Source organism: Lampetra fluviatilis, chromosome 70 (assembly GCF_964198595.1).
Source record: "Lampetra fluviatilis chromosome 70, kcLamFluv1.1, whole genome shotgun sequence".
Taxonomy (NCBI): domain Eukaryota; kingdom Metazoa; phylum Chordata; class Hyperoartia; order Petromyzontiformes; family Petromyzontidae; genus Lampetra; species Lampetra fluviatilis.
Window position 1 is genome coordinate 692,646 of NC_136344.1, and position 61,365 is coordinate 754,010.

At 51.2% G+C, this 61,365-nt stretch overlaps 2 protein-coding genes across 2 annotated transcripts in view; one reads left to right on the forward strand and one right to left on the reverse strand.

Moving 5' to 3' along the window:
• Window positions 1-6,655: 6,655 nt before the first annotated feature.
• On the reverse strand, window positions 6,656-45,446 carry FBXO15 (F-box protein 15). Its single transcript, XM_078883288.1, has 11 exons — window positions 45,237-45,446; window positions 40,544-40,633; window positions 32,895-32,999; window positions 30,361-31,101; window positions 28,237-28,524; window positions 26,924-27,053; window positions 25,829-25,911; window positions 21,677-21,822; window positions 15,382-15,506; window positions 13,762-14,099; window positions 6,656-6,680 (listed from the first exon to the last, which is right to left on the reverse strand). Exons 1-11 carry the CDS (start codon window positions 45,365-45,367, stop codon window positions 6,656-6,658), a joined length of 2,202 nt encoding a protein of 733 aa, XP_078739414.1. The 5' UTR covers window positions 45,368-45,446.
• A 14,468-nt stretch (window positions 45,447-59,914) lies between these two features.
• Window positions 59,915-61,365, forward strand: part of LOC144952821 (uncharacterized) — a 41,264-nt gene continuing 39,813 nt past the window's right edge. The window contains exon 1 of the mRNA XM_078883289.1: window positions 59,915-59,983. Within this exon, the coding sequence (XP_078739415.1) occupies window positions 59,915-59,983 (69 nt within the window). The remainder of the gene's footprint in view (window positions 59,984-61,365) is intronic.

The following is a 61,365-nucleotide window of genomic DNA, read 5'->3' on the forward strand; positions in this document are numbered from 1 at the left end:
CCTGGACCCTCTCCCTCCTGGGCCTTGCCTGGACCCTCTCCCTCCTGGGCCTTGCCTGGACCCTCTCCTCCTGGGCCTTGCCTAGACCCTCTCCCTCCTGGGCCTTGCCTGGACCCTCTCCCTCCTGGGCCTTGCCTAGACCCTCTCCCTCCTGGGCCTTGCCTGGACCCTCTCCCTCCTGGGCCTTGCCTGGACCCTCTCCCTCCTGGGCCTTGCCTGGACCCTCTCCCTCCTGGGCCTTGCCTGGACCCTCTCCCTCCTGGGCCTTGCCTGGACCCTCTCCCTCCTGGGCCTTGCCTGGACCCTCTCCCTCCTGGGCCTTGCCTAGACCCTCTCCCTCCTGGGCCTTGCCTGGACCCTCTCCCTCCTGGGCCTTGCCTGGACCCTCTCCCTCCTGGGCCTTGCCTGGACCCTCTCCCTCCTGGGCCTTGCCTGGACCCTCTCCCTCCTGGGCCTTGCCTGGACCCTCTCCCTCCTGGGCCTTGCCTGGACCCTCTCCCTCCTGGGCCTTGCCTGGACCCTCTCCCTCCTGGGCCTTGCCTGGACCCTCTCCCTCCTGGGCCTTGCCTGGACCCTCTCCCTCCTGGGCCTTGCCTGGACCTTCTCCCTCCTGGGCCTTGCCTGGACCCTCTCCCTCCTGGGCCTTGCCTGGACCCTCTCCCTCCTGGGCCTTGCCTGGACCCTCTCCCTCCTGGGCCTTGCCTGGACCCTCTCCCTCCTGGGCCTTGCCTGGACCCTCTCCCTCCTGGGCCTTGCCTGGACCCTCTCCCTCCTGGGCCTTGCCTGGACCCTCTCCCTCCTGGGCCTTGCCTGGACCCTCTCCCTCCTGGGCCTTGCCTGGACCCTCTCCCTCCTGGGCCTTGCCTGGACCCTCTCCCTCCTGGGCCTTGCCTGGACCCTCTCCCTCCTGGGCCTTGCCTGGACCCTCTCCCTCCTGGGCCTTGCCTGGACCCTCTCCCTCCTGGGCCTTGCCTGGACCCTCTCCCTCCTGGGCCTTGCCTGGACCTTCTCCCTCCTGGGCCTTGCCTGGACCCTCTCCCTCCTGGGCCAACTCTCTCTGCTGGTGGTGGTGGTGGTGGTGGCGGTGTTGATGTCTTGTTGTTGTTGTTTAGTTGTTGTTGCGTCTTGTCGACGATTCCGGGTTTCATTCGACGCGGCCCGGTTTGGCGAACTCATTCCCTCGCTCAGTCACTCGCTCACTTAGTCACTCACTCACTCACTCGCTCACTTAGTCACTCACTCAGTCGCTCGCTCAGTCACTCACTCAGTCATTCACTCAGTCACTCGATCAATCATTCCCTTGTTCAGTCATTCCCTCGTTCAGTCATTCCCTCGTTCAGTCATTCCCTCGCTCAGTCATTCCCTCGCTCAGTCATTCCCTCGCTCAGTCAGTCATTCCCTCGCTCAGTCAGTCATTCCCTCGCTCAGTCAGTCATTCCCTCGCTCAGTCATTCCCTCGCTCAGTCATTCCCTCGCTCAGTCATTCCCTCGCTCAGTCATTCCCTCGTTCAGTCATTCCCTCGCTCAGTCATTCCCTCGCTCAGTCATTCCCTCGCTCAGTCATTCCCTCGTTCAGTCATTCCCTCGCTCAGTCATTCCCTCGCTCAGTCATTCCCTCGCTCAGTCATTCCCTCGCTCAGTCATTCCCTCGCTCAGTCATTCCCTCGCTCAGTCATTCCCTCGCTCAGTCATTCCCTCGCTCAGTCATTCCCTCGTTCAGTCATTCCCTCGCTCAGTCACTCAGTCGCTCGCTCAGTCGCTCACTTGGTCACTCGCTCGCTCAGTCACTCACTCAGCCACTCGCTCAGTCACTCAGTCACTCAGCCACTCAGTCACTCGCTCAGTCACTCACTCGCTCAGTCACTCGCTCACTCACTCGCTCACTCAGCCACTCGCTCAGTCACTCAGTCACTCAGCCACTCGCTCAGTCACTCGCTCAGTCACTCAGCCACTCAGTCGCTCGCTCAGTCACTCACTCGGTCGCTCGCTCAGCCGCTCACTCAGTCACTCAGTCACTCACTCAGTCACTCACTCAGTCACTCACTCAGCCACTCAGTCACTCGCTCAGTCGCTCACTCAGTCACTCACTCAGTCACTCACTCAGTGACTCAGCCACTCAGTCACTCGCTCAGTCGCTCACTCAGTCACTCACTCAGTCACTCACTCAGTGACTCAGCCACTCAGTCACTCGCTCAGTCACTCAATCATTCAATCACTCACCTAATCACTCACCTAATCACACTCACCTACTCACCTATTCTCTCTGCCCTCTATCGATCAGCCCCCCCCCTCTCACCCCGCCCCACTCACCCCCCCCACTCGCCCCCCCCCCCCACTCACCCCCCCCCCCACTCGCCCCCCCCCCACTCACCCCCCCCCCCCCACTCACCCCCCCCCCACTCACCCCCCCCCACTCGCCCCCCCCCTCGCCCATCCTCAGCCAGCAGTGGAAATTCCACATTTTTGTAAGAAGAATCACACTCGGTGTTTTATATCTCTGTGTCTGTGTCTCTCTGTGTGTCTCTGTCTCTCTCAGTGTCTCTCTGTCTCTCTGTGTGTCTATCTGTCTATGTGTCTCTGTCTCTCTGTCTCTGTGTCTCTCTCTCTCTGTGTGTCTCTCTCTCTCTCTGTGTGTCTCTGTCTCTGTGTCTCTCTGTGTCTCTCTCTGTGTCTGTGTCTCTCTCTCTGTGTGTCTCTCTCTCTGTGTCTCTCTGTGTCTCTCTCTGTGTCTGTGTCTCTCTCTCTGTGTCTCTCTGTGTCTCGGTTTTTCTCTCTCCCTTCCATAGAACAAACGTTGTTGAAATGCAACAACGTGGTAGTCAAGCTTGTGGCACTGGAGTGATTGATCGATGATGATCGATGATGATTGATGGTGGTGGTAGTTATATTGTTGATGAATAGTGCTGATGACGATCACTGATGATGATGATGGTGATGATGGCGATGGTGATGATGATGTTGATGGCGATGGTGATGATGATGGTGATGATGATGGTGGCAACATTGGCAATCGGAAAGAATCATCCCGGAACCGTGATGGCACCGATCTGATGTCAGAGCACAGAGCCTGGTACGCAGGAGGTCGTGGGTTCGATCTCGTGACCCTGACGACGCCTCCTGCTGTAGATGTGGAGTCTACGTCTCTCTCATCATCATCACAGTGGCTAGGAGATGTTGATTCCCTCGCCTGGTACGCAGGAGGTCGTGGGTTCGATCCCGACCCTGATGCCTGCTGCTGTAGATGTGGAGTCTGCGTCTCTCTCATCATCATCATCACGGTGGCCGGGAGATGTTGATTCCCTCGCCTGGTACGCAGGAGGTCGTGGGTTCGATCCCGACCCTGATGCCTGCTGCTGTAGATGTGGAGTCTGCGTCTCTCTCATCATCATCATCACGGTGGCCGGGAGATGTTGATTCCCTCGCCTGGTACGCAGGAGGTCGTGGGTTCGATGCCGACCCTGACGACGCCTGCTGCTGTATATTTAGAGTCTGCGTCTCTCTCTCTCTCATCATCATCACGGTGGCTAGGAGATGTTGACTACCTCGCCTGGCATGCAGGAGGTTGTGGGATCGATCCCAACCCTGACACCTGCTGTATATTTGGAGTCTGCGTCTCTCTCTCATCATCATGACGGTGGCTAGGAGATGTTGACTACCTCGCCTGGTACGCAGGAGGTCGTGGGTTCGATGCCGTGACCCAGACGACGCCTGCTGCTGTAGATTTGCAGTCTGCATCTCTCTCTCATCATCATCACGGTGACCGGGAGATGTTGATTCCCTCGCCTGGTACGCAGGAGGTCGTAGGTTCGATCCCGTGACCCTGACAATTCCTTGCTGCTGTAGATTTGCAGTCTGAGATTCTCTCTGTGTGTGTCTCTGCGTGGCCGCGTGGATTTAGAATTGACGATGCCACCCGTTTAAGAGCATTTGGCTGCTCCTAGGGATGTTCACGTGGCGGTGATGGTGGTGGCGGTGATGGTGGTGGCGGTGATGGTGGTGATGGTGGTGGTGGTGATGGTGGTGGTGATGGTGGTGGCGGTGATGATGGTGGTGGTGGTGATGGTGGTGGTGGTGATGGTGGTGGCGGTGATGGTGGTGGCGGTGATGGTGGTGGTGGTGATGGTGGTGGCGGTGATGGTGGTGGTGGTGATGGTGGTGGTGGCGGTGATGGTGGTGGTGGTGATGGTGGTGGCGGTGATGGTGGTGGTGGTGATGGTGGTGGCGGTGATGGTGGTGGCGGTGATGGTGGTGGCGGTGATGGTGGTGGCGGTGATGGTGGCGGCGGTGATGGTGGTGGCGGTGATGGTGGTGGCGGTGATGGTGGTGATGGTGGTGGTGGTGATGGTGGTGGTGGTGATGGTGGTGGCGGTGATGGTGGTGGCGGTGATGGTGGTGGCGGTGATGTTGGTGGCGGTGATGGTGGTGGTGGTGATGGTGGTGGCGGTGATGGTGGTGGCGGTGATGGTGGTGGCGGTGATGGTGGTGGCGGTGATGGTGGTGGCGGTGATGGTGGTGGCGGTGATGGTGGTGGCGGTGATGGTGGTGGCGGTGATGGTGGTGGCGGTGATGGTGGTGGCGGTGATGGTGGTGGCGGTGATGGTGGCGGCGGTGATGGTGGTGGCGGTGATGGTGGTGGTGGTGATGGTGGTGGTGGTGATGGTGGTGGTGGTGATGGTGGTGGCGGTGATGGTGGTGGCGGTGATGGTGGTGGCGGTGATGTTGGTGGCGGTGATGGTGGTGGTGGTGATGGTGGTGGCGGTGATGGTGGTGGCGGTGATGGTGGTGGTGGTGATGGTGGTGGCGGTGATGGTGGTGGCGGTGATGGTGGTGGTGGTGATGGTGGTGGCGGTGATGGTGGTGGTGGTGATGGTGGTGGCGGTGATGGTGGTGGTGGTGGTGGTGGTGGTGGTGATGGTGGTGGCGGTGATGGTGGTGATGGTGGTGGCGGTGATGGTGGTGGCGGTGATGGTGGTGGTGGTGATGGTGGTGGCGGTGATGGTGGTGGCGGTGATGGTGGTGGCGGTGATGGTGGTGGTGGTGATGGTGGCGGCGGTGGTGGCGGTGATGGTGGTGACGGTGGTGGTGGTGATGGTGGTGATGGTGGTGGCGGTGATGGTGGTGGCGGTGGTGGTGGTGGTGATGGTGGTGGTGGTGATGGTGGTGGCGGTGATGGTGGTGGTGGTGGTGGTGATGGTGGTGGCGGTGATGGTGGTGGTGGTGATGGTGGTGGCGGTGGTGGTGGTGGTGGTGGTGGTGATGGTGGTGATGGTGGTGGTGGTGATGGTGGTGGCGGTGATGGTGGTGGCGGTGATGGTGGTGGCGGTGATGGTGGTGGCGGTGATGGTGGTGGCGGTGATGGTGGTGGCGGTGATGGTGGTGGTGGTGATGGTGGTGGCGGTGATGGTGGTGGTGGTGATGGTGGTGGCGGTGATGGTGGTGGCGGTGGTGGTGGTGGTGGTGGTGATGGTGGTGATGGTGGTGGTGGTGATGGTGGTGGCGGTGATGGTGGTGGCGGTGATGGTGGTGGCGGTGATGGTGGTGGCGGTGATGGTGGTGGCGGTGATGGTGGTGGCGGTGATGGTGGTGGTGGTGATGGTGGTGGCGGTGATGGTGGTGGTGGTGATGGTGGTGGCGGTGATGGTGGTGGTGGTGGTGGTGATGGTGGTGATGGTGGTGGTGGTGATGGTGGTGGCGGTGATGGTGGTGGCGGTGATGGTGGTGGTGGTGGTGGTGGTGGTGATGGTGGTGATGGTGGTGGTGGTGATGGTGGTGGCGGTGATGGTGGCGGTGATGGTGGTGGTGGCGGTGATGGTGGTGGCGGTGATGGTGGCGGTGACATAAATCACTTTTGGTGGTTAAGCCGTCGTCATCTGTCGAGGATTTCTTGTGACTTCCGAAAAACCCGTAAAAACAAAGTTTTTCACTCTAAATCCTTCATATGCGTGGCGGCTAGAGTCCTCTCGTCCTCTGGCTTGAGATGGCTGCCACCTATGGGTCAGATGATTGTCTGCCACCATTAAGCAATTGGCAATTAAATATTTTTAAAAATTTCCCTAAACAGTGTCAAATTTTGGATTTTTTTTCACGAAAATTAATTGTCATGCACAACGAGTCTGTGTGGAAAATGTCAGCTCGATTGGATCACGGGAAGTGGGTTAAAAAACGACTGAGAGATTTGCACGGTCCTAAGCGCGCAAGCAAGCACGCAAGCAAGCAAGCGAACTTAATATAAAGGATTTAAAAACAAAGTTTTTCACTCTAAATCCTTCATATGCGTGGCGGCTAGAGTCCTCTCGTCCTCTGGCTTGAGATGGCTGCCACCTATGGGTCAGATGATTGCATTGCACCATTAAGCAATTGGCAATTACATATAATATTTTAGTCCTAAAAAGTGTAAAATTTTGGAAAAAAACGTTTTCACGAACATTCATTGTCACGCACAACGAGTCTGCGTGCAAAATGTGTCAGCTCGATTGGATCACGGGAAGTGGGTTAAAAAAACGACCGAAAGATTTGCACGGTCGCAAGCGCGCAAGCAAGCAAGCGAACTTAATATAAAGGATTTAAATAAAAAACGACCGAAAGATTTGCACGGTCCTAAGCGCGCAAGCGAGCGAGCGAACTTAATATAAAGGATTTAAAAACACATCGCAACTCAGCGGATGTGAAGGTTCCACCTCCTGGTTAAGAGGATCATTAAACGAAAATGTTCTTAATAGTTTTAGGGGAAATTGTGCGCGAGTTTGTGTCTGTGGGGAGCGGTGGTGCAGCGGTTAGCGCTACGAACCCGGCGACCCGGGTTCGATTCCCGCTCACGGCCAACGCCACCACCACCACCACAGTGACGATTATCTGAAGCGGTCCCGCGCCTCCCCTAGGTCGACTCAGCCTCAAATGAGTTACCTGGTGCTGTGTGGAGCAGTGGTTGCAAACGGGTTTTGATTCCTTACCCGTACCCGGCCGCACCAGGGTCGCAAACGGGTACCCGTACCCTACCCGTACCCTACCCGTACCCTACCCGTACCCTACCAGTACCCTACCCGTACCGTACCCTACCCGTACCCTACCCGTACCCTACCCGTACCCTACCCGTACCCGGTCTGGTACGGGTAGGGTACGGGTATCGGGTACCCGATTGCGACCTCTGGGATGAAGCCACGTTGCAGGCGCGGGTGGGTTGATTCTAGCAACTTGAATCGTGAGAAGAGACAAGACGTTGGGGAATGAGTGACAATCACGGTGACTCACCAGTGACTCACGGCCTACCCGTACCCGGCCGGCTACCCGTACCCGGCCGGGTACGGCTAGCCGGGTACCGGGTAGGGTACGGGTATCGGGTACCCGGTTGCGACCTCTGCTGTGTAGTCAACATCGTCACTGGGGAGACAAAGGCGGCCGGGCGTGGTGGTCCTGCCCACCCACCCACCCACCACCCCCTCGTGCGCCGTGCCGGCCTTCATAAGTGCTGCTACTCGCTAACAGCACTTGCCCCAACATCCTGTTAAGGCTACACCGGGGGGTGCAAGTTCTTTGTCTTGTGTGTGTGTGGCCGGCTCGTGACGTCACAGCGCCCTCGGCGTGAGCGGCTCTGCGATTGGTTGAATTGCCGAGTGACGCGGCCGCTTGGCCCCTCCCCCCTCCCCTCCTACCCACGTGATCGTTGTAATTCTCCCTTTCGACGCGCGCCGAGTTTTTTGTTTGTTTGTGATGATGACGTCATCGGCGATATTTTTGTGTAAAAAACAAATTGACGGTGAATATTAATAAATAAATAAAGAGGGCTGGGGCGTGTCATTCAGACTCCGTCTTCTCGACAGACCTGTTCTACACCTGAGGACGTCGTGAGAATTGTATTTGATTGTTTTATTTTTATTATTTTTTTGTTTCCATTCTACGTGACTTTACCGAAAGAACCAAGAAGATTATTTTAGTATGTTTTATTTTTATTATTTTATTATGTTTTATTTTTATTATTTTATTATGTTTTATTTTTATTATTTTATTATGTTTTATTTTTATTATTTTATTATGTTTTATTTTTATTATTTTATTATTTCCCTTCTACGTGGTGACTTTACCGAAAGAACCAAGAAGATGAATCCCTGCAGTCACGAAAGAAGCTTTACATCGAAATTTAAAATAATATTTTATCATGTTTTATTTTTATTATTTTCGTGTATACAAAAATTTGACGGTGAATATTAATAAATAAATAAAGAGGACTGGGGCGTGTCATTCAGACTCCGTCTTTCCCGACAGACCTGTTCTACACCTGAGGACGGCTGCTTGCGTTGTGGCCGAAACGTCGTGAGAATTGTATTTTATTTTTTATTATTTTATTGTTTCCCTTCTACGTGATGACTTTACCGAAAGAACCAAGAAGATGATTTTATGATGTTTTATTTTATTATGTAAAACATTTATTATTTTATTATTTCCATTCTACGTGACTTTACCGAAAGAACCAAGAAGATTATTTCATTGTTTTGTTTTATTTTTATTTTATTATTTCCCTTCTACGTGATGACTTTACCGAAAGAACCAAGAAGATGAATCCCTGCAGTCACGAAAGAAGCTTTAAATCGAAATTTAAAATAATATTTTATGTTTCATTTTTATTATTTTATTATTTCCCTTCTATGTGACTTTACCGAAAGAACCAAGAAGATTGTTGTTGTAGAATAGAAGCTGATCACCCCCAGATATATAGGAGCTGTGATAGTGCCCATTGTACCGTTCACCTGTTGGTCTCTGAGTCTCTGTGGGTGTCTCTGTGAGTCTCTGTGAGTCTCTGTGGGTGTCTCTGTGGGTGTCTCTGAGTCTCTGTGGGTGTCTCTGAGTCTCTGTGGGTGTCTCTGTGAGTCTCTATGAGTCTCTGTGGGTGTCTCTGTGGGTGTCTCTGTGGGTGTCTCTGAGTCTCTGTGGGTGTCTCTGAGTCTCTGTGTGTGTCTCTGAGCCTTTGTGGGTGTCTCTGTGTCTCTGTGGGTGTCTCTGTGGGTGTCTCTGAGCCTTTGTGGGTGTCTCTGTGTCTCTGTGGGTGTCTCTGTGGGTGTCTCTGAGTCTCTGTGGGTGTCTCTGTGGGTGTCTCTGAGTCTCTGTGGGTCTCTCGGAGTCTCTGTGGGTGTCTCTGTGTCTCTGTGGGTGTCTCTCAGCTGCTGCTGTCTGTGGCGTAGGCCCATCAGTGATGGCACGCATCGTCAGAGGCGCGTGTGTGTTTGCACGATCACCACAAAGCAACTTCATTCCTTGCAAGAGGTTGAAATTTTTGGCGTTTGAACATCTGAACACAACCGCCTGTTTTATTGCCAGCAAAGAAGAAACAACCCCCCCCCCCCCCCCCCGTATTCTTATTTGTTCACATTAAGAAGATTCACACAGACTCACTCACACAGACACACACAGACTCACACAGACTCACACACAGACTCACACACAGACTCACACACAGACTCACACACAGACTCAGACTCACACACAGACTCAGACTCACACACACAGACTCACACAGACGCACACAGACACAGACTCACACACACTCACACACAGATTCACACAGACTCACACACAGACTCACACACAGACTCACACTCACACAGACTCACACTCACACAGACTCACACACACAGACTCACACAGACTCACAAACAGATTCACACAGACTCACACACAGATTCACACAGACTCACTCACACAGACTCACACACAGACTCACACAGACACAGACTCACACAGACTCACACAAACTCACACACTCACACACAGACTCACACAGACACACACACAGACTCACAAACAGATTCACACAGACTCACTCACACAGACTCACACACAGACACACACAGATTCACACAGATTCACACAGACGCACACAGACTCACTCAGACTCACACAGAATCTCTCACACAAACTCACACACACTCACACATAATCACTCACACAGACTCACACAGACACAGACTCACACACAGATTCACACAGACTCACACACACTCACACTCACTCACACACTCAGACTCACACACACTCACACACTCAGACTCACACACACTCACTCACACACAAACACACAGACTCACACACACACAAAAACTCACACACTCACACACACAAAAACTCACACACACACTCACACACACTCAATTACTCACACACTCACACACAGACTCACACAGACACACACACAGACTCACAAACAGATTCACACAGACTCACACACAGACACACACAGATTCACACAGACGCACACAGACTCACTCAGACTCACACAGAATCTCTCACACAAACTCACACACACTCACACATAATCACTCACACAGACTCACACAGACACAGACTCACACACAGATTCACACACAGATTCACACAGACTCACACACACACTCACACTCACTCACACACTCAGACTCACACACACTCACACACTCAGACTCACACACACTCACACACTCAGACTCACACACACTCACACACACACACAAACACACAGACTCACACACACACAAAAACTCACACACACACACTCACACACACAAAAACTCACACACACACTCACACACACTCAATTACTCACACACTCACACACACAGACTCACACCCACTCGCTCACTCACACACACACATACACACACACACACACGCTTACACACACTCACACACGTAGACTCACACACACTCACACACACTACAACACACCCACACACACTCACACTCACTCACACACACACACTCACACACACACACAGACTCACACACATACACAGACTCACACACAGACTCACCCACACACTCACACACTCACTCACCCACACACACACACAAACTCACTCACACACACACTCACTCACACACTCACACACACTCACTCACACACTCACACACACACACCCACACACTCACTCACACACAGAACCTCCATCCAGCAGTGCACAGCTCGTCACAGCGCCCTCGGCCTGAGCGGCTCTGCGATTGGTTGAATTGCCGAGTGACGCGGCCGCTTGGCCCCTCCCCCCTCCCCTCCTACCCACGTGATCGTTGTAATTCTCCCTTTCGACGCGCGCCGAGTTTTTTGTTTGTTTGTGATGATGACGTCATCGGCGATATTTTTGTGTAAAAAACAAATTGACGGTGAATATTAATAAATAAATAAATAAAGAGGGCTGGGGCGTGTCATTCAGACTCCGTCTTCTCGACAGACCTGTTCTACACCTGAGGACGTCGTGAGAATTGTATTTGATTGTTTTATTTTTATTATTTTTTTGTTTCCATTCTACGTGACTTTACCGAAAGAACCAAGAAGATTATTTTAGTATGTTTTATTTTTATTATTTTATTGTTTTATTTTTATTATTTTATTATGTTTTATTTTTATTATTTTATTATTTCCCTTCTACGTGATGACTTTACCGAAAGAACCAAGAAGATGAATCCCTGCAGTCACGAAAGAAGCTTTACATCGAAATTTAAAATAATATTTTATAATGTTTCATTTTTATTATTTTATTATTTCCCTTCTATGTGACTTTACCGAAAGAACCAAGAAGATTGTTGTTGTAGAATAGAAGCTGATCACCCCCAGATATATAGGAGCTGTGATAGTGCCCATTGTACCGTTCACCTGCTGGTCTGTGAGTCTCTGTGAGTCTCTGTGAGTCTCTGTGGGTGTCTCTGTGGGTGTCTCTGAGTCTCTGTGGGTGTCTCTGAGTCTCTGTGGGTGTCTCTGAGTCTCTGTGGGTGTCTCTGAGTCTCTGTGTGTGTCTCTGAGCCTTTGTGGGTGTCTCTGTGTCTCTGTGGGTGTCTCTGTGGGTGTCTCTGAGTCTCTGTGGGTGTCTCTGTGGGTGTCTCTGAGTCTCTGTGGGTGTCTCTGAGTCTCTGTGGGTGTCTCTGTGTCTCTGTGGGTGTCTCTCAGCTGCTGCTGCTGTCTGTGGCGTAGGCCCATCAGTGATGGCACGCATCGTCAGAGGCGCGTGTGTGTTTGCACGATCACCACAAAGCAACTTCATTCCTTGCAAGAGGTTGAAATTTTTGGCGTTTGAACATCTGAACACAACCGCCTGTTTTATTGCCAGCAAAGAAGAAACAACCCCCCCCCCCCGTATTCTTATTTGTTCACATTAAGAAGATTCACACAGACTCACTCACACAGACACACACAGACTCACACAGACTCACACACAGACTCACACACACAGACTCACACAGACGCACACAGACTCACACACAGACTCACACACAGACTCACACACACAGACTCACACACACAGACTCACACAGACGCACACAGACTCACACACAGACTCACACAGACACAGACTCACACACACTCACACACAGATTCACACAGACTCACACACAGACTCACACACAGACTCACACACAGACTCACACACAGACTCACACAGACACAGACTCACACAGACACAGACTCACAAACAGACTCACACAGACACAGACTCACAAACAGATTCACACAGACTCACTCACACAGACTCACACACAGACTCACACACAGACTCACACACAGACTCACACAGACTCACACAAACTCACACAGACTCACACACACTCACACACAGACTCACACAGACACACACACAGACTCACAAACGGATTCACACACAGACACACACAGATTCACACAGACTCACTCAGACTCACACAGAATCTCTCACACAAACTCACACACACTCACACATAATCACTCACACAGACTCACACAGACACAGACTCATACACAGATTCACACAGACTCACACACACACACTCACACACTCAGACTCACACACACTCACTCACACACTCACAGACTCACACACACTCACACACACACAAACACACAGACTCACACACACACACAAAAACTCACACACACTCACACACACAAAAACTCACACACACACTCACACACACTCAATTACTCACACACTCACACACACAGACTCACACTCACTCGCTCACTCACACACACATACACACACACACACCCACACACACTCACACACACGCTCACATACACTCACACACGTAGACTCACACACACTCACACACACTACAACACACCCACACACACTCTAACACACACTCACACACACAAACTCGCACAGACTCACACACATTTACACAGACTCACTCACACTCACTCGCACACACACAAACTCACTCACACACTCACACACACACACAGACTCACACACACATACACAGACTCACACACAGACTCACCCACACTCACACACTCACTCACCCACACACACACACACAAACTCACTCACACACTCACTCACACACTCACTCACACACTCACACACACTCACACACTCACTCACACACACACTCACACTCACACACTCACACACTCACACACTCACACACACTCACACACACACTCACTCACACACTCACACACACACTCACACACACACTCACACAGACACACACACACTCACACACTCACTCACACACTCACCCACTCACACTCACACACACACTCACTCACTCACACACGCACACACTCACACACACTCACCCACACACACACCCACACACACACACCCACACACTCACTCACACACAGAACCTCCATCCAGCAGTGCACAGCTCAGCGACGTCGACCCCGGGTGTCACCCCCCTCCCCCCCCTCCCCCCCCCTCCCCCCCCTCCTCCCCCCCTCCTCTCCCCCCTCTCCCCCCCCTCCTCCCCCTCCTCCCCCTCCCCCCCTCCCCCCCGTCCCCAGCGTTGACCCCAGCAGCGTAGCTGGTGCCGAACCAGCGGTCGACCTCCGTGAGCCGCACTCGCACCACCAGCGCCGTCATCACGTACTGCCGCCCCGCCCCCCCCCGCCTCCTCCTCCCCTCCTCGTCCACCTCGTAGTCGTCCTCGTAGTCGTCCTCGTGGTCCGGGCCGAGCGTCGCCTCCACGCTTCCCACGCCGTCCGCGTAGGCGAGAAGCAGGCTCCCCGGCGGGCAGGCCGAGGTGGTGGACAACGGGGTGGAGGTGGTGGTGGAGGTGGTGGAGGTGGTGGTGGAGGAGAGGCAGGCCGGCTCGCTGAAGCACCACAGCGTCACTCCAGACTCACGCAGGCACAGGTCCAGCAAGCAGCCGCCCTGGGGGGGAGGGGACAGGCACGGAAGTCAGAGACCTCCACCACCTCCACCTCCTCGTCCACCACCTCCACCACCACCTCCTCCACCTTCCTCTAACTCGTCCTCCTTCCTCCAACTGGTGGCTCATCGAGTCACTCACCAAGTCGCTCACCCACTCACTCAGCTACTCACTCATTCATCCACCCACCCACTCACCCACCCACTCACTCACCCACTCACTCACTCACCCACCCACTCACCCACCCACCCACTCACTCACTCACTCACCCACCCACCCACCCACCCACTCACCCACTCACCCACCCACTCACCCACTCACCCACCCACTCACCCACCCACCCACTCACCCACTCACCCACCCACCCACCCACCCACCCACTCACCCACCCACTCACCCACCCACTCACCCACTCACCCACTCACCCACCCACTCACCCACTCACTCACGCCCACAGAGACCCACAGAGACACACAGAGACACACAGAGACCCACAGAGACCCACAGAGACACACAGGGACCCATAGAGACCCAAAGAGACACACAGAGACACACAGAAACACAGACTCACACAGAGACCCACAGAGACACACAGAGACACACAGAGACCCACAGAGACCCACAGAGACACACAGGGACCCATAGAGACCTAAAGAGACACACAGAGACACACAGAAACACAGACTCACACAGAGACCCACAGAGACTCACAGAGACCCACAGAGACCCACAGAGACACACAGAGACTCACAGAGACCCACAGAGACCCACAGAGACCTACAGAGACCCATAGAGACCCACAGAGACACACAGAGACACACAGAGACCCACAGAGACACACAGAGACACACAGAGACACACCGAGACATACAGATTCACACAGAGACCCACAGAGACACACAGATTCACACAGATTCACATAGATTCACATAGAGACTCACAGAGACACACAGAGACACACAGAGACCCACAGAGATCCACAGAGACACACAGAGACACACAGAGACACACCGAGACATACAGATTCACACAGAGACCCACAGAGACACACAGATTCACACAGATTCACATAGAGACACACAGAGACCCACAGAGACCCACAGAGACACACAGAGACACACAGAGATCCACAGAGACACACAGAGACCCACAGACACACACAGAGACACACACAGACCCACAGAGACCCACAGAGATACACACATTCACACAGAGACACACCGAGACACACAGAGATACACACAGAGACCCATAGACACCCCCACTCAGTACAGTACAACCGACCGTGGCGTCCCCGCAGAGTCCCTCCGTCTCCCACGGGATGGCGAGCGGAGCCGGCAGCGTGGAGTGGCGGCCGCGTTGCTCCTCGTCAAACAGCGCCAGCGTCATCATTCCGTCCCACACATCGCCTGCACGCGCGGGCGGGCGGGGGCGGAGGTGTGGGGAGGTCGCTCTGTGTGTCTCTGTCGCTCGCTCGCTCACTCACTAGCTCGCTCACTCACTAGCTCGCTAACTCGCTCACTCACTCGCTCGCCCACACACTCGCTCGCTAACTCGCTCGCTCACACGCTCACTAGCTCGCTCACTAGCTCGCTCACTCACACACACACTCACTCACTAAATCACTCGCTCACACGCTAATTCACTCGCTCACATACTCACTAACACACTCGCTCACACACTCACACACTCACTCACACACTCACCCACACACCCACACACTCACCCACTCACTCACTCACTCACACACTCACTCACTCACTAGCTCACTCACACACTCACCCACCCACCCACTCACTCACTCACTCACTCACTCACCCACTCACCCACCCACCCACCCACCCACTCACTCACACACTCACCCACCCACCCACACACACGCTCACTCACACACTCACCCACCCACTCACTCACTCACTCACACACTCACACACCCACCCACTCACCCACCCACTCACTCACTCACACACCCACTCACCCACCCACACACTCACTCACTCACACACTCACCCACTCACTCACTCACACACTCGTACTCTCACTCACCCACTCACTCACTCACACACTCGTACTCTCGCTCACTCACTCACCCACTCACTCACTCACACACTCGTACTCTCGCTCACTCACTCACTCACTCACTTACACACTCGTACTCTCGCTCACTCACTCACCCACTCACTCACACACTCGTACTCTCGCTCACTCACTCACCCACTCACTCACACACTCGTACTCTCGCTCACTCACTCACTCTCACACTCGTACTCTCGCTCACTCACTCACTCACTCACTCACTCACACACTCGTACTCTCGCTCACTCACTCACCCACTCACTCACTCACACACTCGTACTCTCGCTCACTCACTCACCCACTCACTCACTCACACACTCGTACTCTCGCTCACTCACTCACCCACTCACTCACTCACACACTCGTACTCTCGCTCACTCACTCACTCTCACACTCGTACTCTCGCTCACTCACTCACTCACACACTCGTACTCTCGCTCACTCACTCACCCACTCACTCACTCACACACTCGTACTCTCGCTCACTCACTCACACACTTGTACTCTCGCTCACTCACTCACTCACACACTCACTCACTCACACACTCGTACTCTCGCTCACTCACTCACCCACTCACTCACTCACACACTCGTACTCTCGCTCACTCACTCACCCACTCACTCACTCACACACTCGTACTCTCGCTCACTCACTCACTCACACACTCGTACTCTCGCTCACTCACTCACTCACACACTCACTCACTCACACACTCGTACTCTCGCTCACTCACTCACTCACACACTTGTACTCTCGCTCACTCACTCACTCACTCACACACTCACACACTCGTACTCTCGCTCACTCACTCACACACTCACTCACTCACACACTCGTACTCTCGCTCACTCACTCACACACTCACTCACTCACACACTCGTACTCTCGCTCACTCACTCACCCACTCACTCACTTACACACTCGTACTCTCGCTCACTCACTCACACACTCACTCACTCACACACTCGTACTCTCGCTCACTCACTCACTCACTCACACACTCGTACTCTCGCTCACTCACTCACACACTCACTCACTCACCCACTCACTCACTTACACACTCGTACTCTCGCTCACTCACTCACCCACTCACTCACTCACACACTCGTACTCTCGCTCACTCACTCACCCACTCACTCACTCACACACTCGTACTCTCGCTCACTCACTCACCCACTCACTCACTCACACACTCGTACTCTCGCTCACTCACTCACCCACTCACTCACTCACTCACTCACACACTCGTACTCTCGCTCACTCACTCACCCACTCACTCACTCACACACTCGTACTCTCGCTCACTCACTCACTCACTCACCCACTCACTCACTCACTCACACACTCGTACTCTCGCTCACTCACTCACCCACTCACTCACTCACTCACTCACACACTCACTCACTCACACACTCGTACTCTCGCTCACTCACTCACTCACTCACACACTCGTACTCTCGCTCACTCACTCACTCACTCACACACTCACACACTCGTACTCTCGCTCACTCACTCACTCACTCACACACTCGTACTCTCGCTCACTCACTCACCCACTCACTCACTCACTCACACACTCGTACTCTCGCTCACTCACTCACTCACACACTCGTACTCTCGCTCACTCACTCACTCACACACTCGTACTCTCGCTCACTCACTCACTCACTCACTCACCCACTCACTCACTCACTCACACACTCGTACTCTCGCTCACTCACTCACCCACTCACTCACTCACACACTCACACACTCACACACTCGTACTCTCGCTCACTCACTCACTCACACACTCGTACTCTCGCTCACTCACTCACCCACTCACTCACTCACTCACTCACTCACACACTCACACACTCGAACTCTCGCTCACTCACTCACACACTCACACACTCGTACTCTCGCTCACTCACTCACCCACTCACTCACTCACACACTCGTACTCTCGCTCACTCACTCACTCACTCACTCACTCGTACTCTCGCTCACTCACTCACCCACTCACTCACTCACACACTCGTACTCTCGCTCACTCACTCACTCACTCACTCACTCACTCGTACTCTCGCTCACTCACTCACTCACTCACACACTCGTACTCTCGCTCACTCACTCACCCACTCACTCACTCACACACTCGTACTCTCGCTCACTCACTCACTCACTCACTCACTCACTCACTCGTACTCTCGCTCACTCACTCACCCACTCACTCACTCACACACTCGTACTCTCGCTCACTCACTCACTCACTCACACACTCGTACTCTCGCTCACTCACTCACTCACTCACTCACTCACCCACTCACTCACTCACACACTCGTACTCTCGCTCACTCACTCACTCACTCACTCACTCACTCGTACTCTCGCTCACTCACTCACCCACTCACTCACTCACACACTCGTACTCTCGCTCACTCACTCACCCACTCACTCACTCACACACTCGTACTCTCGCTCACTCACTCACACACTCACACACTCACACACTCGTACTCTCACTCACCCACTCACTCACTCACACACTCACACACTCGTACTCTCGCTCACTCACTCACACACTCACACACTCGTACTCTCGCTCACTCACTCACACACTCACACACTCACACACTCGTACTCTCGCTCACTCACTCACCCACTCACTCACTCACACACTCGTACTCTCGCTCACTCACTCACTCACTCACACACTCGTACTCTCGCTCACTCACTCACACACTCACACACTCACACACTCGTACTCTCACTCACCCACTCACTCACTCACACACTCGTACTCTCGCTCACTCACTCACACACTCACACACTCGTACTCTCGCTCACTCACTCACCCACTCACACACTCACACACTCGTACTCTCACTCACCCACTCACTCACTCACACACTCGTACTCTCGCTCACTCACTCACACACTCACACACTCGTACTCTCGCTCACTCACTCACACACTCACACACTCGTACTCTCGCTCACTCACTCACACACTCACACACTCGTACTCTCGCTCACTCACTCACCCACTCACTCACTCACACACTCGTACTCTCGCTCACTCACTCACTCACTCACACACTCGTACTCTCGCTCACTCACTCACTCACTCACTCACTCACTCACTCACTTACACACTCGTACTCTCGCTCACTCACTCACTCACTCACTTACACACTCGTACTCTCGCTCACTCACTCACCCACTCACTCACTTACACACTCGTACTCTCGCTCACTCACTCACTCACACACTCGTACTCTCGCTCACTCACTCACTCACACACTCACTCACACACTCGTACTCTCGCTCACTCACTCACTCACTTACACACTCGTACTCTCGCTCACTCACTCACTCACTCACTTACACACTCGTACTCTCGCTCACTCACTCACTCACTCACACACTCGTACTCTCGCTCACTCACTCACTCACTCACCCACTCACACACTCGTACTCTCGCTCACTCACTCACACACTCACTCACTCACACACTCGTACTCTCGCTCACTCACTCACACACTCACTCACTCACACACTCACTCACACACTCGTACTCTCGCTCACTCACTCACCCACTCACTCACTTACACACTCGTACTCTCGCTCACTCACTCACACACTCACACACTTGTACTCTCGCTCACTCACTCACTCACTCACACACTCGTACTCTCGCTCACTCACTCACACACTCACTCACTCACCCACTCACTCACTTACACACTCGTACTCTCGCTCACTCACTCACCCACTCACTCACTCACACACTCGTACTCTCGCTCACTCACTCACACACTCGTACTCTCGCTCACTCACTCACACACTCACACACTCACACACTCGTACTCTCGCTCACTCACTCACCCACTCACTCACTTACACACTCGTACTCTCGCTCACTCACTCACACACTCATACTCTCGCTCACTCACTCACACACTCACTCACTCACACACTCACTCACACACTCACACACTCATACTCTCGCTCACTCACTCACACACTCACTCACTCACACACTCGTACTCTCGCTCACTCACTCACCCACTCACTCACACACTCGTACTCTCGCTCACTCACTCACTCACTCACACACTCACTCACTCACTCACACACTCGTACTCTCGCTCACTCACTCACTCACTCACTCACACACTCACTCACTCACTCACCCACTCACTCACTCACACACTCACACACTCACTCACCCACTCACTCACTCACACACTCGTACTCTCGCTCACTCACTCACTCACTCACACACTCACTCACTCACTCACACACTCGTACTCTCGCTCACTCACTCACTCACTCACTCACACACTCACTCACTCACTCACTCACACACTCACTCACTCACTCACCCACTCACTCACTCACACACTCACACACTCACTCACCCACCCACTCACTCACACACTCGTACTCTCGCTCACTCACTCACTCACTCACACACTCACTCACTCACTCACACACTCACACACTCACTCACCCACTCACTCACTCACACACTCACACACTCACTCACCCACCCACTCACTCACACACTCGTACTCTCGCTCACTCACTCACTCACTCACTCACACACTCACTCACTCACTCACACACTCACACACTCACTCACCCACTCACTCACTCACACACTCACACACTCACTCACCCACTCACTCACTCACACACTCACTCACTCACACACTCACACACTCACTCACCCACTCACTCACTCACACACTCACACACTCACTCACCCACTCACTCACTCACACACTCACACACTCACTCACCCACCCACTCACTCACACACTCGTACTCTCGCTCACTCACTCACTCACTCACACACTCACTCACTCACTCACACACTCACACACTCACTCACCCACTCACTCACTCACACACTCACACACTCACTCACCCACTCACTCACTCACACACTCACTCACTCACACACTCACACACTCACTCACCCACTCACTCACTCACACACTCACACACTCACTCACCCACTCACTCACTCACTCACTCACTCACTCACTCACTCACACACTCACACACTCACTCACCCACTCACTCACTCACACACTCACACACTCACTCACCCACTCACTCACTCACACACTCACTCACTCACACACTCACACACTCACCCACTCACTCACTCACTCACACACTCACACACTCACTCACCCACTCACTCACTCACACACTCACACACTCACTCACCCACTCACTCACTCACACACTCACTCACTCACACACTCACACACTCACTCACCCACTCACTCACTCACACACTCACACACTCACTAGCTCACTCACACACTCACACACTCACACACCCACACACACACTCACTCACTCACACACCCACACACACACTCACACACCCACACACTCACTCACTCACACACCCACACACACACTCACACACCCACACACACACTCACTCACTCACACACCCACACACACACTCACTCACACACTCGCTCACAGCGTGTACCGTTGCGGCAGTGCAGGCCGCTGTAGCCGCTGTAGAAGCAGCAGCGTGAGTGGCTGTGGAGGCTCACGGTGGCCGTGTAGCCGTAGAGGCCCTGGGACGGGTCCACGTCGCTGGGGACAGGCGGCGGCAGGGACGGGACCCACGCCCTGGCGGAGACACGGAGACACACGGAGACACGGAGACACACGGAGACACACGGAGACACGGAGACACACGGAGACACACGGAGACACACGGAGACAGGGAGACACACGGAGACACATGGAGACACGGAGACACACGGAGACACACGGAGACACACGGAGACACACGGAGACACACGGAGACACGGAGACACGGAGACACACGGAGACACGGAGACACTCGGAGACACATGGAGACACGGAGACACACGGAGACACACGGAGACACATGGAGACACACGGAGACACGGAGACACGGAGACACACGGAGACACGGAGACACTCGGAGACACATGGAGACACGGAGACACACGGAGACACACGGAGACACACGGAGAGACAGAGACACACGGAGACACGGATACACGGAGACACACGGAGACACACGGAGACACGGAGACACACGGAGACACACGGAGACACACGGAGACACGGAGACACACGGAGACACACGGAGAGACAGAGACACAAGGAGACACGGAGACACGGAGAGACAGAGACACACGGACACACGGAGACACACGGAGACACACGGAGACACACAGAGACACGGAGACACACGGAGACACACGGAGACACACGGAGACACACGGAGACACGGAGACACGGAGACACACGGAGAGACAGAGACACACGGACACACGGAGACACACGGAGACACACGGAGAGACAGAGACACACGGACACACGGAGACACACGGAGACACACGGAGACACACAGAGACACGGAGACACACGGAGACACATGGAGACACACAGAGACACACGGAGACACGGAGACACACGGAGACACGGAGACACGGAGACACATGGAGACACACGGAGACACATGGAGACACACGGAGAGACAGAGACACACGGAGACACACAGAGACACGGAGACACGGAGACACACGGAGACACACGGAGACACACAGAGACACACGGAGACACACGGAGACACACGGAGACACACGGAGACACACGGAGAGACAGAGACACACGGAGACACACAGAGACACACGGAGACACACGGAGACACACGGAGACACACGGAGAGACAGAGACACACAGAGACACACGGAGACACACGGAGAGACAGAGACACACGGAGACACACGGAGACACACGGAGACACACGGAGAGACAGAGACACACGGAGACACACGGAGACACACGGAGAGACAGAGACACACAGAGACACACGGAGACACACGGAGACACACGGAGACACACGGAGAGACAGAGACACACGGAGAGACAGAGACACACGGAGACACGGAGACACACGGAGACACATGGAGACACACAGAGACACGGAGACACACGGAGACACACGGAGACACACGGAGAGACACGGAGACACACGGAGACACACGGAGACACACGGAGAGACAGAGACACACGGAGACACGGAGACACACGGAGACACGGAGACACACGGAGACACACAGAGACACACGGAGACACACAGAGACACGGAGACACGGAGACACACAGAGACACACGGAGACACACAGAGACACGGAGACACATGGAAACACGGAGACACACGGGGACACACGGAGACACGGAGACACACGGAGACACGGAGACACACGGAGACACACAGAGACACACGGAGACACACAGAGACACGGAGACACATGGAAACACGGAGACACACGGGGACACACGGAGACACGGAGACACACGGAGACACGGAGACACACGGAGACACACAGAGACACGGAGACACACGGAGACACATGGAGACACTCGGAGACACACAGAGACACGGAGACACACAGAGACACGGAGACACACGGAGACACACAGAGACACGGAGACACACGGAGACACATGGAGACACTCGGAGACACACAGAGACACGGAGACACACGGAGACACGGAGACACACGGAGACACACAGAGACACGGAGACACACAGAGACACGGAGACACACGGAGACACACAGAGACACACGGAGACACACGGAGACACACGGAGACACACGGAGACACACGGAGACACACGGAGACACACGGAGACACACGGAGAGACACGGAGACACATGGAGACACACAGAGACACACGGAGACACACGGAGACACACGGAGACACACGGAGACACACAGAGACACACGGAGACACACGGAGACACACGGAGACACACGGAGACACACGGAGACACACGGAGACACACAGAGACACACGGAGACACACAGAGACACACGGAGACACACGGAGACACACGGAGACACACGGAGACACACGGAGACACACGGAGACACACGGAGACACACAGAGACACACGGAGACACACGGAGACACACGGAGACACACGGAGACACACGGAGACACACGGAGACACACGGAGACACACGGAGACACACGGAGACACACGGAGACACACGGAGACACACGGAGACACACGGAGACACACGGAGACACACGGAGACACACGGAGACACACGGAGACACACAGAGACACACGGAGACACACGGAGACACACGGAGACACACGGAGACACACGGAGACACATGGAGACACACGGAGACACACGGAGACACATGGAGACACACAGAGACACACGGAGACACACGGAGACACACGGAGACACACGGAGACACGGAGACACACGGAGACACACGGAGACACGGAGACACACGGAGACACGGAGACACACGGAGACACATGGAGACACACGGAGACACACGGAGACACACGGAGACACGGAGACACACGGAGACACACGGAGACACACGGAGACACACGGAGACACGGAGACACGGAGACACACGGAGACACACAGAGACACACGGAGACACACGGAGACACACGGAGACACACGGAGACACACGGAGACACACGGAGACACACAGAGACACACGGAGACACACGGAGACACACGGAGACACACGGACACACGGAGACACACGGAGACACACGGAGAGACAGAGACACACGGAGACACACAGAGACACACGGAGACACACGGAGACACGGAGACACACGGAGACACACGGAGACACACGGAGACACGGAGACACACGGAGACACACGGAGACACGGAGACACACGGAGACACACGGAGACACACGGAGACACACGGAGACACACGGAGACACGGAGACATGGAGACAGAGAGACAGAGACACACGGAGACAGAGACACAGAGACAGAGAGATACAGAGACACGGAGACAGAGACACAGAGACATAGACACGGAGACACACGGAGACACACGGAGACACGGACACACGGAGACACACGGAGATACACGGAGAGACACGGAGACACACGGAGACACACGGAGACACACAGAGACACACAGAGACACACGGAGACACACAGAGACACACGGAGACACACGGAGACACGGAGACACGGAGACACATGGAGACACGGAGACACACGGAGACACACGGAGACACACAGAGACACACACACAGAGACACACAGGGACACACAGAGACACACAGAGACACACACAGAGACACACAGAGACACACAGAGACACACAGAGACACACAGGGACACACAGAGACACACAGAGACACACAGAGACACACAGAGACACACAGAGACACACAGGGACACACAGGGACACACAGAGACACACAGAGACACACAGAGACACACAGAGACACACAGGGACACACAGGGACACACAGAGACACACAGAGACACACAGAGACACACAGAGACACACAGAGACACACAGAGACACACAGAGACACACACAGACCCACACACACACACAGAGACACACAGAGACACACGGAGACACACGGAGACACACAGAGACACACAGAGACACACAGAGACACACAGAGACACACACACACACAGAGACACACAGAGACACACGGAGACACACGGAGACACACGGAGACACACACAGACCCACAGAGACACACGGAGACACACTGAGACACACAGAGACACACGGAGACACACACACACAGACACACAGGGACACCGTGAGCCGACAGAGACTCGCCCACCTGCAGGCAGAGCCGGAGGTGCAGCGCTGCAGCAGCGTCTGTAGCGGCGCGTTCCACTCCACAAAGGCGACGTCGCCCCCCTCCTGCCGTCAACAACAACAACAACAACACGTCAACAACATCAACAACAACATCAACAACAACACGTCAGAGATAGAGGGACACAGAGACACACATAGACACACACAGAGTGAGACAGAGAGAGACACAGAGACACACAGAGACACAGAGACAGAGTGAGACACAGAGAGACACAGAGACACACAGAGTGAGACACAGAGACACACATAGACACACACAGAGTGAGACAGAGAGACACACAGAGACACACATAGACACACACAGAGTGAGACAGAGAGACACACAGAGACACACATAGACACACACAGAGTGAGACAGAGAGACACACAGACACACACAGAGTGACACACACACACAGAGACACACAGAGAGACACAGAGACACACAGAGAGAGACACACAGAGACACATATAGACACACACAGAGACACACAGAGACACACACACACAGAGACACACAGAGACACACAGCGACACACACAGAGACACACACACACAGAGACACACAGAGTGACACACACAGAGACACAGAGACACAGAGACACACAGAGTGACACACACAGAGACACACACACACAGAGACACACAGAGTGACACACACAGAGACACACACACACAGAGACACACAGAGTGACACACACAGAGACACAGAGACACAGAGAGACACACAGAGACACACACACAGAGTGAGACACACACAGAGTGACACACACACAGAGACACACACACAGAGTGAGACACACACAGAGTGACACACACAGAGACACACACACACAGAGACACACAGAGTGACACACACAGAGACACACACACACAGAGACACACAGAGTGACACACACAGAGACACAGAGACACAGAGAGACACACAGAGACACACACACACAGAGTGAGACACACACAGAGTGACACACACACACACAGAGACACACACACAGAGACACACAGAGACACACAAAGTGAGACACACAGAGACACACACAGAGACACACACACAGAGACACACACACAGACACACCTTCCACACGCCCACGAGTAGCCCAGGGTGCAGCGAGTGCAGGCTGAGGGTGGCGCTCCCTAGCGGCAGCGGCGCCGCTAGCAGCGCCGCCTCCAGCTGCCAGTCTCCCAGCAGCGAGCGGTGGCACAGGCTGGCAGGGCACAAGCGTGGGAGTGGGTGGGTGAGTGGGTGAGTGGGTGGGTGGGTGGGTGAGTGGGTGGGTGAGTGGGTGGGTGGGTGGGTGGGTGGGTGAGTGAGTGGGTGGGTGAGTGGGTGAGTGGGTGGGTGAGTGGGTGGGTGAGTGGGTGGGTGAGTGGGTGGGTGAGTGGGTGGGTGGGTGGGTGAGTGGGTGAGTGGGTGGGTGGGTGAGTGGGTGGGTGAGTGGGTGGGTGAGTGGGTGGGTGAGTGGGTGAGTGAGTGGGTGAGTGAGTGGGTGAGTGAGTGGGGGGTGGGTGAGTGGGTGGGTGAGTGGGTGGGTGAGTGGGTGAGTGAGTGGGTGAGTGGGTGGGCGAGTGGGTGGGTGAGTGGGTGGGTGAGTGGGTGGGTGAGTGGGTGGGTGGGTGAGTGAGTGGATGGGTGAGTGGGTGGGTGGTTGAGTGGGTGGGTGGGTGAGTGGGTGGGTGAGTGGGTGAGTGGGTGGGTGGGTGGGTGAGTGGGTGGGTGGGTGAGTGGGTGGGTGGTTGAGTGGGTGGGTGGGTGAGTGGGTGGGTGAGTGGGTGAGTGGGTGGGTGAGTGGGTGAGTGGGTGGGTGGGTGAGTGGGTGGGTGGTTGAGTGGGTGGGTGGGTGAGTGGGTGGGTGAGTGGGTGAGTGGGTGGGAGGGTGGGTGAGTGGGTGGGTGGGTGAGTGAGTGGGTTAGTGGGTGGATGGGTGGGTGGGTGAGTGGGTCGGTGGGTGAGTGGGTGGGTGAGTGGATGGGTGAGTGGGTGGGTGGGTGAGTGGGTGAGTGGGTGGGTGGGTGGGTGAGTGAGTGGGTGGCTGGGTGAGTGAGTGGGTGGGTGAGTGGGTGGCTGAGTGGGTGGGTGGGTGAGTAGGTTGGTGGCTGGTTGAGTAGGTGGGTGGGTTGGTGGCTGGGTGGGTGGATGAGTGCCTCGGTGGTTGTGTGGGTGGGTGGGTGAGTGGGTGGGTGGGTGGGTGAGTGAGTAGGTTGGTGGCTGGGTGAGTGGCTGGCTGGGTGAGTGGACGGGTGAGTGGATGTGTGTGCAGGTGAGTGTGGCTGGGTGAGTGGGTGGCTGGCTAGATGAGTGGATGGGTGCGTGGGCGAGTGAACGAGCGGACGAGCGAGTGGGCGAGCAGGCGTGTGACCGCGTCGCGCCGCGCGTCACCGGCTACTCACGGCCCCTCGGGCAGCGCTGGCACCAGCGCGTAGAGACGCAGCCGCGAGGCGCCAGCAGGCCAGCGGTGAGCGGCGAACCGCACGGAGGCACCGCACTCACGAAGACGCCAAGCGCCATCGCCACCACCACCACCACCACCACCACCGCCACCACCACCACCACGACCACCACCGCCACCACCGCCACCACCACCGCTGGTGCCCTCAGCAGCGCCGGCTTCAACCACCACCTCGTGGCAGCGGCCCCCGGGGAGATCCAGGAGGAGGCACCAGCGGATTCGTAGGGAGCTGAGGGTGGTGGGGAGAGTGGGTGGGTGGGTGAGTGGGTGAGTGGGTGGGGGGTGGGTGAGTGAGTGAGTGGATGGGTGGTTGAGTGAGTGAGTGGATGGGTGGTTGAGTGATTGGATGGGTGGTTGAGTGAGTGAGTGAGTGGATGGGTGGTTGAGTGAGTGAGTGGATGGATGGTTGAGTGAGTGGATGGGTAGTTGAGTGAGTGAGTGGATGGGTGGTTGAGTGAGTGGATGGGTGGTTGAGTGAGTGAGTGGATGGGTGGTTGAGTGAGTGAGTGGATGGGTGGTTGAGTGAGTGAGTGGATGGGTGGTTGAGTGAGTGAGTGGATGGGTGGTTGAGTGAGTGGATGGGTGGTTGAGTGAGTGAGTGGATGGGTGGTTGAGTGAGTGAGTAGATGGGTAGGTGGTTGAGTGAGTGAGTAGATGGGTGGGTAGTTGAGCGAGTGAGTGGATGGGTGGTTGAGTGAGTGAGTGGATGGGTGGTTGAGTGAGTGGATGGGTGGTTGAGTGAGTGAGTGGATGGGTGGTTGAGTGAGTGGATGGGTGGTTGAGTGAGTGAGTGAGTGGATGGGTGGTTGAGTGAGTGAGTAGATGGGTGGGTAGTTGAGTGAGTGAGTGGATGGGTGGTTGAGTGAGTGAGTGGATGGGTGGTTGAGTGAGTGGATGGGTGGTTGAGTGAGTGAGTGAGTGGATGGGTGGTTGAGTGAGTGAGTAGATGGGTGGGTGGTTGAGTTAGTGAGTAGATGGGTGGGTAGTTGAGTGAGTGAGTGGATGGGTGGTTGAGTGAGTGACTGGATGGGTGGTTGAGTGAGTGAGTGAGTGGATGGGTGGTTGAGTGAGTGAGTGGATGGGTGGTTGAGTGAGTGAGTGGATGGGTAGTTGAGTGAGTGAGTGGATGGGTGGTTGAGTGATTGGATGGGTGGTTGAGTGAGTGAGTGAGTGGATGGGTGGTTGAGTGAGTGAGTGGATGGGTGGTTGAGTGAGTGAGTGGATGGGTGGTTGAGTGAGTGAGTGGATGGGTGGTTGAGTGAGTGAGTGGATGGGTGGTTGAGTGAGTGGATGGGTGGTTGAGTGAGTGATTGGATGGGTGGTTGAGTGAGTGAGTAGATGGGTGGGTGGTTGAGTGAGTGAGTAGATGGGTGGGTAGTTGAGTGAGTGAGTGGATGGGTGGTTGAGTGAGTGAGTGGATGGGTGGTTGAGTGAGTGGATGGGTGGTTGAGTGAGTGAGTGAGTGGATGGGTGGGTGGTTGAGTGAGTGAGTAGATGGGTGGGTGGTTGAGTGAGTGAGTAGATGGGTGGGTAGTTGAGTGAGTGAGTGGATGGGTGGTTGAGTGAGTGGATGGGTGGTTGAGTGAGTGAGTGGATGGGTGGTTGAGTGAGTGAGTGGATGGGTGGTTGAGTGAGTGAGTGGATGGGTGGTTGAGTGAGTGAGTGGATGGGTGGTTGAGTGAGTGAGTGGATGGGTGGTTGAGTGAGTGAGTAGATGGGTGTGTGGTTGAGTGAGTAGGGATGGCACACACACACGCACACACACACACACCCACCCACACACCCACCCACACACCCACCCACCTACACACCCACCCACTCACCCACCCACCCACACACACCCATCCACTCACCCACCCACTCACCCACCCACACACCCACCCACCCACACACACCCATCCACTCACCCACCCACTCACCCACCCACACACCCACCCACCCACCCACACACGCACACCCACTCACCCACCCACCCACTCACCCACTCACCCACCCACCCACACTCACCCACACTCACCCACCCACCCACCCACACTCACCCACCCACACACGCTCACGTACGTACCGCAGTGCCTTGTGCACCCCGGTGGGGATGCCCGTGCTCCCGTTCACTGGCAGCTTCTGCTGCAGCCGCCTCATGGACATCGCGAACCGCTGGCGGCACGAGCTCAGGTACAAGCGCTTCCAGTGCCCGGCGCTCTCCCATGGCTCCAACACCGGCTGTCCTGCGGGCTGTGATGCAGGCTGTGATGCAGGCTGTCTCACAGACTGTGATGCAGACTGTCCCACACGCTGTCCCACGCGCTGTCCCACAGACTGTCCCACGCGCTGTCCTGCGGCCTGTGATACAGGCTGTCCCACGCGCTGTCCCGTAGGATGTCCCGTAGGATGTCCCGTAGGATGTCCCGTAGGCTGTCCCACGTGCTGTCCCGTAGGCTGTCCCACGCGCTGTCGCGTAGGATGTCCCGTAGGATGTCCTGTAGGATGTCCCGTAGGCTGTCCCACGCGCTGTCCCGTAGGATGTCCCGTAGGATGTCCCGTAGGATGTCCCGTAGGATGTCCCGTAGGCTGTCCCGTAGGATGTCCCGTAGGATGTCCCGTAGGATGTCCCGTAGGATGTCCCGTATTTTGTCCCGTGGGATGTCCCGCAGACTGTCCGGCAGGCTGTCCCACGCGCTGTCCTGTAGGCTGTCCCGTAGGCTGTCCCGTAGGATGTCCCGTAGGATGTCCCGCGCTCTGTCCCGAGCGCCGTGGCGCGCCCGTCACGAAACGCGACTGCCTCCGGTACAGCGTCCGCCACAGCGCACTGGGACACGGCGGGGGGCGGGGGGGGAGACGGTGGTGATGGTGGTGGGGATGGTGGTGGGGATGGTGGTGGGGATGGTGGTGATGGTGGTGGTGATGGTGGTGGTGGTGATGGTGGTGGTGATGGTGGTGGTGATGGTGGTGATGGTGGTGGTGGTGGTGGGGATGGTGGTGGTGGTGGTGATGGTGGTGGTGGGGATGGTGGTGGTGGTGATGGTGGTGGTGATGGTGGTGGTGGTGATGGTGGTGATGGTGGTGGTGGTGGTGGGGATGGTGGTGGGGATGGTGGTGGGGATGGTGGTGATGGTGGTGGTGATGGTGGTGGTGGTGATGGTGGTGGTGATGGTGGTGGTGATGGTGGTGATGGTGGTGGTGGTGGTGGGGATGGTGGTGGTGGTGGTGATGGTGGTGGTGGGGATGGTGGTGGTGGTGATGGTGGTGGTGATGGTGGTGGTGGTGATGGTGGTGATGGTGGTGGTGGTGGTGGGGATGGTGGTGGGGATGGTGGTGGGGATGGTGGTGATGGTGGTGGTGATGGTGGTGGTGGTGATGGTGGTGGTGATGGTGGTGGTGATGGTGGTGATGGTGGTGGTGGTGGTGGGGATGGTGGTGGTGGTGGTGATGGTGGTGGTGGGGATGGTGGTGGTGGTGATGGTGGTGGTGATGGTGGTGGTGGTGATGGTGGTGATGGTGGTGGTGGTGGTGGGGATGGTGGTGGGGATGGTGGTGGGGATGGTGGTGATGGTGGTGGTGATGGTGGTGGTGGTGATGGTGGTGGTGATGGTGGTGGTGGTGATGGTGGTGGTGATGGTGGTGATGGTGGTGGTGGTGATGGTGGTGGTGGGGATGGTGGTGGTGGTGGTGATGGTGGTGATGGTGGTGGTGGTGATGGTGGTGGGGATGGCTGTGGTGGTGATGGTGGTGATGGTGGTGATGGTGGTGGTGATGGTGATGGTGGTGGTGATGGTGGTGGGGATGGCTGTGGTGGTGATGGTGGTGATGGTGGTGATGGTGATGGTGGTGGTGATGGTGGTGGTGGTGATGGTGGTGGTGGTGGTGATGGTGGTGGTGATGGTGGTGATGGTGGTGGGGATGGTGGTGATGGTGGTGGTGGTGATGGTGGTGGGGATGGTGGTGGACGTGGTGATGGTGGTGGGGATGGTGGTGATGGTGGTGATCGTGATGGTGGTGATGGTGGTGGACGTGGTGGCGGTGGTGATGATGCTGCTGATCATGATGATGCTGCTGCTGATGATGACGCTATTACTGCTGATGATGCTGCTGGTGATGATGATGATGCTGCTGATGCTGCTGCTGATGATGACGCTATTACTGCTGATGATGCTGCTGGTGATGATGATGCTGATGATGCTGCTGCTGATGATGACGCTATTACTGCTGATGATGCTGCTGGTGATGATGATGCTGCTGATGATGATGCTGCTGATGATGCTGCTACTGATGATGATGCTGCTGATGATGCTGCTACTGATGATGATGCTGCTGATGATGCTACTGATGATGCTGATGATGATGCTGATGCTGCTGATGATGCTACTGCTGCTGCTGCTGATGATGCTACTGATGATGACGCTGCTGCTGATGACGCTGCTGATGCTGCTGCTGATGATGATGCTACTGCTGCTGATGATGCTGCTGATGACGCTGCTGCTGATGATGCTGCTGATGACGCTGCTGCTGATGATGATGAAGCTGCTGCTGATGCTGCTGCTGATGCTGCTGCTGATGCTGCTGCTGATGCTGCTGCTGCTGATGACGCTGCTGAGTGCGTACTTGTCGCTGGCCAGCTCCCTGAAGTGGCGGTCGACAGCGGAGAGCTGCAGCAGCGATGACACGTCCAGCAGAGACAACACCCGCAGCAACACCTCGCTGGGCAGTCTGGGGGGAGACACAGAGACACACAGAGACACGTGGAGACACAGAGAGACACACAGAGACACGTGGAGACACAGAGACACAGAGACACGTGGGAGACACAGAGACACAGAGACACGTGACACGTCCAGCAGAGACAACACCCGCAGCAACACCTCGCTGGGCAGCCTGGGGGGAGACACAGAGACACACAGAGACACGTGGAGACACAGAGAGACACACAGAGACACGTGGAGACACAGAGACACAGAGACACGTGGGAGACACAGAGACACAGAGACACGTGACACGTCCAGCAGAGACAACACCCGCAGCAACACCTCGCTGGGCAGTCTGGGGGGAGACACAGAGACACACAGAGACACACAGAGACACACAGAGACACACAGAGACACGTGGAGACACAGAGACACAGAGACACGTGGGAGACACAGAGACACAGAGACACGTGACACGTCCAGCAGAGACAACACCCGCAGCAACACCTCGCTGGGCAGCCTGGGGGGAGACACAGAGACACACAGAGACACGTGGAGACACAGAGAGACACACAGAGACACGTGGAGACACAGAGACACAGAGACACGTGGGAGACACAGAGACACAGAGACACGTGACACGTCCAGCAGAGACAACACCCGCAGCAACACCTCGCTGGGCAGTCTGGGGGGAGACACAGAGACACACAGAGACACGTGGAGACACGTGGAGACACAGAGACACAGAGACACGTGGGAGACACAGAGACACGTGGAAGACACAGAGACACACAGAGACACACAGAGACACGTGGAGACACGTGGAGACACAGAGACACGTGACACGTCCAGCAGAGACAACACCCGTAACAACACCTCGCTGGGCAGTCTGGGGGGAGACACACAGAGACACACAGAGACACACGGAGACACACAGAGACACGAGGGGAGACACAGAGACACGTGGAGACACAGAGACACGTGGAGACACAGAAACACGTGGAGACACAGAGACACGTGGGAGACACAGAGACACACAGAGACACGTGGAGACACACAGAGACACGTGGAGACACACGGAGACACGTGGAGACACAGAAACACGTGGAGACACAGAGACACGTGGAAACACAGAGACACGTGGAGACACAGAGACACACGGAGACACAGAGACACGTGGAGACACAGAGACACGTGGAGACACAGAGACACGTGGAGACACAGAGACACGTGGAGACACAGAGACACGTGGGAGACACAGAGACACGTGGAGACACGTGGAGACACAGAAACACGTGGGAGACACAGAGACACGTGGGAGACACAGAGACACGTGGAGACACAGAGACACGTGGAGACACAGAGACACGTGGAGACACAGAAACACGTGGAGACACACGGAGATACGTGGAGACACAGAGACACGTGGGAGACACAGAGACACGTGGAGACACAGAGACACGTGGGAGACACAGAGACACGTGGAGAGACAGAGACACGTGGGAGACACAGAGACACGTGGAGACACAGAGACACGTGGAGACACAGAGACACGTGGAGACACAGAGACACGTGGAGACACAGAGACACGTGGAGACACAGAGACACGTGGAGACAAAGAGACACGTGGAGACACAGAGACACGTGGAGACACAGAGACACGTGGAGACACAGAGACACGTGGAGACACAGAGACACGTGGAAGACACAGAGACACGTGGAGACACATGGAGACACAGAGACACGTGGAGACACAGAGACACGTGGAGACACGTGGAGACACAGAGACACGTGGAGACACAGACACGTGGAGACACGTGGAGACACAGAGACACGTGGAGACACGTGGAGACACGTGGAGACACAGAGACACGTGGAGACACGTGGAGACACGTGGAGACACAGAGACACGTGGAGACACAGAGACACGTGGAGACACAGAGACACGTGGAGACACAGAGACACACGGAGACACAGAGACACGTGGAGACACAGAGACACGTGGAGACACAGAGACACGTGGAGACACAGAGACACACGGAGACACAGAGACACGTGGAGACACAGAGACACGTGGAGACACAGAGACACGTGGAGACACAGAGACACGTGCAGACACAGAGACACGTGGGAGACACAGAGACACGTGGAGACACGTGGAGACACAGAAACACGTGGGAGACACAGAGATACGTGGGAGACACAGAGACACGTGGAGACACAGAGACACGTGTAGACACAGAGACACGTGGAGACACAGAAACACGTGGAGACACACGGAGACACGTGGAGACACAGAGACACGTGGGAGACACAGAGACACGTGGAGACACAGAGACACGTGGGAGACACAGAGACACGTGGAGACACAGAGACACGTGGGAGACACAGAGACACGTAGAGACACAGAGACACGTGGAGACACAGAGACACGTGGAGACACAGAGACACGTGGAGACACAGAGACACGTGGAGACACAGAGACACGTGGAGACAAAGAGACACGTGGAGACACAGAGACACGTGGAGACACAGAGACACGTGGAGACACAGAGACACGTGGAAGACACAGAGACACGTGGAGACACATGAAGACACAGAGACACGTGGAGACACAGAGACACGTGGAGACACGTGGAGACACAGAGACACGTGGAGACACAGAGACACGTGGAGACACGTGGAGACACAGAGACACGTGGAGACACGTGGAGACACGTGGAGACACAGAGACACGTGGAGACACGTGGAGACATGTGGAGACACGTGGAGACACAGAGACACGTGGAGACACGTGGAGACACAGAGACACGTGGAGACACAGAGACACGTGGAGACACAGAGACACGTGGAGACACAGAGACACACGGAGACACAGAGACACGTGGAGACACAGAGACACGTGGAGACACAGAGACACGTGGAGACACAGAGACACGTGGAGACACAGAGACACGTGGGAGACACAGAGACACGTGGAGACACAGAAACACGTGGGAGACACAGAGACACGTGGGAGACACAGAGACACGTGGAGACACAGAGACACGTGGAGACACAGAGACACGTGGAGACACAGAAACACGTGGAGACACACAGAGACACGTGGGAGACACAGAGACACGTGGAGACACAGAGACACGTGGGAGACACAGAGACACGTGGAGACACAGAGACACGTGGGAGACACAGAGACACGTGGGAGACACAGAGACACGTGGAGACACAGAGACACGTGGAGACACAGAGACACGTGGAGACACAGAGACACGTGGAGACACAGAGACACGTGGAGACACAGAGACACGTGGAGACACAGAGACACGTGAAGACACAGAGACACGTGGAAGACACAGAGACACGTGGAGACACAGAGACACGTGGAGACACAGAGACACGTGGAGACACAGAGACACGTGGAGACACAGAGACACGTGGAGACACAGAGACACGTGGAAGACACAGAGACACGTGGAGACACATGGAGACACAGAGACACGTGGAGACACAGAGACACGTGGAGACAGGTGGAGACACAGAGACACGTGGAGACACAGAGACACGTGGAGACACGTGGAGACACAGAGACACGTGGAGACACGTGGAGACACGTGGAGACACGTGGAGACACAGAGACACGTGGAGACACGTGGAGACACGTGGAGACACGTGGAGACACGTGGAGACACGTGGAGACACGTGGAGACACAGAGACACGTGGAGACACGTGGAGACACGTGGAGACACGTGGAGACACAGAGACACGTGGAGACACGTGGAGACACGTGGAGACACGTGGAGACACGTGGAGACACGTGGAGACACAGAGACACGTGGAGACACAGACACGTGGAGACACGTGGAGACACAGAGACACGTGGAGACACGTGGAGACACGTGGAGACACAGAGACACGTGGAGACACGTGGAGACACGTGGAGACACAGAGACACGTGGAGACACAGAGACACGTGGAGACACAGAGACACGTGGGAGACACAGAGACACGTGGGAGACACAGAGACACGTGGAGACACAGAGACACGTGGGAGACACAGAGACACGTGGGAGACACAGAGACACGTGGAGACACAGAGACACGTGGAGACACAGAGACACGTGGAGACACAGAGACACGTGGAGACACAGAGACACGTGGAGACACAGAGACACGTGGAGACACAGAGACACGTGAAGACACAGAGACACGTGGAAGACACAGAGACACGTGGAGACACAGAGACACGTGGAGACACAGAGACACGTGGAGACACAGAGACACGTGGAGACACAGAGACACGTGGAGACACAGAGACACGTGGAAGACACAGAGACACGTGGAGACACATGGAGACACAGAGACACGTGGAGACACAGAGACACGTGGAGACACGTGGAGACACAGAGACACGTGGAGACACAGAGACACGTGGAGACACGTGGAGACACAGAGACACGTGGAGACACGTGGAGACACGTGGAGACACGTGGAGACACAGAGACACGTGGAGACACGTGGAGACACGTGGAGACACGTGGAGACACGTGGAGACACAGAGACACGTGGAGACACGTGGAGACACGTGGAGACACGTGGAGACACAGAGACACGTGGAGACACGTGGAGACACGTGGAGACACGTGGAGACACGTGGAGACACAGAGACACGTGGAGACACAGACACGTGGAGACACGTGGAGACACAGAGACACGTGGAGACACGTGGAGACACGTGGAGACACAGAGACACGTGGAGACACGTGGAGACACGTGGAGACACAGAGACACGTGGAGACACAGAGACACGTGGAGACACAGAGACACGTGGGAGACACAGAGACACGTGGGAGACACAGAGACACGTGGAGACACAGAGACACGTGGGAGACACAGAGACACGTGGGAGACACAGAGACACGTGGAGACACAGAGACACGTGGAGACACAAAGACACGTGGAGACACAGAGACACGTGGAGACACAGAGACACGTGGAGACACAGAGACACGTGGAGACACAGAGACACGTGAAGACACAGAGACACGTGGAAGACACAGAGACACGTGGAGACACAGAGACACGTGGAGACACAGAGACACGTGGAGACACAGAGACACGTGGAGACACAGAGACACGTGGAGACACAGAGACACGTGGAAGACACAGAGACACGTGGAGACACATGGAGACACAGAGACACGTGGAGACACAGAGACACGTGGAGACACGTGGAGACACAGAGACACGTGGAGACACAGAGACACGTGGAGACACGTGGAGACACAGAGACACGTGGAGACACGTGGAGACACGTGGAGACACGTGGAGACACAGAGACACGTGGAGACACGTGGAGACACGTGGAGACACGTGGAGACACGTGGAGACACAGAGACACGTGGAGACACGTGGAGACACGTGGAGACACGTGGAGACACAGAGACACGTGGAGACACGTGGAGACACGTGGAGACACGTGGAGACACGTGGAGACACGTGGAGACACGTGGAGACACAGAGACACGTGGAGACACAGACACGTGGAGACACGTGGAGACACAGAGACACGTGGAGACACGTGGAGACACGTGGAGACACAGAGACACGTGGAGACACGTGGAGACACGTGGAGACACAGAGACACGTGGAGACACAGAGACACGTGGAGACACAGAGACACGTGGAGACACAGAGACACACGGAGACACAGAGACACACGGAGACACAGAGACACGTGGAGACACAGAGACACGTGGAGACACAGAGACACACGGAGACACAGAGACACGTGGAGACACAGAGACACGTGGAGACACAGAGACACGTGGAGACACAGAGACACGTGGAGACACAGAGACACGTGGGAGACACAGAGACACGTGGAGACACGTGGAGACACAGAAACACGTGGGAGACACAGAGATACGTGGGAGACACAGAGACACGTGGAGACACAGAGACACGTGTAGACACAGAGACACGTGGAGACACAGAAACACGTGGAGACACACGGAGACACGTGGAGACACAGAGACACGTGGGAGACACAGAGACACGTGGAGACACAGAGACACGTGGGAGACACAGAGACACGTGGAGACACAGAGACACGTGGGAGACACAGAGACACGTAGAGACACAGAGACACGTGGAGACACAGAGACACGTGGAGACACAGAGACACGTGGAGACACAGAGACACGTGGAGACACAGAGACACGTGGAGACAAAGAGACACGTGGAGACACAGAGACACGTGGAGACACAGAGACACGTGGAGACACAGAGACACGTGGAGACACAGAGACACGTGGAAGACACAGAGACACGTGGAGACACATGAAGACACAGAGACACGTGGAGACACAGAGACACGTGGAGACACGTGGAGACACAGAGACACGTGGAGACACAGAGACACGTGGAGACACGTGGAGACACAGAGACACGTGGAGACACGTGGAGACACGTGGAGACACAGAGACACGTGGAGACACGTGGAGACATGTGGAGACACGTGGAGACACAGAGACACGTGGAGACACGTGGAGACACAGAGACACGTGGAGACACAGAGACACGTGGAGACACAGAGACACGTGGAGACACAGAGACACACGGAGACACAGAGACACGTGGAGACACAGAGACACGTGGAGACACAGAGACACGTGGAGACACAGAGACACGTGGAGACACAGAGACACGTGGGAGACACAGAGACACGTGGAGACACAGAAACACGTGGGAGACACAGAGACACGTGGGAGACACAGAGACACGTGGAGACACAGAGACACGTGGAGACACAGAGACACGTGGAGACACAGAAACACGTGGAGACACACAGAGACACGTGGGAGACACAGAGACACGTGGAGACACAGAGACACGTGGGAGACACAGAGACACGTGGAGACACAGAGACACGTGGGAGACACAGAGACACGTGGGAGACACAGAGACACGTGGAGACACAGAGACACGTGGAGACACAGAGACACGTGGAGACACAGAGACACGTGGAGACACAGAGACACGTGGAGACACAGAGACACGTGGAGACACAGAGACACGTGAAGACACAGAGACACGTGGAAGACACAGAGACACGTGGAGACACAGAGACACGTGGAGACACAGAGACACGTGGAGACACAGAGACACGTGGAGACACAGAGACACGTGGAGACACAGAGACACGTGGAAGACACAGAGACACGTGGAGACACATGGAGACACAGAGACACGTGGAGACACAGAGACACGTGGAGACACGTGGAGACACAGAGACACGTGGAGACACAGAGACACGTGGAGACACGTGGAGACACAGAGACACGTGGAGACACGTGGAGACACGTGGAGACACGTGGAGACACAGAGACACGTGGAGACACGTGGAGACACGTGGAGACACGTGGAGACACAGAGACACGTGGAGACACGTGGAGACACGTGGAGACACGTGGAGACACAGAGACACGTGGAGACACGTGGAGACACGTGGAGACACGTGGAGACACGTGGAGACACGTGGAGACACGTGGAGACACGTGGAGACACACCCGTGAATGGTGAGGCGGTGAGGCCGTGCGGTTGGGTCGCGACGCCGGGAAGATGGAGTCGGCCTCACGCCGGTCCCACCAGCCTGGAGTCTGGGAGCAGCACGGACACATAGAGACACACAGAGACACATAGAGACACACAGAGACACACAGAGACACATAGAGACACACAGAGACACACAGAGACACACAGAGACACATAGAGACACACAGAGACACATAGAGACACACATAGAGACACACAGAGACACACAGAGACACACAGAGACACACAGAGACACATAGAGACACACAGAGACACATAGAGACACACAGAGACACATAGAGACACACAGAGACACATAGAGACACACAGAGACACATAGAGACACACAGAGACACATAGAGACACATAGAGACACACAGAGACACATAGAGACACACATAGAGACACACAGAGACACACAGAGACACACAGAGACACATAGAGACACACAGAGACACACAGAGACACATAGAGACACACAGAGACACATAGAGACACACAGAGACACAGAGACACACAGAGACACATAGAGACACACAGAGACACATAGAGACACACACACAGAGACACATACATAGAGACACACAGAGACACATAGAGACACACACACAGAGACACACACAGAGACACACAGAGACACATACATAGAGACACACACATAGAGATACATAGAGACACACACATAGTGTCACACTCATAGAGAGACACACAGAGACACACGGAGACACATAGAGATACACACATAGAGACACACTCATAGAGACACACTCATAGAGACATACACATAGAGACACACTCATAGAGTCATAGAGACACACACATAGTGTCACACTCATAGAGAGACACACAGAGACACACAGAGACACATAGAGACACACACATAGAGACACATAGAGACACACACACATAGAGACACACACATAGAGTCATAGAGACACACACATAGAGACACACTCATAGTGACACACTCATAGAGACACACTCATAGAGACACACTCATAGAGACACACTCACAGACTCTATGGGTCTCTGCGTGAGTCTACGGGTCTCTGTGTGAGTCTATGGGTCTCTGTGTGGGTCTATGGGCCTCTGTGTGAGTCTATGGGTCTCTATGTGAGTCTACGGGTCTCTGTGAGTCTATGTGTCTCTGTGTGAGTCTATGGGTCTCTATGTGAGTCTATGTGTCTCTGTGTGAGTCTATGTGTCTCTGTGTGAGTCTATGGGTCTCTGTGTGAGTCTATGGGTCTCTATGTGAGTCTACGGGTCTCTGTGAGTCTATGTGTCTCTGTGTGAGTCTATGGGTCTCTATGTGAGTCTATGGGTCTCTATGTGAGTCTACGGGTCTCTATGTGAGTCTATGTGTCTCTGTGTGAGTCTATGGGTCTCTATGTGAGTCTATGGGTCTCTGTGATGAGTCTATGGGTCTCTATGTCAGTCTATGGGGCTCTGTGTGGGTCTCTGTGTGAGTCTATGGGTTTCTGTGTGGGTTTCTGTGTGAGTCTATGGGTCTCTGTGTGAGTCTATGGGTCTCTGTGTGAGTCTGTGGGTCTCTGTGTGAGTCTATGGGTCTCTGTGTGAGTCTATGGGTCTCTGTGTGAGTCTATGGGTCTCTTTGTGAGTCTATGGGTCTCTGTGTGAGTCTGTAGGTCTCTATGTGAGTCTATGGGTCTCTGTGATGAGTCTATGGGTCTCTGTGTGAGTCTATGGGTCTCTATGTGAGTCTATGGGTCTCTGTGTAAATCTATGGGTTTCTATGTGAGTCTATGGGTCTCTGTGATGAGTCTATGGGTCTCTGTGTGAGTCTATGGGTCTCTATGTCAGTCTATGGGTCTCTGTGTGAGTCTATGGGTCTCTGTGGGATTCTATGGGTCTCTGTGTGGGTCTATGGGTCTCTGTGTGAATCTATGGGTCTCTATGTGAGTCTATGGGTCTCTGTGATGAGTCCATGGGTCTCTATGTGAGTCTATGGGTCTCTGTGTGAGTCTATGGGTCTCTGTGTGGGTCTCTGTGTGAGTCTATGGGTCTCTGTGTGGGTATCTATGTGAGTCTATGGGTCTCTGTGTGAGTCTATGGGTCTCTGTGTGGGTGTCTGTGTGAGTCTATGGGTCTCTGTGTGGGTCTCTATGTGAGTCTATGGGTCTCTGTGTGAGTCTATGGGTCTCTGTGTGAGTCTGTGGGTCTCTGTGTGAGTCTATGGGTCTCTATGTGAGTCTATGGGTCTCTGTGTGAGTATATGGGTCTCTATGTGAGTCTATAGGTCTCTGTGTGAGTCTTTAGGTCTCTATGTGAGTCTATGGGTCTCTGTGATGAGTCTATGGGTCTCTGTGTGAGTCTATGGGTCTCTGTGTGAGTCTATGGGTCTCTGTGTGGGTCTCTGTGTGAGTCTATGGGTCTCTGTGTGGGTCTATGGGTGAGTCTATGGGTCTCTGTGTGGGTCTATGGGTCTCTGTGTGAGTCTATGGGTCTCTGTGTGAGTCTATGGGTCTCTGTGTGAGTCTATGGGTCTCTATGCGAGTATATGTGTCTCTATGTGAGTCTATGGGTCTCTGTGTGAGTCTATGGGTCTCTATGTGAGTCTACGGGTCTCTGTGATGAGTCTATGGGTCTCTGTGCGGGTCTATGGGTCTCTGTGTGAGTATATGTGTCTCTATGTGAGTCTATGGGTCTCTGTGTGAGTCTATGGGTCTCTGTGTGAGTCTATGGGTCTCTGTGTGAGTCTTTAGGTCTCTATGTGAATCTATGGGTCTCTGTGATGAGTCTATGGGTCTCTGTGTGAGTCTATGGGTCTCTATGTGAGTCTATGGGTCTCTGTGATGAGTCTATGGGTCTCTGTGTGAGTCTATGGGTCTCTATGTGAGTCTATGGGTCTCTATGTGAGTCTATGGGTCTCTGTGTGAGTCTATGGGTCTCTGTGTAAGTCTATGGGTCTCTGTGTGAGTCTATGGGTCTCTGTGTGAGTCTATGGGTCTCTGTGTGGGTCTATGGGTCTCTGTGTGAGTCTATGGGTCTCTGTGTAAGTCTATGGGTCTCTGTGGAAGTCTATGGGTCTCTGTGTGGGTATATAGGTCTCTGTGTGAGTCTATGGGTCTCTGTGTGAGTCTATGGGTCTCTATGTGAGTTTATGGGTCTCTATGTGAGTCTATGGGTCTCTATGTGAGTCTATGGGTCTCTATGTGAGTTTATGGGTCTCTATGTGAGTCTATGGGTCTCTGTGTGAGTTTACGGGTCTCTGTGTGAGTCTATGGGTCTCTGTGATGAGTCTACGGGTCTCTGTGTGAGTCTATGGGTCTCTGTGTGAGTCTACGGGTCTCTGTGTGAGTCTATGGGTCTCTGTGATGAGTCTATGGGTCTCTATGTGAGTCTACGGGTCTCTGTGTGAGTCTATGGGTCTCTGTGTGGGTCTATGGGTCTCTGTGTGAGTCTATGGGTCTCTGTGTAAGTCTATGGGTCTCTGTGTAAGTCTATGGGTCTCTGTGTGGGTATATAGGTCTCTGTGTGAGTCTATGGGTCTCTGTGTGAGTCTATGGGTCTCTATGTGAGTTTATGGGTCTCTATGTGAGTCTATGGGTCTCTATGTGAGTCTACGGGTCTCTGTGTGAGTCTATGGGTCTCTGTGATGAGTCTACGGGTCTCTGTGTGAGTCTACGGGTCTCTGTGTGAGTCTACGGGTCTCTGTGTGAGTCTATGGGTCTCTGTGATGAGTCTATGGGTCTCTGTGTGAGTCTACGGGTCTCTGTGTGAGTCTACGGGTCTCTGTGTGAGTCTATGGGTCTCTGTGATGAGTCTATGGGTCTCTGTGTGAGTCTACGGGTCTCTGTGTGAGTCTATGAGTCTCTGTGTGGGTCTCTGTGTGAGTCTATGGGTCTCTGTGTGAGTCTATGGGTCTCTGTGTGAGTCTGTGGGTCTCTGTGTGAGTCTATGTGTCTCTATGTGAGTCTACGGGTCTCTGTGTGAGTCTATGGGTCTCTGTGTGGGTCTTTGCGCGATTCGCCAAACGTCAATTGACAAATGACGTCACAACGCCCCCCCCCCCGCGACCGATGACGTCACTCGCGGTCACGTGGCGCGCGGGCGTCGCGTGGCCATGGTAACGGAGGCCTCTAGGAACAGGCTTTGTCTAGGCCAAACGCTTTATTATTTACAAAAAATAAACTTTTAAACTTTTTAAAACGCGAATATAAATATACGCGCGCGCGCAACTGTTAGATATTACTCGACGGGTGACGTTTAAAGAAATAAGGGCGTTACTTTCGCGATAATAATTTTTAAATTTTAATATGAAAAACGAAATTCGTTATAACGACACCGCGTTGCTACGCAATTATTATTCCTTATACTCACAAAGTCGCTCACAACTTATACATTTTAGTTGCGATAAAAGCAATTATGTAACTAATATACATTTAAAATGCTAATGTTTTTTTTTTATGTCGTTTCGATTTTAAATACAACTTACAATGGAACTTCACCGCATAGCCACAACGAGGCTGGGTGACCGTTTGTCAACATCTTGGCAACAACTACTTAACAACAACTTAACAACAACTTAACAACAACTAACAACAACTTAACAACAATTAACAACAATTAACAACATAAATAGACACTAATTAAATTTCCCCTCAGAGACTTTTTTTTTTGTAAAGTAGCCGAGCGGCTTTGCTTTACCGTTTGGCGGTGTCTTGCGCAATGCTTCGTTGTTGTTGTTTAAGATGTTGTTGTTGTTTAAGATGTTGTTGTTGTTGTGGCTTATGTTGTTGTTGTGGCTTAGACCGCGTTAATTTTTTTCCGGCCTCCATGGCCAATCGATCCGGGCGACAAACACCAAAAGGTTGAATCGATTCCCCTTCAAACGTTGGGGCGGGGGGGTTGAATCGATTCCTGTTGGCAGGACAGAAGCTACTTTCGATTCCGCCGTTGTAGTCGACGAGTGGTTGGTCGCGAGGAATCGATCCGAAGGAAATCGACGTCGATTTATTTTCTTAAGCGCCGCGAGATTATTTATTTATTTACCTATTCATACCGGGGTAGAAATCCGAAAATCTTTAAAGCTCTTTTTCACCCCCCCCCCCCTTTTTGCAAAAGCCACAGTCTATTTTTGGCGTTTTAACATCTTAACATTACATCCAGAAAGGATAAACAACTATTATGACTGAGAATAGGTTTTCCCCATTTGTTCTGGCTACAAAACAGCTCTGTTAACATGTTAAAACACTAAACTGAAACCTCTTACAAGGAAGGAATCGTTTTGCTGCGTTAGCCACAATACTTGTGGTCAAAATGCAACAACAACAAAACACACTCCCTTTGATGCTTTCGGTAAAGTCACGTATGAAGAGAAAATAATAAATTAAATACTTACCGAAAAAACCTAACAGTATGAATCCTTGCGGTCACGAAAGCTTCAAATCTAGACTCTCAAACTAAACCACAAACACATCAAACGATCAGACCTACAGAGGAAAAGACTCCAAGTACAGTGAGGGGAAACAAGTATTTGATCCCCTGCTGATTTTGTACGTTTGCCCACTGACAAAGAAATGACCAGTCTATAATTTAAATGGTAGGTTTATTTGAACAGTGAGAGACAGAATAACAACGGAAAAAAATCCAGAAAAACGCATGTCAAAAATGTTATAAATTGATTTGCATTTCAATGAGGGAAATAAGTATTTGACCCCCTCTCAATCGGAAAGATTTCTGGCTCCCAGGTGTCTTTTATACAGGTAACGAGCTGAGATTAGGAGCACACTCTTAAAGGGAGTCTATGTCTGCACCTCCCTCCCTCTCCTCCCTCCCTCACACAGGTACACACACACACACAGACGCACAACAACAACCGCCATTCGCCACTAAGTGGCGGTGACGTCACCACGACGCTTGTGCCAGGCCATGTGCACCCTGAGGCCACGTGAAGTGTCGAACGCCCGCTGGCAGGAGGTCACGGGGCAGACCCAGCAGGTGCCACGGGTCGACTGACCGAGATGACCGAGATGACTGGCTGATGCACCACCTGTGCCCCCTACTGTGCCAACTCCAGAAAAATCCAGAAAAACGCACACACACAGACACACACAGACACACACACATAGACACACTCACAGATGTGTATACAGGGAGGGGAAAAAAACTATTTGATCCCCTGCTGATTTTGTACGTTTTCCCACTGACAAATGAATGATCAGTCTATAATTTAAATGGTAGGTTTATTTGAACAGTGAGAGACAGAATAACAACGACGAAAAAATCCAGAAAAACGCATGTCAAAAATGTTATAAATTGATTTGCATTTTAATGAGGGAAATACTGTAACTAGACTCAAAGAGCCATAAACACAGGCCCCGATTGAAAGAACAACCAAATCAAAGACCCAGCACCGAACCAGGCTTCAGGAAATGTTCGCGAGTACTGGAAACAACTGAAGACGTCGGTTTCAAGTTTCAAGTTCATGTATTAGGTATATAGCCCTGTGAGCCATACGGCTCTTGAATCAGGTGCAACCGCAACAAACAAAAAAACATGAACAAAAAACATCTTAAAGTGACTGTGTGACTGAGTGCAAACAGAAAATCCAAGAAAAGACAGCAAAATATTGCAGAAAAATCACCGTGTACACCAACGCTGTGTGCAAAAATCCCAGTGGGATGCAAGTCAAACAACAACAACAACCACAAGACAACTTAGATTCAGGCCATCAGTGTAACTCTGTACTACAACAACACAAACGTGGCCAAACCGAAAAACTTTTCGAAAATCACCAAAATAAACCCATGGCACCTGGGTCTGAAACGTGACCGGCTCATGCACCTAGCCTGGCACAGTGGATCTGCCAGTCATCTCGGGTCAACCCATGGCACCTGGGTCTGTCACGTGACCAGAAAAAGCACCGTACACCAACGCTGTGTGCAAAAATCCCAGTGGGATGCAAGTCAAACCACAACAACAACCACAAGACAACTTAGATTAAGGCCATCAGCCTAACTCTGTACTACAACAACACAAACAACAACCACAAGACAACTTAGATTAAGGCCATCAGTGTAACTCTGTACTACAACAACACAAACAACAACCACAAGACAACTTAGATTAAGGCCATCAGCCTGACTCTGTACTACAACAACAACAACAACCGCAAGACAACTTAGATTAAGGCCATCAGCCTAACTCTGTACTACAACAACACAAACAACAACCACAAGACAACTTAGATGAAGGCCATCAGTGTAACTCTGTACTACAACAACACAAACAACAACCACAAGACAACTTAGATTAAGGCCATCAGCCTAACTCCGTACTACAACAACACAAACATGGCCAAACCGAAAAACTTTTCAAAAATCACCAAAATAAAGCCATAAAAGCAATGAACCATTGATCACCAGTTGTGCAAACACTGTTGGCTACACAGGAAAGAAAAACTGTGAATGGTTTGATGACGACGACCAGGAAATTAAAGGCATCGTTGACAACAAGCGGAAAGCCTGCAATCGCCTGGTAACAACACAAACGGTTGAGACAGATAAAAGGAATCTTATAAGGATGGCGAAATCGGAAATGCAAATTAAAATCCGCGTACTAAACAATTAATCTGAAGAACACGTAGGCTTTCGCGACCAGGAAACTCACACAGAGAGAGTCACGTTTGCATAATGACCACAATAGCTGCGGTCATAATGCAAACAAAAAACACAACTCTGATAATGTATGCACTGTCTTTGAGTTGTGCGCCTTTTGGCGTCTTCTGGTCCAACCCATGTGAGACTAGGCTCTAAGAAAAGCTGTCTCGGGTGTGGACCAATAAACTTCAAGGACAGTGCATACATTATCAGAGTTGTTGTTTTTTGTTTGCATTATGACTGCAGGTCATAATGCAAATGGGTCTCTGTGTGAGTCTATGGGTCTCTGTGTGGGTCTCTATGCGATTCTATGGGTCTCTGTGTGAGTCTATGGGTCTCTGTGTGGGTCTCTATGCGAGTCTATGGGTCTAAGCAAAAGAACACGTCCTTGAAGTTGATTGGTCCACACCCGAGACAGCTTTCTTAGAGCCTAGTCTCACATGGTGTTGGACCAGATGACGCCAAAAGGCGCACAACTCAAAGACAATGCACCATCAGAGTATGAGAGCTCGGGGTAAGAATTCACACCATTGGAACCTCATTTGCCAGTAAAAAAATATGATAATTGTTTTTTGACCCTTCTATCTGGCAACACAACTGACGCATTTTTTACAAGGAGTCATGTTTGCATAGACCACAATACCTGCAGTCGTAATGCAAACAAAAAACACAACGCTGATAATGTATGCACTGTCCTTGAAGTTGATTGGTCCACACCCGAGACAGCTTTCCTTAGAGCCTAGTCTCACATGGTGTTGGACCAGATGACGCCAAAAGGCGCACAACTCAAAAAAAAGGTGTCAGTTTTGTTGCCAGATAAAAGGGTAAAAAAACCAATTATCACGTTTTTCTACTGGCAAATGAGGTTCCAATGGTGTCACACAGAGAGCTTCACCATTCTTGCACATTTTCTTGGTTCTTTCGGTAAAGTCACGTAGAAGGGAAATAATAAAATAAGAAAAATGAAACATAATAAAATACAATTCTCACGACGTTTCGGCCACAACGCAAGCAGCCGTCCTCAGGTGAAGACCAGGTCTGTCGGGAAGACAGCGTCTGAATGAAACACCACCAGGCTTGGAGCGTATATTTAAGCTGGGTTGGAGGGGGAAGAGCGCCTTGACAAAAACATTTGCATATCAATTATGTTTTACTTTTATTATTTTATTATTTCCCTTCGACGTGACTTTACCGAAAGAACCAAGAAGATGAATCCCTGCAGTCACGAAAGCTTAAAATCGAAATAAAATACAATTCTCACAATTGTATTTTATGTTTGAGAATTGTATTTCATTATGTTTTATTTTTGTATTTTATTATGTTTTATTTTTATTATTTCATTATTTCCCTTCTACGTGACGACTTTACCGAAAGAACCAAGAAGATTATTTTATTATGTTTTATTTTTATTATTTCATTATTTCCCTTCTACGTGATGACTTTACCGAAAGAACCAAGAAGATGAATCCCTGCAGTCACGAAAGCTTACAATCGAAACATGCTTGCCCGATGAAGCAAAACGTCGCACTACTCAAATTTTAAAATGCTGTTGATTCTCTCTTCAACACACGAAGTGAATTGCGTTTTCCTTTTTAAAAAACGTGACGCATTTTTTTGCTGATTGGCTGTGTCGGGTGGTGGAGGGTTACGACACATTTATAAATAACGCGATCTGACCCAAAAACCTTGATTATGAATAAGCAGAAGAAATACAACATCTTGCAGATTCCAGTGTATAGTGTAGTGTATAGTGTAGTGTATAGTAGTGTATAGTGTAGTGTATAGTAGTATAGTGTATAATGTAGTGTATAGTGTAGTGTATAGTGTAGTGTATAGTGTAGTGTATAGTAGTATAGTGTATAATGTAGTGTATAGTAGTGTATAGTGTAGTGTATAGTGTAATGTATAGTGTAGTGTATAGTAGTATAGTGTATAATGTAGTGTATAGTAGTGTATAGTGTAGTGTATATTGTAGTGTATAGTGTAGTGTATAGTAGTATAGTGTATTGTATAGTGTAGTGTATAGTGTATAGTAGTGTATAGTGTAGTGTATAGTGTAATATACTAGCACAGCACTAGTGTGTAGTGTATAGTGTAGTGTATAGTGTAGTGTATAGTAGTGTATAGTGTAGTGTATAGTAGTGTATAGTGTAGTGTATAGTGTAGTGTATAGTAGTGTATAGTAGTGTATAGTGTAGTGTATAGTAGTGTATAGTGTAGTGTATAGTAGTGTATAGTGTAGTGTATAGTAGTGTATAGTGTAGTGTATAGTAGTGTATAGTGTAGTGTATAGTAGTGTATAGTAGTGTATAGTGTAGTGTGTAGTGTATAGTGTAGTGTATAGTGCAGTGTATAGTAGTGTATAGTAGTGTATAGTGTAGTGTGTAGTGTATAGTGTAGTGTAGAGTGTAGTGTATAGTAGTGTATAGTGTAGTGTATAGTAGTGTATAGTGTAGTGTATAGTGTAGTGTATAGTAGTGTATAGTAGTGTATAGTAGTGTATAGTGTAGTGTGTAGTGTATAGTGTAGTGTATAGTGCAGTGTATAGTAGTGTATAGTGTAGTGTATAGTGTAGTGTATAGTGTAGTGTATAGTGTAGTGTATAGTGTAGTGTATAGTAGTGTATAGTGTAGTGTACTAGTACAGCACTAGTGTATAGCAGTGTATAGTGTAGTGTATAGTAGTGTATAGTCACTATAGTGTAGTGTATAGTAGTGTATAGTGTAGTGTATAGTGTATAGTGTAGTGTATAGTATAGTGTATAGTGTATAGTGTAGTGTATAGTGTAGTGTATAGTGTAGTGTAGTGTATAGTAGTGTATAGTAGTGTATAGTGTAGTGTATAGTGTAGTGTATAGTGTAGTGTATAGTGTAGTGTATAGTAGTATAGTGTATAATGTAGTGTATAGTGTAGTGTATAGTGTAGTGTATAGTGTAGTGTATAGTAGTGTATAGTAGTGTATAGTGTAGTGTATAGTGTAGTGTATAGTGTAGTGTATAGTAGTATAGTGTATAATGTAGTGTATAGTGTAGTGTATAGTGTAGTGTATAGTGTAGTGTATAGTAGTATAGTGTATAATGTAGTGTATAGTGTAGTGTATAGTGTAGTGTATAGTGTAGTGTATAGTGTAGTGTATAGTAGTGTATAATGTAGTGTATAGTGTAATATACTAATACAGCATCACCGTTGTGTTGGAGAGCCAAGCCACAACATTTACAATCTGAGCACGACGTTCCACCAGTCAGTGCCTGTTCAGACGCTGACCTTCAGGTCATCGTCAACATATTTACAGAAGCTTACAAGAGCGTGGATCTAACATTGAATGCCCGCAAAAACAAATATCCTCTTCCGACAAGCTTCGTGAAGACATCTATCACCCCCTACAATCACTACCAACAACGCAATACTAGAAAACGTTCCCAGTTTCCCATACGTAGGCAGCCATCTCTCAAGCAAAGTCTTAATTGATTACACTGGTCAACACACGTTTTCTGCACTATGGGAACCTCATTTGCCAGTAAAAATATGATAATTGTTTTTTTTACCCTTCTATCTGGCAACAAAACTGACACCTTTTTACAAGGAGTCATGTTTGCATAGACCACAATACCTGCAGTCATAATGCAAACAAAGTTAAACAGAGTTATGTTTTTTGTTTGCATTATGACTGCAGGTATTGTGGTCTATGCAAACATGACTCCTTGTAAAAAGGTGTCAGTTTTGTTGCCAGATAGAAGGGTAAAAAAAACAATTATCACTTTTTCTGGCATAAGGTATTCCGACGGGTTTGAAGGTCATTTTGTGGGGTGCTGATTCCAAATCTGGCATCAGTTTTTGTCTATCACATCCGGTTTTTGAGATAACAAATATGGCGTCCACACCTGCGAAGCGATGACCTCTATACGTGCAACCGTGCACATGGCAGCTATCGCTAACACGGTTATCTCCTAGCGCGCACACACCGCAGCTAACGCGAACACAGCACACAGCATTATCACTGCGCATTTTGGCATCAAAGTGCATACATTACACAACTGGTCAACAAGAAAAAGAACATTTTTTTCTGGCCTGGACATTTGCATAGCGTCACTGCTGAACCCAAATCTTGATGATAATTGGTTTTTTACCCTTCTATCTGGCAACAAAACTGACACCTTTTTTTTACAAGAAGTCATGTTTGCATAGACTACAATACCTGCAGCCATAATGCAAACAGAAAACATAACTCTGATAATGTATGCACTATCCTTGAAGTTGATTGGTCCACACCCGAGACAGCTTTCCTTAGAGCCTAGTCTCATATGGTGTTGGACCAGATGACGCCAAAAGGCGCACAACTCAAAGACAATGCACCATCAGAGTATGAGAGCTCGGGGTAAGAATTTACACCATTGGAACCTCATTTGCCAGTAAAAAAATATGATAATTGGTTTTTTACCCTTCTATCTGGCAACGAAACTGACACCTTTTTTTACAAGGAGTCATGTTTGCATAGACTACAATACCTGCAGCCATAATGCAAACAGAAAACATAACTCTGATAATGTATGCACTATCCTTGAAGTTGATTGGTCCACACCCGAGACAGCTTTCCTTAGAGCCTAGTCTCATATGGTGTTGGACCAGATGACGCCAAAAGGCGCACAACTCAAAGACAATGCACCATAAGAGTATGAGAGCTCGGGGTAAGAATTTACACCATTGGAACCTCATTTGCCAGTAAAAAAATATGATAATTGGTTTTTTACCCTTCTATCTGGCAACGAAACTGACACCTTTTTTTACAAGAAGTCATGTTTGCATAGACTACAATACCTGCAGCCATAATGCAAACAGAAAACATAACTCTGATAATGTATGCACTGTCCTTGAAGTTGATTGGTCCACACCCGAGACAGCTTTCCTTAGAGCCTAGTCTCACATGGTGTTGGACCAGATGATGCGAACAAGCTTTCGTGACTGCAGCAATCCGTACTCTTTGGTTCTTTTGGTAAAGTCACGTAGATCGAAAATAAAATAGAGATTTTCATTGTACATGAACCTTTCTTCGATTTGACTAAAGCTTTCGATTCTGTCAATCGTGAAGCACTAATGCAGAATCCTTCTAAGAAATGGTTGCCCAACAAAATTAGTTCATTTAACGCGTAGGCTTTCGCGACAAAAATCATCCATAACACTGGTCAACAACAACAACAACAAAAATTCTGGCCTGGACTTTTGCAGCTGTTCTAGACTAATTTCAGGGTGCCGATTCCAAATCTGATCTCAGATTTGCTCTATCACATCTCATTTTTATGCTATCGGCATACCCCATTTTCATTGATCTTACCCGAAATTAACTCTGTCACTTATGATTGCAAGTTGTTGCGAGTCAGTGACTGCTTTTGTGTTAAAACGTGGCGCTGTATTTTTAGGAAAGTGTGTTTATAATATCATTTTATGTAGATATCCACATTTATTTAATATTTTTCTTCGGCAGTTTTTATTGAAAATGCTATATTTGATATCTCAAAAACCCGGCCGGGTACGCGTACCCGTTTGCGACCCTGGTGCGGCCGGGTACGGCTACGGGTAGGCCGTGAGTCACTGGTGAGTCACCGTTTGTCACTCATTTCCCAACGTCTTGTCTCTTCTCACAATTCAAGTTGCTAGAATCAACCCACCCGCGCCTGCAACGTGGCTTCATCCCAGAGGTCGCAATCGGGTACCCGTACCTGTACCCTACCCGATACCCGGCCGGGTACGGGTAGCCGGGTATCGGGTAGGGTACGGGTATCGGGTACCCGATTGCGACCCTGGTGCGGCCGGGTACGGGTAAGGAATCAAAACCTGTTTGTGACCTCTGACCTGCGGGCGATTATCTTATAGCGTGCGCAGCGCAGCTAATGCGAACACAACACACAGCATTATCAGTGCGCCTTTTGGTGTCACAGTGCATACATTATCAGAGTTGTGTGTTTTTTGTTTGCATTCTGACCGCAAGTATTGTGGTCAATGCAAACATGACTCCTTGTAAAAAAAAAGTGTCAGTTTTGTTGCCAGATAGAAGGGTAAAAAACTATTTTAGATTAAAAGCTTCTTTCGTGACTGCAGGGATTCATCTTCTTGGTTCTTTCGGTAAAGTCACGTAGAATGGAAATAATAAATTAATAAAAATAATAATAAAAATAAAACATAATAAAATACAATTCTCACGACGTTTCGGCCACAACGCAAGCAGCCGTCCGCAGGTGAAGAACAGGTCTGTCGGGAAGACAACTAAACATTCAGACGCTGTCTTCTCGACAGACCTGTTCTTCACCTGAGGACGGCTGCTTGCGTTGTGGCCGAAACGTCGTGAGAATTGTATTTTACCGAAAGAACCAAGAAGATGAATCCCTGCAGTCACGAAAAAAGCTTTAAATAGTAGTATCATTTCTGCAGTTACGAAAGCTTCAATTCTAGATTTTTTTTTTCCTGCAGGACTTCACGTCAAGAACTGTTGTAACTTTTTTCTATTTAAAGCTTTCGTGACCGCAAGGATTCATCTTCTTGGTTCTTTCGGTAAAGTCACGTAGAAGGGAAATAATAAAAATGAAACAATTTTAAAAAAAATTGCTGTGATTTTCACACCTGATGATGATTGCTTGTGTTGCAATCGAAACGTCGTGAGAATTTTATTTTTTAGTTTTATCATTTTATTATTTCCCTTCTACTTGACTTTCCGAAAGAACCACGAATATGTTACGACTTTGTTTACATTTAATTAACTTTTTTTCGCCCAAGTGGCGAAACAACATGCTTGGTGTACGGTGATTTTTTCTGCAATATTTTGCTGTCTTTTCTTGGATTTTCTGTTTGCACTCAGTCACTTTAAGATGTTTCCTTGTTCATGTTTTTGTTTTGTTGTTTGTTGCGGTTGCACCCGATTCAAGAGCCGAATGGCTCACAGGGCTACACCAAATACATGAACTTGAAACTTGAAACTTCATTGCTTTCCTGGCTTTGTTTTGGTGATTTCGAAAAGTTTTTCGGTTTAGCCATGTTTGTGTTGTTGTAGTACAGAGTTACACTGATGGCCTTAATCTAAGTTGTCTTGTGGTTGTTGGTGTTGTTGTTTGATTTGCATTCCACTGGGATTTTTGCACACAGCGTTGGTGTACACGGAGCTTTCTCTGCAATATTTTGCTGTCTTTTCTTGGATTTTCTGTTTGCGCTCAGTCACATATTCACTTTAAGATGTTTCCTTGTTCATGTTTTTGTTTTTTTGTTTGTTGCGGTTGCACTCGATTCAAGAGCCGAATGGCTCACAGGGCTATACCCAGAGGTGGGACAAAGTCATTGTTATGCAAGTCCAAGTCGAGTCGCAAGTCATCAAATTCATGACTCGAGTCTGACTCGAGTCCAAGTCACATGACTCGAGTCCACATCTCATAGGTGGGACAAAGTCATTGTTATGCAAGTCCAAGTCGAGTCGCAAGTCATCAAATTCATGACTCGAGTCTGACTCGAGTCCAAGTCACATGACTCGAGTCCACACCTCTGGCTATACCTAATCAATGAACTTTGAAACTTTGAAATATCGCACTCGATCTACATCTGAACCGTTCGTGACGTTATTTATATTTTAATTTCTTATTTTTCTACCCACGTGGCTTTACCGAAATAACCAAAGAGTAATAGTTTCGTGCCATCACGAAAGCTTCAAATCACGTGCATCGAGAAATAAGAGGAATACATTCCGTTACTTTAAATAACATTTTTAGTGTGCGTGTGTCAGTGTTAAGTCCAAGTAAGTGTGTGTGTGTAAGTCCATGTGTGTGTGTAAGTCCATGTGTGTGTGTGAGTCGCTGTGTGTGTGTAAGTCCATGTGTGTCGTAGTCCATGGGTGTGTGTGAGTCGGTGTGTGTATAAGTCCATGTGTGTGTGTAAGTCCATGTGTGTGTGTGTGTGTCGTAGTCCATGGGTGTGTGTGAGTCGGTGTGTGTGTAAGTCCATGTCCATGTGTGTGTGTCGTAGTCCATGGGTGTGTGTGAGTCGGTGTGTGTGTAAGTCCATGTGTGTGTGTAAGTCCATGTGTGTGTGTGTGTCGTAGTCCATGGGTGTGTGTGAGTCGGTGTGTGTGTAAGTCCATGTGTGTGTGTGTGTGTCGTAGTCCATGGGTGTGTGTGAGTCGGTGTGTGTATAAGTCCATGTGTGTGTGTAAGTCCATGTGTGTGTGTGTGTGTCGTAGTCTATGGGTGTGTGTGAGTCGGTGTGTGTGTGTGTGTAAGTTCATGTGTGTGTGTGTGTGAGTCGCTGTGTGTGTGAGTCGCTGTGTGTGTGTGAGTCGCTGTGTGTGGCAGTGTAAGTCTAAGTGTGTTTGTGTGTCGTAGTCCATAGGTGTGTGTGAGTCGGTGTGTGTGCGTAAGTCCATGTGTGTGTGAGTCGCTGTGTGTGTGTGTAAGTCCAAGTGTGTGTGAGTCGCTGTGTGTGTGTGTAAGTCCAAGTGTGTGTGTGTGAGTCGCTGTATGTGTAAGTCCATAGTTCAAGTGTGTGTGTGTGTTATAGTCAAATTGTGTGTGTGTGAGTCACTGTGTGTGAGGAGCTCACACATCCTTGAAAGATCTGGGCAAAGTCCCATCGGTGAGCTCCTCCGGCAGGCAAGGCTGCGTTGGCTGGGTCATGTAGCCCGCATGCCCAGCCACCGCATGCCTAAACAGCTTTTGTTCGGCCGGATCGAGGGGGCTAAACGGGCGCGGCACGGGCTAGAGAAGAGATGGAGTGACTTGGTACAGGAGCTAACTGGTAAGGGTTGTCACGTAAACAGAACGTGGCCAATTCGTCACTAGTACAGCACTAGTGTAGTGTATAGTGTAGTGTATAGTGTAGTGTATAGTGTAGTGTATAGTGTAGTGTATAGTGTAGTGTATAGTAGTGTATAGTGTAGTATACTAGTACAGCACTAGTGTAGTGTATAGTAGTATAGTGTATAATGTAGTGTACTAGTACAGCACTAGTGTATAGTAGTGTATAGTGTAGTGTATAGTGTAGTGTATAATGTAGTGTATAGTGGTCTAGTGTATAGTAGTGTATAGTGTAGTGTATAGTAGTGTATAGTGTAGTATACTAGTACAGCACTAGTGTGTAGTGCATAGTGTAGTGTATAGTGTAGTGCATAGTAGTGTATAGTGTAGTGCACTAGTACAGCACTAGTGTATAGTAGTGTATAGTGTAGTGTATAGTAGTGTAGTGTATAGTAGTGTGTAGTGTAGTGTATAGTGTAGTGTATAGTAGTGTATAGTGTAGTGTATAGTGTAGTGTATAGTGTAGTGTATAGTGTATAGTAGTGTAGTGTATAGTAGTGTATAGTGTAGTGTATAGTAGTGTAGTGTATAGTAGTGTATAGTGTAGTGTATAGTAGTGTAGTGTATAGTAGTGTGTAGTGTAGTGTATAGTGTAGTGTATAGTAGTGTATAGTGTAGTGTATAGTGTAGTGTATAGTAGTGTATAGTGTAGTGTATAGTGTAGTGTATAGTGTAGTATACTAGTACAGCACTAGTGTAGTGTATAGTAGTGTAGTGTATAGTAGTGTAGTGTATAGTAGTGTAGTGTATAGTGTAGTGTATAGTGTGGTATACTAGTACAGCACTAGTGTGTAGTGTATAGTGTAGTGTATAATGTAGTGTATAGTAGTGTAGTGTATAGCAGTGTATAGTGTAGTGTATAGTAGTGTAGTGTATAGTGTAGTGTATAATAGTGTAGTGTATAGCAGTGTATAGTGTAGTGTATAGTAGTGTAGTGTATAGTGTAGTGTATAGTGTTGTAGTGTATAGTGTAGTAGTGTATAGTGTAGTAGTGTATAGTGTAGTGTATAGTAGTGTAGTGTATAGTGTAGTGTATAGTGTAGTAGTGTATAGTGTAGTAGTGTATAGTGTAGTAGTGTATAGTGTAGTATACTAGTACAGCACACCGGTGTGTCGGAGAGCCAAGCCACAACATTTACAATCTGAGTACGACGTTTCTCCAGTAATTACAACCAACTTCACCGGGCGACAGCCAGATTTGTGGAGAAGTCTTTAACTTTTTTTTCTTGTTGGTTCTTTCGGTAAAGTCACGTAGAAGGGAAATAATAAAATAATAAAAATAAGACGCTGTCTTTCCGACAGACCTGTTCTTCACCTGAGGACGGCTGCTTGCGTTGTGGCCGAAACGTCATGAGAATTATTTTATTATGTTGAATTTTTATTATTTTATTATTTCCCTTCTACGTGACTTTACCGAAAGAACCAAGAAGATGAATCCCTGCAGTCACGAAAGCTTTAAATCGAAATTTTATTACGTTTTATTTTAATTAGTTTATTATTTCCCTTCTACGTGACTTCACCGAAAGAACCAAGAAGATGAATCCCTGCAGTCACGAAAGAAGCTTTACATCGAAATTTAAGTCTTTAACTGTTTCGTTCCTTGTATAGCGGTGTAGATGCGTTGACCACGCTTCTGTGCTCTTACACAATGTGCACGGGGGGAGGAGTGGGGATTACTGAGGCAACGTGCATCATGCATTTGCATTACGCGAGCCCTTTGAACTTGTACTTCCTGTCTATTGTGTTGATGAAAATATCCCTACCAACGGTTCGTCTCTATTCAAGTACGCTGCCCTTTGTAGGCATGCATTTCAATCAGCTATATCGCTAGGACCTCAAATTTAGCAATCTTTTGGAGAACTTTCGATGTAAAGCTTCTTTCGTGACTGCAGGGATTCATCTTCTTGGTTCTTTCGGTAAAGTCATCACGTAGAAGGGAAATAATAAAATAATAAAAATAAAACATTATAAAATACAATTCTCACGACGTTTCGGCCACAACGCAAGCAGCCGTCCTCAGGTGAAGAACAGGTCTGTCTTCAGACGCTGTCTTTCCGACAGACCTGTTCTTCACCTGAGGACCTGTTCTTCACCTGAGGACGGCTGCTTGCGTTGTGGCCGAAACGTCGTGAGAATTATTTTATAATGTTTTATTTTTATTATTTTATTATTTCCATTCTACGTGATGACTTTACCGAAATAACCAAGAAGATGACTTTTGGAGAACGTTAATCAACCAGGTGGGGTGTTGACTATGGTGTTGGCTGACTCTCTGTGTGTGTTGTAGTGCATTATATTTCCATGTTTGCTATGTTTGTTTTCTCATTCATTTCTATCTGATGATGATTGTGACTCATGCAGCCAGCTATGGCTGCAGGGTTTTGCTAGTACATGTTGTTCATAATCAACGTTTTTGGGTGTTAGATCGCGTTATTTATAAATGTGTCGTAACCCTCCACACCACCCGACACGGCCAATCAGTAAAAAAGTGTCACGTTGACAAAAGACAAAATAGTTCACTGCTTTACCCCCACACCGGTGTGTTGAAGCGTGAAACCACAACATTTGCCCGATGATGCTGGATGCAATTACCAGCGTAGAGAAGGGAGGGAATGACTGTGGCCGATAGACACACAAACTAAAGCCCTCCCCGGGGCGATGGTTTCGAGGTTCCCCGCTGCCCTGGAGGGCGGTGACCTCACGCCGCCGTTCGCCCATAAAAAGGGGCGACGAATCTCAAGCAGCCGCATCACTCCGTCTGACACCTCCAGGAGACCTTCAGACCACTCCAGGACCACTCCAGGACCACTTCAGAACCACTCCAGGAGACCTCCAGGAGACCTTCAGGACCACTCCAGGACACCGCCGCTCCCCGCTGCATCCTCTCTCCGTGTCCACAATGGCTAAGAGCGTCGTGCCCCTGGTGATCGTCTTGCTGGCCAGCTCGCTGGCTCTCAGCAACGCGAACGTGAGTCCTGAACCCTATGGGAGGGAGCCTCAGTCTGGCTCTGTGAGTCTCGGTGATTGACACTGAACCCTACAGGAGGGAGCCTTAGTCTGGCTCTGTGAGTCCTGGGGGATTGATAATGAACCCTATGGGAGTGAGCCTCAGTCTGGCTCTGTGGGTCTCGGTGATTGACACTGAACCCTACAGGAGGGAGCCTTAGTCTGGCTCTGTGAGTCTCGGTGATTGACACTGAACCCTGTGGGAGGGAGCCTTAGTCTGGCTCTGTGAGTCTCGGTGATTGACACTGAACCCTATGGGAGGGAGCCTTAGTCTGGCTCTGTGGGTCTCGGTGATTGACACTGAACCCTATGGGAGGGAGCCTTAGTCTGGCTCTGTGAGTCTCGGTGATTGACACTGAACCCTATGGGAGGGAGCCTTAGTCTGGCTCTGTGGGTCTCGGTGATTGACACTGAACCCTATGGGAGGGAGCCTTAGTCTGGCTCTGTGAGTCTCGGTGATTGACACTGAACCCTACAGGAGGGAGCCTTAGTCTGGCTCTGTGAGTCTCGGTGATTGACACTGAACCCTATGGGAGGGAGCCTTAGTCTGGCTCTGTGGGTCTCGGTGATTGACACCGAACCCTACAGGAGGGAGCCTTAGTCTGGCTCTGTGAGTCCTGGGTGATTGACACTGAACCCAATGGGAGTGAGCCTTAGTCTGGCTCTGTGAGTCTCGGTGATTGACACTGAACCCTACGGAAGGGAGCCTTAGTCTGGCTCTGTGAGTCTCGGTGATTGACACTGAACCCTATGGGGTTGAGCCTTAGTCTGGCTCTGTGAGTCTCGGTGATTGACACTGAACCCTACGGGAGTGAGCCTTAGTCTGGCTCTGTGAGTCTCGGTGATTGACACTGAACCCTATGGGGTTGAGCCTTAGTCTGGCTCTGTGAGTCTCGGTGATTGACACTGAACCACGTTTGGTGTTTGTGGGGCACTTTAAACGTCGACATGTAGGGGGTCATACCCTTTCAACTGGTACAAAACTGACACCTTTATACAAGGCATCATGTTTGCATTAACCACAACACAAGCAGTCAAAATGCAAACAAAAAGAAACAACTCTGATAATGATGTTTCTTTTTGTTTGCATTTTGACTGCTTGTGCTGTGGTTAATGCAAACATGATGCCTTGTATATTTTTATTTTACTTTTATTAATTTTTATTTAACTTTTATTAATTTACATTTTTTTACCTACGTGACTTTACCGAAAAAAACCTAAGAATATTGTATATAGGTGTCAGTTTTGTACCAGTTGAAAGGGTAAAAACCTATCACTATATTTTGCCACTGGTAAAGGAGATGTCTCATACTGTGGGGGGGTCTTCCAATCAACAATCTCGGA

Bases quoted from the DNA above. Each gene is read 5' to 3' on its own strand.
- FBXO15 (XM_078883288.1), bottom strand. From the start codon at position 45,367: ATGGAGGCCGGAAAAAAATTAACGCGGTCTAAGCCACAACAACAACAT. The intron at 28,525-30,360 runs GTACGTACGTGA...CACCACCCTCAG, and splicing joins GGGGTGCACAAGGCACTGCG to CTCCCTACGAATCCGCTGGT. The intron at 14,100-15,381 runs GTCGGTTGTACT...CCTCCCCCCCAG, and splicing joins GACTCTGCGGGGACGCCACG to GGCGGCTGCTTGCTGGACCT.